This window comes from Gymnoscopelus braueri, assembly GCF_963280865.1.
Source record: "Gymnoscopelus braueri genome assembly, chromosome: 10".
In the NCBI taxonomy this organism is placed as follows: Eukaryota; Metazoa; Chordata; class Actinopteri; order Myctophiformes; family Myctophidae; genus Gymnoscopelus; species Gymnoscopelus braueri.
The window spans coordinates 52,774,230-52,846,318 of NC_137611.1; the positions used below are offsets into that span (position 1 = coordinate 52,774,230).

General features: G+C 39.8%; 3 protein-coding genes across 4 annotated transcripts; 1 reads left to right on the forward strand and 2 right to left on the reverse strand.

The window, feature by feature from the left end:
- Positions 1 to 17,801: 17,801 nt before the first annotated feature.
- LOC308093290 (transforming protein RhoA-like) lies at positions 17,802 to 22,769 on the reverse strand (the record flags this gene model as incomplete). Of its 2 annotated transcripts, XM_080439586.1 has the most annotated exons (2): positions 17,802 to 18,236; positions 22,614 to 22,769. In XM_080439586.1, 2 exons carry the CDS (start codon positions 22,767 to 22,769, stop codon positions 17,802 to 17,804), a joined length of 591 nt encoding a protein of 196 aa, XP_080295712.1. The 2 variants fall into 2 exon arrangements, with proteins under 2 accessions (XP_080295712.1, XP_080295711.1); XM_080439585.1 differs by lacking the exon at positions 17,802 to 18,236 and having other exon boundaries at positions 22,169 to 22,769.
- A 6,911-nt stretch (positions 22,770 to 29,680) lies between these two features.
- On the forward strand, positions 29,681 to 44,399 carry LOC308093234 (UPF0415 protein C7orf25 homolog). The gene is made up of 8 exons (XM_080439496.1): positions 29,681 to 29,794; positions 31,749 to 31,923; positions 32,477 to 32,603; positions 33,498 to 33,665; positions 38,025 to 38,349; positions 39,132 to 39,275; positions 40,932 to 41,140; positions 41,645 to 44,399. Exons 2-8 carry the CDS (start codon positions 31,761 to 31,763, stop codon positions 41,808 to 41,810), a joined length of 1,302 nt encoding a protein of 433 aa, XP_080295622.1. The 5' UTR covers positions 29,681 to 29,794; positions 31,749 to 31,760; the 3' UTR covers positions 41,811 to 44,399.
- Positions 44,400 to 46,234: 1,835 nt separating this feature from the next.
- On the reverse strand, positions 46,235 to 49,684 carry mplkip (M-phase specific PLK1 interacting protein). The gene is made up of 2 exons (XM_080440512.1): positions 49,101 to 49,684; positions 46,235 to 47,981 (listed from the first exon to the last, which is right to left on the reverse strand). Exons 1-2 carry the CDS (start codon positions 49,491 to 49,493, stop codon positions 47,799 to 47,801), a joined length of 576 nt encoding a protein of 191 aa, XP_080296638.1. The 5' UTR covers positions 49,494 to 49,684; the 3' UTR covers positions 46,235 to 47,798.
- Positions 49,685 to 72,089: the final 22,405 nt, after the last annotated feature.

Sequence of the window (72,089 nt, forward strand, 5' to 3'; positions counted from 1 at the left end):
CTTTCTCATAAGCATCTCTCATGACTGGATGAAGGCTTAGAGTGCGTAGAAAGGTATCGCCCGACTGCTCTTTGCAGGAATCAAACATCCTCCTCACTAAACTGGTATTTGTACCGACAACCATGGTTTCCCCATTGGTTTTTAAAGGGTCGGGACACACTAGGGCTAGAGCCTCAACTGTCTGGGACACTCCTGCAACAGCTTTTGGGAACTCTAATTTGAGAATCAGAAACCCGTCATATGGGTACTGGTTGAAACTCATACCCCCAAACTTCAAGGGCACTGAGGGGCTGAAGGGGCAGATGCTTCAGGTATGTGTCATAGAAACTGCGATATAGCATGGTCACTTGGGATCCACTATCGATTAAGGCTCTAGAATAAATCCCTTCTATCTGGACAGGAACAAGAGATGGGGGTCCCACTAAGCCATCAGGCAGACCGGACCCTGTAGAGGGGGAACATTTGGCGGAACGCGTGTCAATAGGAGTCCTGTGCCGTTCCTTCACGGGGCTCCGGGGAAGTTTCCCTGCTGCCGATTCTGGATGAGCTTTTGATTTACTTTCCTCAGGTCCTCAGAGCCCTTACATTCTCTCCGGGTGTGCCCATCTTCCCCACATTTGTAACAGAAAATGCTTGGCTGAGGAGGTCTGGGAGTCCATGCTCGTGAGGGTGCATCACCAGCAGAAGTGGTTGATACTCTGACCTCTGACCGGGTGGGTGTTGGTGACCTTTCAGGATTTGAAGGGGTTGTGCTCACAGTCAACAGTTTGGACACTTGCGAAGACAGCTCCCGTACTTCTCTTTTCAGACTGTCAAACTCAGGCTGCATAGGCATCTGAGGAACAGCAGCAGCAGCAACCTTAGCAGTTGGTTTTGCACTCTGTCGAGCACTTATCCAGTCCTCTTCTTCTCTCACTTCTTTCATTAGCTCAGAAAAAGATGGAGGATCACGTTTTGAGTGGGTCATATGCACACGCAGGGCCCCCATGTCATTGATGAGTGCACCCTTTATGAGCTGTTCCATGCGTGCTCTATTCATGCCTAGCGCATCAATTCCCCCTTTAAGGAGAGCTCTATGAAGCAGCTTATCTAAGCGATACAAGAAAACAGACAATTTTTCTCCCTCTTCTTGGTAGGTGTGACGGAACTGTGCCATAAGGTCCTGGCCACTTTCAGTAGTGCCATAAGTAATATCGAGGGCAGATAAGTAATCTGTGGCAGTGGCAGAGGGATTGCTGATTTTCAAGAACCTGACAATATCAGCAGCAGGCCCTCTCAAACTCTCTGTAATACGCTGCTTCTTCGCTGCCTCAGTACACTGCCACTCAGTAATCATCTGAGTAGCCTGCTCCATCCAAGGATCATATTCCTCTTCCCCAGCTGGTACAGGCTTTACTCCTGAGAACAGTCTCAGTTTTCTGTAACTAGGCCCATCAGTAGACACCTGGTTACATTTTTCTACTAGCTTGCCTATAGCGTTAAACAAATCTATGTTCAAATCAGGTCTGGGGGACTGAGTTGGTGAGGAAATGGCTCTGACATCATCCATAGTTTTTCCTTCATGCTGTAACAATGACATAAGCTTTGTGTGGAAATCCACAACTTCCAAATGTGGCTCTGGCACTGCCAATTTGGGATCTGGGGTTACTAAACTGGCAACCAAATGTGCAGTCCAGGGACCTGCTTCTCCATCTATCCCTACTTGTGGTGGTACAATGTCAGGGGCTATATCAGTGCGGGCTTCCACTAATATTAACAAATGTCTACCTGTTGTATCACCTCGCCGACCACGAATCTTGATACGGCCCAAATCTTTTACAGTGTCTAGGACTTTAAGGACAGTGTCATCACTAACATCCAGTGGAACATTGCTTAACACAAAGGCATGGTTGGGGCTAAGCTGCTCCTCCTGGCACCATGTAATAACCTTAGAAAGCTCCATCTTGTCTAGCTAGTGAATACGTTACTGGTAAATGAAAAATGTGTCAAGTCAATAAACCAAATACATAGACAGGAAGTGAAAAAAATGGATCTCAGCAGTGCCTCCAAAATGTAACCCTATTGTTGACTGCAAGAATGGCATAAACAATATCTAAATGAGCTTACTGTATGCCTGCTGAACAACCTATGGCTACACTCCATTAACAGTTAAAACAGGATCCTGAGTTCTTAGTGGCTGATGGTGGATTCACTAACACTTCCTGAATGGCACTGCCTAAAATGGTAAAATAGACCCAGTAACGTTTTACCTTTGCATTGGTAGTGATGTAATGAATAATAATTACTCAGCGCGGTGCCTCCACTGCGGAAAATACTACACCAACTGTTATGGTATATCCTGTACTTCCTCAGAAAAACCTTATTAGAAAACCTCTGACCAAACAAACACAGTTCAAACACCTTTTTATATATAAGCATCAAAATGTTTATTATTGTTTGACTGTGTGTGTGTGTGTGTGTGTGTGTGTGTGTGTGTGTGTGTGTGTGTGTGTGTGTGTGTGTGTGTGTGTGTGTGTGTAGTTCTCCCAAAACCAAATTAATGTAAATCACTGTGCCAGTTTAGAATAAGCACAGCAATAATAATAATAACCTTCAATTTCGTACACCTTGGCAACAACAAATATTAGGTTAACCAAAAATAAATACCTCTAACTGTATTTGACACAAAATAATATAAAACAAACCCTTAACCTCACTGGTGGGGCAATATCAGAAAAGATAACTTCACAACGTTTTCTTTTCAATACCAAACCCTCTGCTTAAATGTACAGCAACTTTCAACAAACAAAAAAATAAACAAACACCCAAAAGAAAAACCCTATAGAGGACTGGAATATTCCAGTAAAAACCCAAATACCTCAGTTCAACCTAGATAACCAAGCGCTTGGATTTCTAATTCGTTGGGGCCCAGTTGGTGCACATAGATGAATGAGTAATCAATATCATAGTCCTTCCTTTGTTTAGCAAGCAATATTGTACTCCACTGTCTGTTGTCAGTACTCACGAAACACTTGTAACGACACACGCTGTATTCAAGCCACTCTCCGGTGAACGTGAGCGGTGGAATCCTCTGATGCAGCCCGCAGGACAAACCTCTCCAGCCGGGCGCTGGGGGGGGGAACGCTGTCCTTCCACGCGGTGATGATGGAGGTTCTGTCGAGACAACAGCTACTGCGCAACGCTGCTGGCCATCACTGAATGTCTTTCACAGTTCACACAGGTCGCTTCGCATTCACAGCTCCGTTGACGTCTTTGTGGTTTAATTTCAATTGTCTCGGATCGCGCATAAATGCGGAGTTTTATCTGAATTGTCTCTGCCACTCGGCGGGCGATCAAACAAACTGCTGCTGCAGTATGACAGAAATACTGACTGAAAACAACTAATACAAATACAATTCACAGGCGCATAAACGTGAAGGCTCTGATAAAACAGTTGACCAGTATTTGGGCCAATACAAAAGTATTTAAGTCGCCAAATATTCACTGGACATGTATAAACACAGAGACCACAATGGCCGCGACCTGTCTCTCTGAAAACTTCTCCTCAACTGACTTCAAAGGGGAAAAACCCCAGGTACTAAACCCCCCACCTGAAACCACGTTTGCTGATTGAGGTACCCCTCCCCCACAATCTAACGTGTCCCAGAATGGTTTAGACACAAGGAGACACTATCAGTACCAAACACTTACATTAGTTAATACATATGTGAAGTTATATTATTAAACCATGAGTATTCTGAAAATAAAACAATAGAATGCACTATTTCACAGTGATACCGAAAATGTGTTTTTAACAGGGCTCTACATTTAAATACTAGGACTGGCAACTAATGTGTTTTGTCTGTTTCCTTAAACTTTAAAGGGACCATTCCAGCCACTGTTTTCCACTACTTTGATTTGTTGTTTATTTGAGTTCATTAATTTGAGGCATAGTAGGTACGTTAGGCATAGATTTTGCATTCATAGTGACGCGTTTTAATTCTCTCCTTATAGTTACAGTGTATCCGTGTTCAAGGCCGGGTCTGCCTTGTTACACACGGCTTCCTTTCCTCTCTTGGGACTGCACTGTGGGACCTTTGGTTTTTATTGGTGTGTATGTAAATCCCTGACACTGCATGTTTTTGTGTTATATGTTATATTGCATGAGTTTGGTGCCAGGCCTGTCCCCCTCTCTTTCTCCAATAGTACCTTGGTAGTACCGTGTGTACGGGCCAACCCGCCCTTCCCTATTAGGAGAGTAACTAACTTGTTACTTTAATTGATCATTTCTTGCCTTACTGACTATTGCCCTGATATTTTAATAATCCATGTATTACATAGCTATTGTTTAATCAAGTGCCTCTGGTAAATTGTTCCTGTTTAAGGGAAGTTGGTCATATTACACCGTGTTGAACATTCTATGATCTGGCCACCACAGATCATATCCCGATTATAATGACCCTAAATGTTGAAAATATCCCAGCTATAGCTGTGGATAACAGTAAAACATACACAGGGAGGCTGGATTGGACTAAGCTAAGTGAGAAGGATATTAATCACTATACCTCACTCACAGACAAATCATTAGACTCTGTTAGACTTCCTAGAGAAGCCATGCAGTGCAGTGACATCAACTGTAAAAATGTGCATCATGGTAGAGATTTATGTTCTACTTATGATGTTATCATTAGCATTTTAAATGCCTCAAGTAAGGGTCTTTACAAGGGTAAGAAAAAGGAGTTCAGTATAAAACCTGGTTGGAATGAATATGTGACTGAGCTACACACTGCTGCTAGAGATGCTTTTAAAGTATGGTCAGAATCAGGTAGGCCAAGACAGGGGTCTGTGTTTGAACAGAAACAGGCCACTAACGCCAAATACAAGTATGCTGTCCGATTCATTAAAAAAAATGAGGACACAATGAGGGCTGACTCACTTGCCAGAAAGCTGCGCAACAACAGCTGTTTTGATTTCTGGCAAGAGGTCAAAACCTTAAACAGTAGTAAAACTCCCTTACCGTCCTCCATTGAAGGTGTGTGTGGGTCTGGCAACATTGCAGAACTGTGGCGGCAACACTATTATGAGCTGTTCAACTGTGTTAAGAGTGACTCTTTTCTGGTGGAGAAGGTTGACCCCACTGAAAATGTGACAGTTAGAGCTGAGGAAGTCTATAACACTATAATGAAGCTAGAAAATAACAAAGCTTGTGGCCCGGATCACATCTCAGCTGAACACTTAAAATATGCCAGTCTGAAGCTTGCTCCTATGCTTGCTCTATGTATTACTGGTTTCCTTAACCATGGTATCTTACCAGACTCCATGTTAGCTGTACTACTTGTGCCAGTTATTAAGGACAAAGCTGGGAAAATAAATAGCATTGATAATTACAGACCCATTGCTTTAGCTAGTATTCTCTCCAAAGTATTGGAGAAAATCCTGTTGGACAGACTGGATAGGTATATTACCACAGCTGACAACCAGTTTGGTTTTAAAAGGAAACACGGCACTGATATGTGTATTTTTGCTTTAAAGGACATTATTGCAAAATATAGAAGCCAGAATTCCACCATGTTTCTGTGTTTTATTGATGCTTCTAGGGCATTTGACCGGTTGAATCATTTCAAATTATTTGACAAAATGTGCCAAAGAGGGGTACCCAAGTACATTATAAGGATACTAGCCTTTTGGTATGCACATCAGACTATGCAGGTGAAGTGGGGAAATACTGTGTCCGAACATTTCTATGTTGGTAATGGTGTTAAGCAAGGGGGGATTTTATCTCCTCTATTATTTAATTTATACATGGATGGTCTGTCTAGGAAACTGAACCAGTGTAAAACTGGATGTGTCATAGGTGACTCTGTAGTCAACCACCTTATGTATGCAGATGATTTAATTATCTTTTCCCCGTACAGTGCAGGCTTACAACAGCTTCTCAGGGTTTGCTCCCAGTATGGCATTGATTTTAATATTAAGTATAATGCCAAGAAGAGTAGCATCATGATTGTGCGAAGTAAAGATGATAAAAAGGCAGTATTTCCTAATTTTATTCTCAGTAGCAACATACTACTTGTGTGCAGTGAGATTAAGTACCTAGGACACTGTATATCCGATGATCTCTCTGATGACAAAGACATCCATAGACAAAGATGCAAATTGTATGCCCAGGCAAACATACTAATGCGGAAATTTCACAAATGCTCTGTACATGTCAAAGTATCACTCTTTAAAGCCTTCTGTACACCATTGTATACGGCTCACTTATGGAGTAACTACAAAGCTAGCAGCATGCGAAAACTAAAAGTAGCATATAATGATGCTCTACGGTTGCTGGTGAGGGTACCAAGATGGCACAGTGCCAGCCAGCTGTTTGTAAACCTGGGGGTACCTACCTGTCAAGCCCTGTTAAGAAATTTAATGTACAAATTCATATGTCGTCTTGAAAAGTCTGACAATCATGTTATTAAGATTTTAATTAACCCTGTCAAGAGTTCTACTCGGTTCTCTTCCACGATATGGAGACATTGGCGTAACAGCCTCTACTGACTTTGAAAAGCTGTAGTTGGACTGTTTTTATGTGTTTTTTTCTTTCTTTTTATTATTTTATTGCTTTTACTGTGTGATTGTCATCCTGTTTTGCTGTATGGACCCTGAGTCTGAAATAAAGATTGAATTGAATTCTAAGGTTTAGGCCGGGGTTCCTCCTGCCCCCTCCACAAGCGGGAGGTGGCGTGTCAGGGTGTCAGGCATATTATCAGCTCCAGTTACTACACTAACTATAAGCACTAAGTAGCTCTGGATAAAGACCAGATTGTAAATGTTAAAGTCATTTTCAGACTTTCTATTTAAGGGATATTCAAGCTTTATACTCAATAGTGAAAAAGAACTACAGTACATGAAACATTGCATTTCAATAAACATCACTTAGTAATAAGGAAGTCAGAATAAATAGTGAACATGTTAGATTAGATATTATACTTATAGAGCTCTCCACAGGTTCAAAATGACAGACCCAACCCCTAATGGACCCCTGAAATTGGTTATTTTATGGACCTGACAAACCGAAACAGTCAGTGGCGTAAATTACCTTTTTTTTGCCATTGGGTTTTGTATCAAAAAGGGCCCTTGATATGGATGTATCATATGCAGCAATTTCACTGGTTTAAACAACATTTACAGTATGTAACCGACTGAGATAGCCTACAAGTCTAAAATTAAGGAAACACTCAGAAAACAACCACAACTGTGCACATTTTGATCTAAATAAGGCCATTAAGACATTCATAGGCTTAATATAATAACACGTGTATTTTAAATGCACTTGCATAATACATGGTCTTTAAATATAAACCTTCTAGATTAATAACCAACACAAAGAAACCCGACATTGTGGACTTGCTGAAACCCCATGAGCCAGTGCGCAGGCTTACTGTAGAGATCCTCGGATAGAGCCCTCCTGGATCCACCCTTAAACTCACTGTGTCACCCGGGGGGACCAGGCTTTTGCGGCCCGGGCACCGTTACTCTAGAACGCCCTGCCGATGGATCTTAGGCTAGCAGAGTCAGTGTCCTCTTTTAAATCGCTTTTGAAAACACATCTCATCTTAAAAGTGCTGTTTTAATGCTTTTCCCCCCCTTATTTCCATTTGTCTCTTGCTGATGTTTGCTGTTTTTAACATGTCTGTAAAGCACTTTGTAACTATGTTTGGAAAAGCGCTACACAAATAAAATGCAATCATTCATTCGTATATGTGGGCATAAGATGGACACAGACAGACGGGTATACAACGTCTACTCTGACAAAGCCCCCAACACTATGACTCAGACATATTGGTCGGATAGGTGGTGCAATGTAGGTGTTAGGGCCGCGTAGTGGCAAAATAAATAAATAAACGTACACATACAGTACATAAATACACAAGCTCCACAATACAGTTACAATTTGTAGATCTATTTTTGCCATTTTGTAATTTAATTCTGTGCCCAAAACGTCCTCGTGCAGGTCCTTTTTATTTCCCACCAAGATAATGGGAACATTAGGGAGGAAGTGTTTGACTTCTGGAGCCCACCTTTCTGGGATGTCCTCAAGACTATCCGAATGATCAATAGAGTACAGAAGTCTTGACGTCACTCGTTCATCCCCATGTTCGTAAAGTAATTTCGCTATGGAGAATAACATTGGGTCATCATAGAATCATCTCATATAAGAATTGTGGTCCAAAAATAAACAAACTGTCCTGGCGATATTGTCAGGGAGGAAGTTCAGTCCCTTATATTTGATACAGTCTGTTTCTGGCGAAGATCCTTACTATATAATTGGAGTAACCTCTGTCTGTCTTGGTGGGTCGTCGACCGGGTATGGGCTAGTTTAACTAATTCGGCGGAAGTAACATTAGCGTTTTCTCACCGTCAGTTCATGCTTCATATCCATAAGAGTAAAACCGCCAGGGTCATGTGTTTATTTTTGGAACACAGTTCTTATTTGACGCAATATTAAATACGTCTATGGGGATTCAGAATGGGGGTGGAAAACTGCTCTATGGAGAAGCACACAAGAACAACATCAGTATCTGGGTAAGAATGAGGGAGAGAGGACGCAGTCTGGCATAGTCCTCTTGACCGGATGTGTCCACAAGCAATAGTTCGACCTCTTTTTCATCCACTTGAATGTCAGCGACACAGTTATAACACCCTACAGGTACATGGACCTCTGGGAGCTGGCCGTTAATGAACACAATGAGTAGACAAGTCTTCCCACAGCCTCCGTCTCCCACTACGATCAGCTTTTTCCTAATTGCTGCCATAGCGTATGATCACCAGTGAGATATTAATTATAATGCTTTAATAGGAGGGTCACAGGTATCTCTCAATACTAACCCCGCACTCATAGGAGAGGAGAGCTGGTTCTAAGTTGCGCTGACGCTCGTGTTATCACTATGATGACGCTATCCCTTTTTGTTATGAGTATCAAAATGAAACTTTGATATGCTGATGGTAAATATATTCCTGGAGGACAGCTGACCAGCTGTCAGTGTGGTCAGATGTACTGTCCACATCCAGGGTTATTATAGTTCACATTCATTTTGACTTTTTGTCTTCATTTTCAGTTTAGTTTTGGGTTGTGGGTGAGGTGGCTTTGCTAGTTTAGTTCAGTTTTTTAGTTTTAAAAGCTCTATGATTTTAGTAATAAAATAAATAATATTCTGTTTCACACAAAAGCTAGACAGATAGCGTACACACTCCCAATTATAAAGCAGTTTCTTTAGAAGAGTATTGTCTTCAGTGTACTGTAGGTTGACACTGGGTTTCAGAAAAACATTCAAATCAATCTATTACAAACAAATAAGCTGCTACCTAGTAACAATTAAGCTACAAATAAATCATACTGTTGTGGACTACTGAAAACATATACACATGATGATGTAATCACAGACAACTGTAGCTCACATGGCACATGGAAATGAGTACCAGGGGTCAGCAACCCTTTTGACATGAAGTGCTAAGTTTTCATTTTCTTGTTAGTCAGTGTGTTAATCAACATTAAGTTTAATTATGACACCACATCAACATTAAATATTTCCAACTGATTTTGATGTGTCCAATAATATACATTATTTTTGTCTTCTTCTTTAGAAATATTCAGGATGTAATGATCACTCAAGAGAGCAATAACCCCACCTATCTCCTAGACTCCCTCCTCTGTCAGAGTTAGGAGTTTGAATGTAGAATTATGTGCAGGATGTAATTTGTATATAGATTAATATAGACTTAATTTAACTGACGTAACTTGTTTTGAATATTTACACTGGCACACTTATGCCAGTGTGCCACTGCCAGTGATCAGCCTCCCCTGTGCCAATGTTGGCACCGTGCCTAATAGGTTGCCTACCCCTGGAGTAGACCAACAAACACTACTAGAAATTACAAAAGCAACTCAATTGACTACACATCACAGATCAAACATTTTCTTACACACTTTGGCACAATAATATTTGAGTTTACTCACAGACATATCTACTCCAAGACACAAAACGTTGGAGAGCTGTGGAGAACACACTGCAGTATGCTTGCTTCTCAAAACGCAATGAAGGAATAAACAATAAACTAGTTACTTTGAGTTTCACAAAAAAAATTAACTGGAATATACCATCTAAGAGAGAATTAAATAACACAAAGCAACCACTAGGTGGGGTAGAAATAACGATTAAAAAGGTCAGGGGCCAGCACAAATAAACAAACTAAAAGCCTAGTTTTTATTTTTATTTCAGTTAAAGCTGCGCTATGTAACTGTCCTCTTCTACCCCGGATTTGAACGTGGTTTCCTGTGCAAGTGCTGAAATGTTTTACCATCAAGCTAATAGAGCCTGCCTGCTTGCTCAGGGGATAAATTGAATCTTGACCATCAGGTAAAAATTCATGTCAGATCCTGTGTCTAGGTGAGACATGACCTTTGACACGATCTACATGTCTCAATAGAAGAGCAGGGAGACAAAACACAACCACCCTTATGTTGTATTTAACATACTCTGCCATACAGATTGGACAAAACTTACATAGTGCCACTTTAACTAAAATGTTCTTTTCAAATTCTAGCTTTAGTTATATCTTATTAGTTAACTATAATAACCCAGTCCACAGCTTTGACACATATATACTGTATGGTCAAAGATAACCCAAATATATGGTTTCCAGTCTAGATCACGTAAATTTATAACGTGTGTTTCAAGCTGGTTCGCTGTCCTCCAGGAATATATCATATTATATTAAATATATATTATATCTGGCTCATAACAGTTTTGATATGCAAGACACGTGAAATGCTGGTTACATCTCACCTGATACAGTCTGTGTCCTTGTTCTATTTTAGAACTCATTTGGGGGCCATTCACTACAATGAGTGGCTGCAAGCAGCAACCATTGATGGTGAGCTCAGATGGCACATCTTGTATCCATGGTACAATAATAATAATAATGGATTTTATTTATAATGCACTTCACATTTGTACATTGACTGAATTCTCATCATAAAAAAGAAGAAAGAATCATCACACCACTATAAAAGATCTAAGAAACTGAAACAAAACATATAAAACATGGCATAAAGCCTAGATGTAAAACCAGTGTAGAAAAAAATAAGCTTTGTTAAAAAGGTAGGTTTGAGCCAACTGAGGTGCTCTCAGGTGGGCAGGGAGGGCGTTCCACAGTTCGGGGGCGGCCGAGCAGAGAGCCCGGGTGCCCATGGTACCTAGGTTGGTCTAAGCAGGGGAAATGCACAGTACGACCATTGAAAACGAACACCATTTGGTAAGTTTTGGTATATTTGTAGTGGCTACTAGTAACCCCTCATTCCTTTAGATATACTGTAGAAACATTATCTTTTTCCTACTGCAGAATACATTGACAACCTGGTGTTTGATCATGTGCTGAACCAGCCTGTCACCTACCAGGACCTCCTCAGGCAGATAGCAATATATTCCTGACACCTACCAGGACCTCTATGCTAATGTGTTCATTTCGTCGACTAAAACTATGACGAAAAATGTTTGTCGACTACCTTTTTTCACTGACGAAAACTAAATAAAAACTAAATAAACACTAAGCTATGATGACTAAAATTAAGACTAAATATATTGACAATTTCGTCAACAAATAAAAACAAGACTAAAATGTTATAGGGAGGGACGAGTGGAGAAGAGATCCAGTAGAACTAAAAGGATCTACAAGCTCACAACGCGTCGCGCTGAGACGAGTCGTGAGCATGTAGATTGCCTATTTGCAGCATGCAACGAAGTGTAAAATCAGCCATTACGACGCCATCAAGGCCTGTCAAAATACTTTTGCGTCGACAAAATCAAACTGTAGATTTAGTTGACTAAAATATTATATTTAGTCGACTAAAACTAGACTAAAACTGAAACATTTCAGATGACTAAAATATTGCTGTCAAAATTAACACTGTTATGCACAGAGTATTACCAACCAGACAAACCTAAGGCTGTGCTCGACACTCGTTGCACTTTTTTTCTTTCAAATGGCTAAAGTTCTAAGTGATATCTTAAAACATATGTTTTAATTAAAAGGTTAAAGCTCTATATTCCGATAATATAATCATTGCCATAGCTAGTGTTTGATCAGTGGTCTCTCTGTCTTTCCAGCTCTTTAGAAAATACATTTTCAGGTGGGATACCAATTCCATCCAGTCAGAAGAGAGAACCCGTTAATCGGCTTCAATGTTAGAGTGTTACAGTTCTCTCCGATTGGATGAAATTGTTATCCCGACTTGAAAATGAAATTTCTGTTCACTAAAGACCTAGAGAGAAGGGGAGGCCCCTGTTTCTGAACAAACACACATCCTTAGCTATTTTGCCTTCCTGTTATCGTTTATATATTTGATGCTTTTTTGTATGTATTTGACTATCTTTTAGTTTTTTTTGCAGTTGTATGTGTATGTATTTGAAGCTTTTTGTTGTGTGTTTTACTTTTTAACCTTGATGTACAGAACTTTTGTCGGCCTTTGGTTGTTTTTAAATGTGCTTTATAAATAAAATTGACTTGACTAAAGCAACAATTACTATTAGAATATAGAGCTATTTTAATACTTATTTTACTGTCCAGCAGCATTAGGGTCCGGAGCTCTACAGTGTTGCTGTCACGCTGCAGTATCCACTTCGGTGGTGCGTCCTCTTCCCCTCCTAGCTGTGCCTTGGGTTGTCTCCAGTGTAGTGGTGGAAAGTAACTAAGTACATGTACTCAAGTACTGTACTTAAGTACAATGTTGAGGTATTTTTCACTTTACTTGAGTATTTCCAATTGACAGTACTTTTTCTACTCCACTACATCTCAGAGGCAAATATTGTACTTTTACTCCACTACAATTATTTTGAGTTACTAGTTACTTTGTAGATTTTGATTAATATTACAAAACATACATGAACCACTTCAGCCCTATATACAGTACATTTCGGCCATTTGAAAATAGCCGATCTACAAGCTCACAATGCGTCACAATGCGACGCATTGTGAGCTTGTAGATCAGCTATTTTCAAAATATTTGTATACATTTTAATACTTGAAATGGGGCATTCTGCATAATGAGTACTTTTACTTTTATACTTCTACTCAAGCACATTTTGAATTCCGGACCTTTACTTGTAACAGAGTATTTCTACATTGAAGTATTGATACTTTTACTTAAGTAAAACATTTGAGTACTTTTTCCACCACTGGTTGGCTCCAACAGTATCAGTGAACTCACCATCAGTTCCAGGTGCCTGACACACATGGCGCACGGCCAGTCTCATCCCTCTGTCTCTTATCTTGTCTGTGACCCGCGGGAGGCCTCCATAAACTGTGTTTTTGCAAGAGGAATGGGCCGAAATCACACCTGAGCATGGGTGGGCCATGAGTTTCTTCATACAGGAAGCATCATACAAACCAAGGCTTCTCCACTAGTATTATTTCAGTTGGTGTGTTCAATACTTTTTTTCCTGTGTTATTCTACTTAATTTGATCACATAAGATTGTTTATTTATGGGCCTTAATATTGTGATTTCTTTACATGTGTGGATTTCTACTATTTCTACTAATGTGGTATTGCTACTTTCACTCACGTAAAACAAATATTGAGTACTTCTTCCACCGCAGGTTATCAGAAATTATATCTTATATCAGATCGAGAGGAAACGTTCGCTTTGAACGTTTTTGAAATTCTGTGAATAGACAACTGGAAAACCAGAAATTCCGTGCATAGCCGCCTCGCATCTCCCCCATTGTAACTAAACCATTTCGGAGGCGCGCAGTCTCAAGGGAATTGTCGCCACGTAAGGGGCCACCGAGCGAGCTAAAGCGAGCGAGTTGCCGTCCCGAACGTTGCGACATTCCCTTGTGCCTACTCAGCGCCGTTTGAGTTATGTACCGATAGGCACAGAATCGTAAATTTTGTTGTGGGGACTGCTCTGCTTCCGGGTTTTTCGGGGTTGCGACTGGTTACTCCCACCGTGGGACTCGCCGTACATATGCACGGAATTTCGGGGTTTCTAGGCGACTATGCACGGAATGACATGCACTGGATCTGTGCAATGTATACTAATTCTCTGGCGATCAGGCTGGGTATTGCTACTTTCACTCAAGTAAAAGAAATGTTGAGTACTTCTTCCACCGCAGGTTATCAGTACCTGGGTGTGTGTGTCCTAGTCACTTCTGTAGAAACAGTACTGTATTATTAACTAATTCTGATCACTTCTGTTGCTACAGTACTGTATTATTACCTAATTCTGATCACTTCTGTAGAAACAGTACTATATTATTAACTAATTCTGATCACTTCTGTTGATACAGTACTGTATTATCTAAATCTGATCACTTCTGTTGATACAGCACTGTATTATTACCTAAATCTGATCACTTCTGTAGACACAGCACTGTATTACCTAAATCTGATCACTTCTGTTGATACAGTACTGTATTACCGGACAAATACTATCACAAAATTGACAAAATTCCAGCTTTGTTGATGGGAGTAAAAAAGGGGAATGAGCCTTTAATCACAAGTAAAACCCTGACATCCATAGTTTGGGCAAATCATGTTGTCCAAACTAATTTTTCACAATTTAAAATAAAGTTAAAATATCAGATCTACATGCTCACAGCGCGTCATGATGCGACATGTTTTGAGCTTACATGTTGAGTTAATAACAACAAGACCATACATGGGCAACTGGCTGCCCGGGGGCCACATGCGGCCCCCGCCTTCACTTAATGCGGCCCAATATATTATTGATTTCAGCTGTTACAATTCCAAACATGCAAACATGACCTGCTTTAATTGCTTCAGTCTATATTAGTAGCTTAATGACTAGAATTACAATTATACTGTCTTTTATATAAGTATAACTAAATGCATTTGAAATGTAATTAAAATTTTACTTTTCAGGATTCTAATAAAGAAATTGCACAATAAAATCAGGATTTCAATAAAAAAATAGCACATAAAAATCAGGATTCCAATAAAAAAATTGCAAAAAATAGCAGATCTACAAGCTCAAAACGCGTCGCAGTGCGACACGTTTTGAGCTTTTAGATCGGCTATTTTTGCTACTTTTGTGAGACATTATTAAGTACGGCATTCATTTACGATTTTTTTTTAAAATACGGAGATAAGAGGTGTCTGCCCAACAGTATGCAATGTGGCCCTCTGGAGTGAGTGTGGAAATATAGTGGCCCTCTCCATGCATCACCAAAGTTGCTCACCCCTGAACTAGACGTAGGGTACAGGTAGTTGAGGGGAGTGTATACTGTACTGCTTCAGAGGACCGTAATCATCTGTTTCAGTACATTTACTTAAGTACTGTACTTAAGTACAAGTTTGAGGTATTTTACTTTAGTGGAGTATTTCCAATTTTCAATACTTTTACTTCTCAGAGGAAAATATTGTACTTTTACCCCACTACAATAATTGTGAAACTTTAGATACCAGTTACCTTTTAGATTTAGATTTTTATTACTAAACATACATTAACCACTTAAGCTCTATATATATTTCGGCTATTTGAAAATAGCCGATCTACAAGCTCACAACGTGTCACATCGCGACGCGTTGTGAGCTTGTAGATCGGCTATTTTCAAAAGATTTTATACATCTTGAAAACTTGAAGTGGGTCATTCTGCATTAAGAGTATTTTTACTTTTGGTACTTTAAGTACATTTTGATGCCAATACTTTTGTACTTTTACTCAAGTAAATTTTGAATTCCAGACTTTTACTTGTGACAGAGTATTTCTACATTGCAGTATTGATACTTTTACTTAAGTAAAACATTTGAGTACTTTTTCCACCACTGACAACTACTTGGATGAATAATACTATATTTTTTATAATAGACTGATCTGGAAACTCTCTCCGGCAGGAGGTTGAAGATTGTATGTGTCATCCCCTGTCTGTCTTTTCTGTCATGTCGGTCTGTCTGTCCGCAGCTGTAGTCTCACAAACTGATAGGCCGTTCAGCACCATCCTTCTTGTGCACACTGCCAGCAGACCAATTCCTGGATATTTTTTTAATCTGTCAGTGACAACTATGTCATCTTCTTTGTGTATTAATAATCACAGATCAATCTTCCCTCCAGGCTATTCAACATTGTACTTGGCAAAACGCCTCAACAGCTAACATGGAAACTTGGTGTTCTCGTGTAACATAGTCACACAAAAACACAAAGTGTTTCCATTTAGTGGACATTTTGGACTCCATGTACTCAAGTATTACTTCATATAATTAAAGGAATATGGGTCACAGTGTATACATAGCAGCTTACCACTAACTGGCTGTTGGGACATACATGGACTTTACAATTTACCATTTAGGCATTTAGCAGATGCTCTTATCCAGAGTGACTTACAATATGGATTTTAGCACTTGTAGTTTGCAAGTGCGGTATGACACACAGCAGTATCCCTCGCTGATCTCTCTGATTACATAATCATGCGTTGACAAAGGTTTCAATGGAGACGATTTACTCATTAAAGGATTAAAAAGCATTTGCTATTAGAACACAATTGAATACTGACAAAAACCTGACCACTTCTGCTTAACAACTTGAGCCCTATATCCTTGTTTGCCCGAGCCCTGTATCACTGATTATTATAGACTGATTTAGTGTGTTTTTATTCTGCATAGTGCAGGCTAGTTGTATACGTGTAAACTATTGTATGCTGTCGTTCATTATTGGTGGTGCTTCTGTAATGTTACTTCTTCCCTTTGTATTGCTGTATTCTACAGTACTTTTCTTACTCTGTATCGGTAACTCTGTAACTCTAACTGCTGTGCTGCTTCTTGAAAACCCTGAGGGATCAATAAAGGTCTATTTATATATACTTAGTTGTACGATGAAGTGACATCATTTATGTTTATTGATTTCTCAATTTGACAAAAATATTTGTTGCCCCAAGAAAAAAAAAGGCAGTACAGTTATATCGAAACATCTTTAAAGAAAAACAAAAGACAATGGTTGCAATAATTTCCAATATTTTATTCCCAGAGAATATGAAATAAACAAAACCAAGACAAAAGGAGACAAAACTATATATTACATCCTAAATAAAACGGCCACGTCACTCTGACTCAAACATAACCATAAACAAACCTCAAACCTAGATCTATATATGTGGGCAAAAAAGGGACACAGGTAGGTAGATAGACCGATACAGAGATCTCCATACATGGGCACAAAGGGGAGACAGACAGACGGGTACAACGTCTACTCTGACAAAGCCTCTGACACTATGACTCAGACATGGGTCGGATTGGCGGTGCAAAGGTGTCTCTCTCTCTCTAGGTCATCCTCAGACTCAGACTCAGACTCAGACTCCATCGTTGCTTCCAGTCATCCCGGTTCTCCATACATCTGACCAGTTCGTTGGTACTTAGCGCTCCTGCATCATTCTCTTACATCCACGTATGTTAGTGTGGGACGTCCTCGTGACCGATGCCCGTGCGTTGGTTCCCAGTAGCACCAATTTGCTGGCTGGCAGCTCTAGCCCCCGACACTTTGACTCAGACATATGGGTCGGATTGCCGGTGCAACGGTGTGAGGGCCGTGCAGCAACCTGAACCTCTAGTACAATTAAATAAACCTAAACCTAAGTAAATACACAAGATCCACATCAGTTACAATTTGTAGATCTATTTTTAAGATGTTGTAATTTCATTCTGTGCCCATAACAGGGACGCCAGGGTTAATGTGTTTAAGACATTACCTTTAGTAAAACGTTTTTTTTTGTGAGTGGGTTGGGGGAGTGGGGGTTGCAGGAAGCAGTCCTCACGCCTCCATTTACAGTAGAAGACATTTGCAATCGCATTTCTTTTTTCCCCATCGTCGAGGTTTTAGTGCCAGCCTGGTAGCCATCTCTAAAACTTCCCTCACACCATCCTTTGTTTTTGTAGAGCACTCCATGTATCCAAAGGCACCGATCCTGTCTGCCATGTCACGCCCCTGCTCCAGTGTCACTGGTTCTTGCTTCATTTTGGCCAGCTCCCTGCAGGTGTGCTCGTCATTGCGCAGGTCCTTTTTATTTCCCACCAAGATAATGGGAACGTTAGGACAGAAGTGTTTAACTTCTGGGGCCCACTTTTCTGAGATGTTCTCAAGACTATCCGGATTATCAATGGAGAAGCACATAAGAACAACATCAGTATCTGGGTAAGAAAGAGAACGCAGTCTGTCATAGTCCTCTTGACCGGATGTGTCCATAAGCTGTAGCTTGACCTGTTCTTGATCCACTTCAATTTCCACGTAATAGTTATCAAACACTGGAGGTACATAAAGCTCTGGTAAGTAGCCCGAGAACACAATGAGTAGACGCCGCTTCCCACTATATCCATCTCCCACTGCGACCAGCTTCTTTCTAATTGCTGCCATAGCGTATGATCACCAGTGAAATGTTTTCTAATGCTTTTGTAGCAGGATGGGCATTGTCTCCCACTCTGCCCACTGCCCACGCTCCTCCCACTCATCAGTGGGCTGATTGTATCAATGCAGTCGCCTTTCCGACCTCTTTATGCGTCCCCTCTGTGTTTGTAAACGTTGGGCTTCGTTCTGTTTCAGTTTCGCTACTACCTGGGGCCTATTTCACGAAAGCAGAATTAAATTATCCTGGTTTAAAAGGCAAATCCAGGTTTGACACGCCTGCGCTGTTCAGCTTGGTTTATTCAGTTCCACGAACGCTAAGCCGGGCTGAGAAGGAGCGGCTTTGTCGAGCCAGGATCGTTAAACCAGGCTGAATGTGCGTTCACGTATTCCTATAAAAGACCATGAAAGTCGATAGCAGAATCCTTGAACTTGACCAATCATGGAGCCCAAAACCAGAGCGGCGTTCTTCTCTGTGGCTGAACAGCAGCACTGCAGCAGCTCATGGAATCATACAAGGAAGTAAAATGTATAATAAGCAAGAAAGGAAACACGGCCGCAATAAATATAGATCCAGGGAGAAAGCGTGGCAAAGTATTGCCGACAAATTTAATGCACAAGTTGTCCAAAAATATGCAATTAATTTATATACAAGTCCATAAATATATAATTCAGTTAGGCTTAAACATGAGGAGTTTAAGTGAATGTTGGAATTATAAGTATAAACACTTAATTTCCAATTTCTAAAATCGAAGATCTACAAGTGAAAAGCTTGCCTTTTGACGGCCGGGGGTCAACGGGGGTCCAGGGGTACACGGGGGCCGGGGGTCAACGGGGGTCCGGGAGTATCCGCCCGCCCCCCCCCCCCCCCCCCCGTGTACTCCCGGACCGCCATTGACCCCCGACAGGTGCACGGGGGGCGGGGGTCAACGGGGGGCCGGGGGTACACGGGGGCCGGGGGGCCACGGGGGTCCACAGGGGGCCGGGGGGCCGGGGGTCCGGGGGTACACGGGGGGCCGGGGGTACGGGGGTCCATAAGACAATTTTTTTCCGGGCTTGTAGATCTTAGATTTTCGCATTAGAATTGAATAAGTGTGGAAAAACTCATAGGTTTACGATTGGAGTCATTGGACTAACAGCTATTTCACAAAACTTGAAGAACAAGGCACTGGATTAATAAAGCTTGGCTGGATTCACAGCTAAAATGCCATGGTGACTAAAGTAGGATTGCTTCAATTTTCTTTCGTGAAACCGAGTCATGGATAAACATAGGTTTACTGGCTAAGTTAATCTGCCAACTGCCAAGATAACTCTTTCGTGAAACCGATTCATGGCTGATCCTGAATAATTTAAACCAGGATAGCTGATTAAACCCGGTTTATCCCTAATCCAGGTTTCGTGAAACAGGCCCCTGGTAGGCGGGGGGCGTCACAACGTTCACTGTCAGTTTTGGTGTAGCTCCGAAGAGTAGGCTTTACAAATGTAACCAAATGGGCAACGAGTCCTCGGAATTTAATTAACTAATGTGGGAATCGAGGTGAATGTTGCACCCACTTTACCTGACCTAGGTTAAGACTTTGACAGGGGCCAATTTAGAATTGCAGCCTCCTGAAGGTGATTCTTTAGGGCAGTTTTGAAAGTGAGTAGGGTTTTACACTCCTTTACTCCTTTGGGTAGGGCATTCCACATTTTTGTTGAATAGCATGAGAAAGAGTTAATTCCCTTGTTTGTGCCAAATCTGGGTTGAACATGATCAGTGGAGCTACCTCTGGTGTTATGATTGTGGACTTCATTTACGTTTTGGAAGTATTTTGACAAATACAGGGGGATCCCAATGTTGTGTTGAATCTTGTAGACCAGGCCCATAGTAAGTTGCTGTACTCTGTCCTCAACCCTGAGCCATCCAACCCTAGCAAAGTGAGCAGGGGTTAGATGGGTTGTATGATTGAGGCCAAGAATTAGCCTTACCAGTTTGTTTTGGGATGTCTGGAGCCTTGTTTTTAAGGCCTTAGTGGTGTTGTGATACCATGAGAAGCATGCATAGTCGAAATGACAATGGATGAGGGCCCTTGCGAGAATCTTCAGGGTATTCTTACTGACTAGAAAGTTGATCCTGTACAGAAAACGTGTTCTTTGATTGACCTTTTTGATGACTCTTTCTGCCATCTTATCACCGGAAAGGTTTGCCTCCAAGATGGAACCCAGGTAGGTAATTTCCTCCTTTCTTGTGATAACATCGTCACCCGATACTGGAGATACTGGTACAACGGTATACATTCTATGCGTTGCCTCTTTGTGTATTTTAAAGTATTTTTAGTTTTGTAACATCACTGTCTTCTTGTAGCTGTGGTGCTGGAATTGTCCCCCGCCCTTGTCCCTGCATTGTGCTGCAAGAGTTGTGTGTGCATTCACTGCAAAGCAAAGTAGGTTTATGCTGTTTGTTCTTTTTTGAGTGGTGCCAACCACTCACAAGGACTGACTTTGTGCTTGTGTGTCTGTCCATCCGTCCGTATGTTTGCGGACGGCCTCAACATGTTTGTGTCTGGCCTCAACAGCTGCAGCTGATTGCAACACAAAGATACAACGTCCAGTGGTGAGCTGTGGATTTTTGAACTATGGGGGCTCTATTTTATGACGTCACGTGCGCGGGCACGTGCACGGGCACGTGCGTGCGCAGGCATGTGCACATAGCCACTCAGCTCAGTGCTACAGTAGTTGAAATATTGTATTCAACATGTGATTATTAATGTATTTATATTTCTTATTATTTTGTTGCATTGTTAATTTGTTGTTTTTATTTTTGTTTCAATTAATTAATTATTATTTTATGGACCCGACAAACCAAAAATGTTCTGTTGTTCTGTGCTGTACTAACAGTCAGTGGCGTAAATTGCCTTTTTTTTTGCCATGGGGTTTTGTATCAAAAGGGCCCTTGATATGGATGTATCATATGCAGCAATTTCACTGGTTTAAACAACATTTACAGTATGTAACCGACTGAGATAGCCTACAAGTCTAAAATTAAGGAAACACTCAGAAAACAGCCACAACTGTGCACATTTTGATCTAAATAAGATAACACTTAAAGGCTTAATATAATAACTAATGTATTTTAAATGCACTTGCATAATACATGGTCTTTAAATCTAAAACTTCTAGATTAATAACCAACACAAAGAAACCCGACATTGTGGACTTGCTGAAACCCCGTGAGCCAGTACGCCGGCTTAGATCCTCGGATAGAGCCCTCCTGGATCCACCCTTAAAGTCATTGTGTCATCCGGGGGGACCAGGCTTTTGCGGCCCGGGCACCGTTGCTCTAGAACGCCCAACCCATGGATCTTAGGCTAGCATCAGTGTCCTCTTTTAAATCGCTTTTGAAAACACATCTCATCTTATAAAGTGCTGTTTTAATGATTTTTTTCCCCCTTATTTCCATTTGTCTCTTGCTGATGTTTTCTGTTTTTAACATGTCTGTAAAGCACTTTGTAACTATGTTTGGAAAAGCGCTACACAAATAAAATGCAATCATTCATTCGTATATGTGGGCATAAAATGGACACAGATAAACGGGTACAACATCTACTCTGACAAAGCCCCCAACACAACATATCGGTCGGATTGGCGGTGTGAGGGCCGTGTAGTGGCCCAAACCTATTAGCACAATTAAATAAACGTACACATACATAAATACACAAGATCCACAATACAGTTACAATTTGTAGATCTATTTTTGCTATTTTGTAATTTAATTCTGTGCCAAAAACAGGGACACCAGGGTTAATGCAGTCCTCATGCCTCCATTTACAGTAGAAGACATTTATTGCCTTTCTTTTTTCCCCATTGTCGAGGTTTTAGTGCCGCCCTGGTGGCCATCTCAAAACATTCCCTCACACCATCCTGTGTTGTTGTAGAACACTCCATGTATCCAAAGGCACCGATCCTGTCTGCCATGTCACTCCCCTCCTCCAGTGTCACTGGTTCTTGCTTCATTTTGGCCAGCTCCCTGCAGGTGTGCTCGTCATCGCGCAGGTCCTTTTTATTTCCCACCAAGATAATGGGAACATTAGGGAGGAAGTGTTTGACTTCTGGGGCCCACTTTTCTGGGATGTCCTCAAGACTATCCGGATGATCAATGGAGAAGCACATAAGAACAACATCAGTATCTGGGTAAGAATGAGGACGCAGTCTGGCATAGGCCTCTTGACCGGATGTGTCCACAAGGAATAGCTCAACCTCTTTTTCATCCACTTCAATGTCAGCTACACAGTTATCACACCCTACAGGTACATGGACCTCTGGGAGCTGGCCGTTAATGAACACAATGAGTAGACACGTCTTCCCACAGCCTCCATCTCCCACTACGATCAGCTTTTTCCTAATTGCTGCCATAGCGTATGATCACCAGTGAAATATAAATTATAATGCTTTCAGGAGGGTCACTGGTATCTCAATACTAACCCCACACTCATAGGAGGGCTGGTTCTAAGCTGAGCTGACGCTCGTGTTATCACTATGATGACGCTATCCCTTTTTTGTTATGAGTATCAAAATGAAACTTTGATACTGATGGTAAATATATTCCTGGAGGACAGCTGACCAGCTGTCAGTGTGGTCAGATGTACTGTCCACATCCAAGGTTATTATAGTTCACATTCATTTTGACTTTGATTTTCAGTTTAGTTTTGGGTTGTGGGTGAGGTGGCTTTGCTAGTTTAGTTCAGTTTTTTTGTTTTAAAAGCTCTGATGTTAGTAATAAAATAAATAATATTCTGTTTCACACTTAGGTGTCCGTGCAAAAGCTAGACAGATAGCGTACACACTCCCAATAATAAAGCAGTTTCTTTAGAAGAGTATTGTCTTCAGTGTAGGTTGACATTGGGTTGACATTTTTTTGTAAGACTGTAAAACAAACAGAGAAATAGGGTTTCAGAAAAACATTCAAATCAATCTATTACAAACAAATAAGCTGCTACCTAGTAACAGTTAAGCTGATTTATTTGTTAAGCTATTTGTTAAGCTAACAAATAAATCGTACTGTTGTTGACTACTAAAAACATATACACATGATGATGTAATCACAGACAACAGTAGCTCACATGGCACATAGAAATGAGTAGAACAGGGGTCAGCAACCTTTTTGACATGAAGTGCCAAGTTTTACTTTTTTTGAGGCAGTGTGTTAATCAACATTAAGTTTAATTATGACACCACATCAAAATGTTATATTTCCAACTGATTTTGATTGTCCATAGGCTATACATTATTGTTGTCTTGTTCTTTAGAAATATTCAGGATGTAATGATCATTAGACTCAAGAGAGCAATAACCCCACCTCTCTCCCCTGTCACAGTTAGGAGTTTGAATGTAGAATTATGTGCAGGATGTAATTTGTATATAGATATGAGGGGATCTAATTTAACTGTCTAAACTTGTTTTGAATATTTACACTGGCACACTTATGCCAGTGTGCCAGTGATCAGCCTCCCCTGTGCCAATGTTGGCACCGTGCCTAATAGGTTGCCTACCCCTGGAGTAGACCAACAAACACTACTAGAAATTACAAAAGCAACTCATTTGACTACACATCACGGTTCAAACATTTTCTTACACACTTTGGCACAATAATATTTGAGTTTACTCACAGACATATCTACTCCAAGACACACAACATTGGAGAGCTGTGGAGAACACACTGCAGTAGGCCTATGCTTGCTTCTCAAAAGGCAACGAAGGAATAAACAATAAACTAGTTACTTTCACTTCCACTAAAAACTGAAACTGGAATATACCGTCTAAGAGAGAATTAAATAACACAAAGCAACCACTAGGTGGGGTAGAAATAACATTTAAAGAGGTCAGGGGCCAGCACAAATAAACAACCTAAAAGCCTAGTTTTCATTTTTATTTCAGTTAACTGTCCTCTTCTACCCCGGATTTGAACGTGGTTTCCTGTGCAAGTGCTGAAATGTTTTACCATCAAGCTAATAGAACCTGCCTGCTTGCTCAGGAGATAAATTGAATCTTGACCATCAGGTCAAAATTCGTGTCAGATCCTGTGTCTAGGTGAGACATGACCTTTGACACGATCCAAATGTCTCAATAGAAGAGCAGGGAGACAAAATACAACCGCCCCAATTGTATAAGTTATATTGTATTTAACATACTCTGCCATACAGATTGGACAAAAGTTACATAGAGCCGCTTTAACTAAAATGTTCTTTTCAAATTCTAACTTTAGTTATTTTGTTTTAGTTAACCCAGTCCACAGCTTTGACAAATATATATGGTCAAAGATAACCCAATTATATGGTTTCCGGTCTGGATTGTGTAGATTAATAACATGTGTTTCAAGCTGGTTAGCGGTCCTCCAGGAATATATCATATTATATTAAATGTATATTATATCTGTCTCATAACAATTTTGATATGCAAGACAGTGCTTGTTCTATTTTAGAACTCAGTTGGCGGCCATTCACTACAATGAGCGGTTGCAAGCAGCAACCATTGATGGTGAGCTCAGAAGGCACATCCTGTATCCATGGTACAATAATAATAATAATAATAATGGATGTTATTTATAATGCACTTTATATTCGTGAAGTGCTACAATAAGCATTCGCATAATAATAATAAAAAAGAAAGAATCATCACACCACTATAAAAGATCTAAGAAACCGAAACAAAACCTTTAAAACATGAGGGCATAAAGCCTAGAGTTAAAACCATTTGTAGCTAAAACAAATGTGTTATTAGAAAGGTAGGTCTTTAGTCCTCTCTAAGAGTCAACCGACTGAGGTGTTCTCAGGTGGACAGGGCGTTCCACAGTTCGGGGGCGGCCAAGCAGAAAGCCCGGTTGCCCATGGTACCTATAGGTTATATTCCTGACACCTACCAGGACCTCTAAGCACCCGTGTTCATTTCGTCGACTAAAACTATGACGAAAAATGTTCGTCGACTACCTTTTTGAACTGACAAAAACGAAATAAAAATTAAGCTATGATGACTAAAATTAAGACTAAATATATTGACAATTTTGTCAACAAATATGAGACTTAAATGTTACAGGGAGGGACGAGTGGAGAAGAGATCCAGTGGAACTAAAAGACAAGTCATATTATGTTTGGTTGCGCTCGGGTGTTGCGCTCTGAAAATAGCAGATCTACAAGCTCACAACGCGTCGTGCTGAGACGAGTTGTGAGCTTGTAGATTGCCTATTTTCAGCATGCAATCAAGTGTATAATCAGCCATTAGGACGCCATCAAGGCCTGTCAAAATACATTTGTGTCGACAAAATCAACTGTTGAACTGTAGAAGCTTACAACACCGGCGCGAATCGACGCAGCGTGAGCTTGTAGATCTGCTATTTTCACTAGGTCCCGGGCAAATGTCTAATTTCTCTTCAGGTTCTTGAGCTAAAAAGTTTGGGAACCACTGCACTGCTGTACATTACATTTATATTATAAAAAACTTTTAACTGCCTTCACCAAGTGAAAAATGGACAAACGTATATATTAATATTTATTGGTAAAACATTCTCAAACTGTCAACCTCCTGGTCTGTAATGTGTAAAAAATCAAATAAAAAATAAACTTGACAAGCAAACTAATAGACCGCTCAGTGCCATCCGCCTTTTGCACACTGCGCAGCCATTAAAAATCTTTAAAGAAAAACTAAATACAATGGAAATACAATTTCCAATATTATATTTCCAGAAAATATCAAATAAACAAAAAGACAAAAGGAGACCAAAATATAGTACATGGGGGGTGTTGTTGCATGGTGGGAGATCGCGTCATCGTCTTTGGGAGTTACGAAGATTACCACCGCCAACCCAATGACCTGTATATCCTAAACTCAAGTCCTAGCCTGAAGACGTTATGCAAGCTAGCTGTTATTCAGTACCGTGTGGAGCAGACATCAGGTGGGAACTGGCAGAAGAGCATCATGGACTGTGCTCATCTGTGGTTTACAGTATGAATCCGTGCCAGCAAGTTATTATTTTAGATTCTACTCAATGTCTTCTAAATCCTAACAGTCTTCTGAAAAACGTATGTTAACATGAAAGGAGGCAATCTTTTTTGTTGTTGTTGTGATCATGTGATTTCTGGGTGTACTCTTCTTCGGTGGTGCTTGGATCATTCACAGGCTTCATAAACCCCAGATGACTTGAGCACAGACAGTCCATAATGCTCTTCTGTATTGCAGAAAACACAGACACAATAAACCGGTGATCAATAGTGAGCAGTCAGCCGATCAATACGGTCCCAGTGTCTTAACTCATTGACTGCCAGATTTATTTCTGGCTGTGTTTTCCCACTGCCAGCGATTTTTTGTTTCTTTTTACCTTTTCAACTGGTCACAGAAAATGTATATCCATTATGATCGCTTGCCGACCGTTTGTAAACACACACGGTATCAGTGTGCCTCGCCCAGAGAAAAAACATTCCAACCGCAACAGCCCCTTGCCTTGTAATAGCATGTTGAAAATAGCATGTCTCGCGAAATGCAGGGCAAAAAAAAACTCAAGATGCAGCTGTTTTTCTGACTGTCATCCCCCATCTCTCTCCCCATTTCCTGTCAGTCTACTTTCCTATCAAAGGCAGAAAAAGACCCCAAAAAATATCTTTAATTTAATTGTTTTCATGGCAATTATTTGATTTATTTAACTTTTTATTTGTGAAATACTTTGGGAAAATGTTGGAATTCTTTTAAATTGTTTAATGTAGGAAACAAAGAAAAGAAGGATATTTACTCCCGACCCATAAAAATTGGTCCACGATCCGAACATGGGTCCCGACCCATTGTTTGGGAAAGCTCAGTGGTGTTCATGCTGTATTAAATAAGCCCATAACCTCGCGTCACCAGTCTTTCCACCTCGGAGGAAAGCCTGGTATGCGTTACTAAAGACCCATATGATCCGGTCTAGGCCACGCCTACTGAAAAAAAATGAAAAAATAATCCTCTTTCCGGATTGTGGCGATCCGGTTTTGCGGTGCCGCTTTGTTTTGGTTCCCCAATCCCTATTTAAATGGAATAAAATTTCCCCGTGGGATAATACGGATAATACAGACGCTAAATAGTCTCCGGAAAGTACACTCACATTTATATTAAAAAAATAAGCTAAACTACGCCGCATCAAGGATTTTATTAGGACGGACCTATTTTGGGGTGACGTCTTTCCGGATTGTCGAGATCCGGTCACCTGATGACGCGGTTGACGCACCTGGTGACGTAGGGCTACTTCCGCTCCCGACCGGATCATAGACCCGAAAAGCTTTGCTTCCCAGGCTAATAAGCCCACAGTGAAACGCTCCCACTGGACCTTTAAGACAATAGAGACACACGGGGACTACAAATTTCACGCCCACTTTTGAGACAGCGCCGCTACTCGAGGTCCGTTAGAACGATGAACTGCAGCTGCCAATGCATTCCCTATGAGAGGATATGAAAGTTAGCCTACTTTTAAAATTATCCTGCATTAACTGAAGACGATATTGATTTAAATAAAAATATGTTTCCAAATGTATGGAGTGTCTTTGTCAACATATCTTCTTGTTTTCTTAATAGTTGATGTGTTTCACATTTAATTTTCCACTTTAACGAGTTACCCATAATGCTAACACAGCAGAGGGTAGACAGCAGACAGGCATTTCAGTGACATCACTGTCTTTACGAGCGCCGAGCGCCGACCGATAGCGTACCCACTGTAGAGGCAGGAGAGGCAGTCGCCTGCCCAACTAAGATCTCGCCTCCCCTAAAAAAAAAAATAACCCGAAAATGTGTCATTGCGTGCTTAATGTCCTCAAAGTCACGCATCCAACAAGCTTTGAACTGAGCAGATTGGACCTTCTGTTCCAGAGATAATGACCAAAACCTATTGAAAACGGCCACTTTCGCCAGTTTTCTGGGTATTGAAAACCTCAAGGGATGCGTCCGTGATGCGACCACTTAAAGTCTGGATCTCCGATGCTAGCGGTTTTGACATACTGATGGAGTATATTATAGTATATTGTGGGTCGTATATCGAGATGAAAGATATGGGACATTAAAAAGGACAAATTAAACAAATGGGACAGATTATTAGAACACAAAAAAAATCGCTACAGCCTCAGTAGTTAACCAGTGAAATGACGGTATTTTACAATGCCTCTCATAGAGATTGCATTGAGAGCTGCAGTTCATCGTTCTAACGGACCCCGAGTGTCAAAAGTGGGCGTGGATTTGTAGGCCTTCCGCTTCCGGCCGTGTGTCTCTATCGGACCGTATTGATCGGCTGACTGCTCACTATTGATCACTGGTTTATTGTGTCTGTGTTTTCTGCGTTTTTTTATTGTTTAATGTAGAAAAAAAAAATGATATTTACTCCCAGTCCCGACCTATAAAAATTCCCCAGTTCAAATATGATCATGTTGGGGGGGTCACGGCCTGAAAAGGTGGAGAACCACTGCTCAACCACAGATTGGACAAATTACATTTTATTCATAAAAAAAATGCCTGTATAATTATTTACAACAGCTACAGTTATTATATTGGAACATCAGACTCTTAAAATAAAATGTGCTTTTATACTTAATAATTGTGAATAGGCCTACTTGAGTAAATGTACAAGTGAATCCATTGTGACTCCCCATAGCTGTAGTTATTTGTAGAGGTGGAAAGTATCTAAAGATTTGAATACATTTTATACACATGCATTATACCTTGCAAAATGGGACATTCTGCATAATAAGTACTTTTACTTCTGGTACTTTAAGTACATTTTGATACCAATACTTTTATACTTTTCTCAAGTACATTTTGAATTCCAGACTTTTACATGTACCAGAGTGTTTCTACATTGCAATATTGATACTTTCACTTAAAGGGGAAATCCACCCATTTTCAATATTTAACTATGTCATTAATATAGCATAAAGGAGTTGTGTGGAAATAAGAAAAAATTAAAAAAAAAATTAACATTGCAAAAAAATGTAACATTGCAAAAAAATTAACATTGCAAATTACACTGTGATGACTCATCATGGTGTAATTTGCAATGTTAATTTTTTTGCAATGTTACATTTTTTTGCAATGTTAATTTTTTTTTTAATTTTTTCTTATTTCCACACAACTCCTTTATGCTATATTAATGACATAGTTAAATATTGAAAATGGGTGGATTTCCCCTTTAAGTACGAAACCACTGGTTATTTGACATTTTCTTCTCAAGGAGCAAAACTGGTTCCATGGAAACAAGTGTCCGTTGGGTTCACGCACGACTGTAGGATGGACCAGTGACGTCACACACGTGCGACGGAGCCTTTCCGCAATTTCGACGCTTTTCTGTGACGTCGCCGACGGATCCTTGCTGCTCGTGGAGCAACAAACAAACAAACACGTCGCAGGTTTCACATACTGTAGACCCACTGCTGTCTGTGAGTGAATTATGCTTTTTTTTAAAAACAGATTCTTACGTCTCGTTTACTTTGAAATGACAAACTGTTGATGGACAAGAATGGAGAGAAGCTAACTGTGACTGCTAAAGCTAACCCTCAGCTATAGCCACACTGCTAACACTTGTCTAGTTAGGCTATTATAAATGAATATGTTGTTATAATGAAACGCAATGATGTTTGAAAGTTGGCTCTATGCACAGCAGTCATATCCTTACTTCCTTCACAGGTTTTACCAATCATTCTAATGAAGGCTCTGTTCCATTTAGTGTAGCACAGTGGTTCTCAAACTATTTTTATTTCAAGGACCCCCATAACTGTGAGTGTTCAAATGGAACCAAATGTTCCATTTGTACTCACAGTTACACATCCGTAAGGGGCCATTTGGAACCATGAGGGTACCTGGACCAAACTTTGAGACCCACTGGTGTATAGCAGTGTTTCCAGTGAGCCAACATGCACCATATCAGCACCCTGACTCTGTTTGACCAGAATGGAACAGAATGCATTAATATCATTGGTAACACCTGAAGGAAGTAAGGAAGAGGCAACATTTTTTAAATTAACAGATCTACAGGCCATATTTTCACCTAGCCCTTCCAAACATTACATTATGTATTCTATAACACTTGAATGTTTGATATTCCATACGTTACATATTCATAACACCAAAATGGATGATATTACATACATTTTCAACCTTATCTTCAACTGGTCCACACTCCTTATAAAATGGCTCCATTTCTGTCTACTCACTCTGTGTCTCATTGGTGGGGGCTGTGGACAGTTCAAGAAACCTGCCTACCAATGACATCATTGGTAGGCAAACTTTTAACCAATGCATGAATAATGGCTTCAATTTCAGCATGCTAACTTTCCATGAAAAGAGAGGCTGCAGTTTCTATTAGCTTGGAATATCTCCATCGATGATGTCACTGGTAGGCAGGTTTCTGAACTGTCCACAGCTCTCCTGAGTTGACAGAAATGGTGCCATTACAGTCATTTAGCAGACGCTTTTATCCTAAGCGACTTAAAATAACTGTATTCAACATAGGTAGGCAAGAACACTACTAATCACCAGAAGTCTTAAGTGCATTCTCCTCTAAAACAAGCAACTAAGAGCATACCTAGCGCTAAGGTAAAAGTTCTATATATCAGCTACCTACCTTCTTAAACAGATGAGACAAATAGGAAAAACCAAATGAGCAAGAGCCATCTTATAATGAACATTAGTGAGGACCAATTTGAAAATAGATCAAAATAGATCTCCTTTTCCTTCTGGAATGATTTTATGTGTGCATGTTACTATACTTGTGAGGCCCAAATGTCCCCACAAGTATTGTAGAATTTCAGAAATAGACGCTGTGAGGACCAAGAAAAATTGCACTTCATGGTTGGAAAAAGATTAGTAGAGTTAGGTTTACAGTTAGAAAGATATTCAATGTTGGGTTTAAAGCTGCACTATGTAACTTTCCTCTTCTACCCCGGATGTGAACCCGGTTTCCTGCGCAAGAGCTGACTTACCATTGAACTAATCGAGCCTGCCTGCTTGCTCAGGGGATAAATTGAATCTTGACCATCAGGCCAAAATTTGTGTCAGATCCTGTGTCTAAGTGAGACATGACCTTTGACACGATCTAAATGTCTCAATCGAAGAGCAGGGAGACAAAATACAACCACCCCGATTGTATAAGTTATATTGTATTAACATACTCTACCATATAGATTGGACACTATTACAATGTATTCATAAAACAAAATTACATAGTGCTGCTTTAAGATTAGGATTAGAGTTAAACATGATTTATACTTCGTCAAAATTAAAATAAAATCACTGTCCTAGACTGTTCATGTCCTGACATGTATATTAATACAAACGTGTGTGTGTGTGTATGTATGTGTGTGTGTGTGTGTGTGTGCGTGTGCATCAAGGCAGAATGCGTCAGTCATGTCCATGCAGTCAATGCTGCAGGACCGCATGGCAGCAGCCCAGGGCCTGCTGCAGCGCGTGGAGGCGCTGTGCGCCGCGCAGCCGCGAAGCGTGGAGGGACGCGCCAAGCTCTGCAGCAAGCTGAAGGCCGAGCTGCGCTTCCTGCGCCGCGTGGAGGCCGGTACGCCTCTGTCTACAATCATTACATAATCGCCTCATCGCAATTGTTTCAGATGATGGGAACAACTTTTACTAGCATAATCGTTGCAATCATTTCCATGTTGAAGAAATGTTAATACGTTTTCTAAAGTAGTGGAAATAGCAGATCTACTAGCTCACAACGTGTCAACGCGTTGCTAGATTGTGTATCAGCTATTTCCACTATGTATTTAATTTTTTGTTTTTTTACACATGTTGAGTATAAAATTATTAAATATGACATATTTTGGTGATAGTACATTATTTGTTTATATTAGTGGCACCAGCCATCGTCAGTCATTTTACTTTGGCTTTTAGACAAGAACTGCACAGGGCAGATATGACAAAAAAAAATACACAAACAGTAATGTAATTTTTACAACTTTATAATTTTATAACATGGGGATAACAATCGACAGTGTTGTCCCTAATAGAAATGAGATTTTTATGTTCCAACGTTAAATGGAAAAGCGCAATTGAATCGTTAATCACAATCATTTGTGTGACAATTAAAAGTAAAGTGTCATGATTGACAGGCAAAGTGCTCATCAAAGAGTCCCACCTCCAGAGCACTAACCTCGCCCACCTGACCGCCATCGTCCAATCAGCTGAGAGCGTGACGGATGTTGTGAGCGTGCTTCATGTGTTCTCATACCTGGACGGGTTAGTAGAGTTTTATGTTTTTCATTAGTTTAAATTATTTCGTTTTGACTGTTTGTATTCAATTTCAGCTTAGTTTAGTTCTTGTTAACCCATTAAGACCTGGAACGCATCTGTGTCACTTTAGATTTCTTTGACTATTCAAAAATAGCAGATATACAAGCTCATTGCGCGGTACCGAGTGCCGCGCTATGAGCTTGTAGATCTGCTATTTTTGAAAAATCTTGAAAAAAAATTTTTTTCGATTTTTTCCAAAAACTGTTAGGATTTAGATTTAAAAAAAAGAATCGCCTCAGGTCTTAACTCTCTCAGTGCCAATGAAATAAAAAAATATGTTCATACTGTGCCAGCAATTTGTTTGTTTTTTTCAAAGTAAAAAAAATTGCTTAGGAAGCGAGATACAGCCTTTTTCAGTTATAAGTTAAACAAAGAGTGGATGGAGCTGCAAATCTTCAGATAATGATATCTTGGGTTCTGAACTTTTTTTTCAAAAATAAAAATAAAATAAAATAAAATAATAATAGTATATATATATATATATCTTCTTTTTTTTTTACTCTGGATTTCTCGTTTTTTCTTCTTTTTTTTTGTAATAAGGGGTAGTCAGGGGTGAGATTATTTTTGGTACACTAACTTCCCAGGAAGAGAGAGGCTGTAGTTCATTAGCTTGGAATCCCGATTGATGATGTCATTGGTAGGCAGGTGTCTGAACTGTCCACAGTCCTCCAATGAGACACAGAATGAGTCGACAAAAATGGGCTCATCTTTCATTGAGCATTAGTGAAGTCCAATTATATGAAGACAAGGCTTTAAGTCAAATGTGTTGTCAATAGTGTAGTTGGTTGGTTATTTTGTTAGCTGTATTTAATTATAACTATAACTGTGCTATGTGGACAGGGGCGGGACCAAGCAGTGTCTGGTGGTGGATGTGGTAGCCAATGGCGGACACACCTGGGTGAAGGCCATTGGTCGCAAGGCGGAGGCTCTCCATAACATCTGGCAGGGGCGGGGCCAATACGGAGACAAGAGCATCATCAGCCAGGCCGAGGACTTCCTGGAGGCCAGGTAGTGTTTCCTGTCATATCCAATAGAATTTTACAATACATTTTTATAATTTAGGCATTTAGCAGATGCTCTTATCCAGAGTGACTTAACCCATTCAGACCGGGAACTTATCTGTTGTGTCATTTTTAAATTTCATTGGCTATTCAAAAATAGCAGATATACAAGCTCATAAGCTTGTATATCTGCTTGTGAAAATGTGTGCAAACCTTTGAATATATATATTTTTAAAGTGAACATTTGTAACTCAAATCTTTGCTTCCGGTGATTCTACAAATGTCTTCTAATTGTTTTGGAATCAGTGGTTCTCAAACATTTTCATGTCAAGGACCACCCAAAATTATATGTATTTGGCCGCGGACCCCCATCTCAAAATATTTAGTTCCAGGGACCCCCCAGAAGCAAAGATTTGAGTTCAAAATGTTTGCTTTAAAATTATATATGTTACAGGGAGATTGGAGAACCAGGGAGATTGAAGAAGGAGCGCTTGTTTTCAGGCAATTCTGTAAAACCAACGCTAGAGGGCAATGCAAGCCAGACTAGAGGGAGGGTGTGTGTGTGTGTGTGTGTGTGTGTGTGTGTGTTTGTGTGTGTGTGCGTGCGCGTTTGTGCGCACGCGCACACGCATGCACACACATGCGCACGCATGCACACACATGCGCACACACGCATTGTTTTAGTTTCTCCCTGACACACACACACACAGTGATCCATGAAAAGAACTATTCTGTCCCTATCGGTTCACAACTCGGACGGCGCTGATTCGACTAGCAGAGCATCGGCCGGTCAGCGCGGGCACTCGCGCGCGCCTCCTCGGCCTCAAGCTCTGCTGAGTCGGCGCGCCTCAGTTATGGACAATAACTATTATCACGTGTGCGTGTGAACGTGTCTTCAGCGTTCCCCTAGCGTAGCTTCCTGGTTGCTACGTGGGGGGGAACAACAAAAGACAGGTCCGCGTCGCATCAAAGCCCCGCCTCGCCCCGAAGCCCCGTGCCTAAAAACGAGCGCTCTGTCTTCAATCTCCCTGGTTCTCCAATCTCCCTGTGACATATTTATTCAAAGATTTGCAAAAATGTTCACGAAAAAAACAAACAAACAGCAGATCTACAAGTGCCGCGCTATGAGCTTGTATATCTGCTATTTTTTGAATAGCTAAAGAAATCTTAAAATGACACATGCGTTCCCGGTCTGAATGGGTTAAAATAAGCAAGGTAAATGCATACATAGAGTGCAGAGAGATAGTTTAGTGCCTCAAGAAACTAGGATCCCAGGTAAACCAAGAACCTAGCATCAGTCTGAACAACATCCTATCGAAATAACAATCTCTACATTGAAACTATAGGATACCAGGTAAACAATGAACCTGGCATCTGTTTAGATAACATCAAGATTACATTCTGAACACATTGACTGCCAGAGTTTATTCATAATGTACTCACCCCTGTGCCAGCAATTTGGGTGTTTTTTAATTTTTTAATTTTGTAATTTTTCATTCAAATAAATTCTCTGATTGTGGTGTTAAGCACATACGACAGTTCCAGCAGTAGAGAGCAGCAAATCCACACATTGATCACCGCGCTCGCCCCCTCCCAAACAGGCCCACGTCATATCCTGTCATTCACCGGATGTTATGTTTTCGACAATCCCTGATCCGCTGATCGGCCTGAAAACGATGTGATACACTACGACGATGACTGTTACCCGGACCAAAGAAAATAGAAGTTGAGCTGTCCGTTCATTTTTTATACCGTGTGAAAAACCGTGTTTTTCCCTATTCTGGCCGAAAATGACCGGAGAAAAACAATGTGACCCGGAAAATATTTTTTTTTTTTACATCCGGCTCCGGGTGAGTGTGACGTAAGTGGAAAACGAAAGTGCTGATGAGAAATAAACAGAGCCGTGCGATCACAGATTAAACAATGAAAATTCAAAAGAACGCATCAATGCGTTCTTTTGAATTGCTGGCATTCAAGCGATGGATTTGAAAGAACGCATCGATGCGATCTTGGCAATCAATGTGTTAAGGGATATTTCACTTTCAAATCTAATAAATAAACATAAAATAAATATATGAAAAATAAATGAAAAGAGTAATGAAATCAGCAGGACAATCACGCATCAGCAGGACAATATCAGTCACTAGAACCAAGGACGGGGGTTTTCAATGAATCTATTATGGTTCAAATGAAGTTGGAAGTTACAAACAGTGAAACATCCCTTTAAGTTAACATTGTGGTCAAGAGAAACAAGCCAAAGTAACAAAAACGTGAGAACGAATGATCAAGATATGCCTGCATGGCAGGAAAGGGTACAGGGAGAGTGCTAGGGTGTTAGGTAGAGTCTGAGATATAAAGAGATTAAACCTTTTCATAGATTTCATCAGTGTTGTGTGAACTAATGTTTTGTGTTTATTTCACTTCAACCCTCAATACTTCGTTGGCTCTGTACTTGATCTGCTCTTTTTTTCATCTACACCAAACCTCTTAAGCCGCTTTTCCATCACAGCTTAAGCACGACACTGTCCAGTACAGTCCAGAACCGCACCGCACCGCTTCAAAATGTCTTGCGTTTCCATTGCACAAAAGTCCCCACTCGCAAAATCCCCACCCTCCCCTCCCCTCCCCTCCCCTCCCGAAGGAAATCAACGCCCCTTTCTTTAACACACCAACTTAGCCTCAGGCTACAGGGTTAGCCTAAATGCTAGCGTGCTTCCTCAGAGCTAGTTTGGCTCTTAAGTTATTATTTGGCCATGTTCACCCTGACTTTAATCTTCGCTATTGTTGGGAAGACCTGTGTGGTGTCTAAACACGTTGCCATCACTTATATAAAAAACATTATTAGCGTGTATCGTCGCACATTCATTGTTGCCAGGTTTAGCAGAAAAAAATAAGCAATCAGGTCTATGAAAACAATCCCAAAAGAAGCGACTATCTACGGCTATTTGAAAATAGCAGATCTACAAACTCACAACGCGTAGCGATGCGACGCATTGTGAGTGTGTGCATCTGCTATTTAAAAAATATATATACATATATAATGTTGACAAATACATATTAATTTGGGGGTCCTTGACATGAAAATGTTTAAGAACCACTGGTTTCAACAACATATGGAAACAAGCCCCAAATAATCAACTACATTTTAGAAACAAGCAGTGGTGGAAAAAGTACTCAAATGTTTTACTTAAGTAAAAGTATCAATACTGCAATGTAGAAGCATCTACAAGTGAAAGTCTGGAATTACTTGAGTAAAAGTACAAAAACTATTGGTATCAAAATGTACTTAAGGTACCAAAAGTAAGTACTAAAATGTTTGAAAATAGCAGATCTACAATGATGCGATGCGTTGTGAGCTTGTAGATCGGCTATTTTCAAATAGCCTAGGTATAAAATAGGGCTTAAGTGGTTAATGTATGTTTTATAATGTAATCATTTATATCTGAAAAGTAACTAGTAACTAGTAACTAATACGTTTTCAGATAATTGTAGTGGAGTAAAAGTACTACCAATATTTACAAGCAACTTTACAGAAACATAAGCCCAATGTCGCTTATAATAAGTGGACATGGCAACACTGCTACCGTAGTGTTTACATTTTACAGAGACCTGAGTGGACAGACACAGCTGTGAGCCGACCAATCAGTAGCAGTCACAGCTTTAGCCCCGCTTAGCCCAGCTCAGACCTACCCAAGACTGGGTACTTTTTAGGCACCAGTTTAGTACCACTTACACACCACTCTACCCACTTCATTGTAGTGGAAACCGTTGCTGTGGTGGGCGGTGTGGGGTGGGGCTAGGTAAGTCCATGTATATGGAAAGCCGCCTTTAGTGTTCCCCTCAGAATAGGGATTTTAGGGTTGAAGTGGTTAATGTAGAAAAGAAAAAAAAAATCCCATCACACAAAGATTTGGCGGCCCCCCCTGTAAGTCTGAGGACCCCCTGTTGAAGACCCCTACTCTTTCCATCTAGCCAGATGGTATGCACCCCCCGTGCTCTTATCTTATGGTCCGTCATTCTATCATTTTGCTCTTACCTGGAACGCATCTGTGTCACTTTAGATTTATTTGGCTATTCAAAAATAGCAGATATACAAGCTCATAGCGCGGCACTCGGTGCCGCGCTATGAGCTTGTATATCTGCTATTTTTGAAAAATCTTGAAAAAAAAATGTTTAGATTTTTTTCCAAAAACTGGATTTTTTGTAAGAATCGCCTCAGGTCTTAATGGGTTAAATTTTGTTTATTGTTTCTTTACACTTGTGGTTGTTTTATCCTGTTGTACAGCACTTTGGGCAACCTGATTGTTTTTAGACGTGCTTTACAAATAAAATTCACTCAACTTGACAAATAACCTTGTGTTGTCAGTCGTCAGCAGCCCGTCCAGTACAGCCAGCCCAGCATCATCTTTGCCTTCTACAACGGAGTGTCCCGCCCGATGGCCGACACCTTGAGGGCCATGGGCGTCAACGTGAGGGGAGACATCGTGGCCGTCAACGCGGAGGAGGGCGGGGCGGAGCAGGAGGAGGAGGAGGAGGAGGAGGCAGGCACAGAGCGAGAGGTGATCGACGGCAAGGAGGAAGGTGACAGCGAGGGTGACGATGACGAAGAAGAAGAGGACGACGACGACGAAGCGGCAGGTCTGACCAGAGTGGATCGACACACAGTGGTGGAGCGTCTGGCCTTCCCAGAGGTGGGTGGGAATTCAGTTACATTTAGTTTATTTATTTAGTTTACATTTAGTTTATTTATTCAGTTAAATTTTGTTGATTTTTTAGTTTGGTACTTTTTTGGTATAGATTAGGCCACGGACACCCATATCTCTGAGAGTGTACAGATGGAATCAAATGGACCCGTAAGTGTCACTCTCAGAGTTACAGACCTGTAGTAGTCAATTTGGTTTTTAACTGTCATAGCTGTGGACCCCCTGGGGGTCCCCGAACCCCACTCTGAGAACCACTGCTCTAGAACGTGGGCACAGCAGCGCTCAGCGACCCCCCTCCCCACCTCTACACCAAACAAACCTCTTTGCCGGAAAATAACCGGTCTACAAGCTCACAGCACATCGTATTGGGACAATTTAGGCATTTAGCAATAAGCAAGGTAAATACACACATCAAATGCATACAGTAGAGACAGCGTAGTGCCTCAGTAAACTAGGATCACAGGTAAACCAAGAACGTACCATCAGTCTAAAAAAGTACTGTCAAAATAATAATCTGTACATTGACACTAGGATACCAGGTAAACGATGAATCTAGCATCTATCTAAAAAAAAATTTTTAACATTGTGGTCAAGATGAAACAAGCCTAGTACGTAAAGCAACGCATTGTGAGCTTGTAGATTGGCTGGCTCATGCCCCCCCCCCCCCCCCCCAGAATGGCGATGCTAGAGTTCAAAGTGGTTAAAGTAAGAATACTTTTAAAGTTACAATCCTTTTCCTTTACATTTTGTGTTTGCTCCTCCCCACCCAGCTGAAGGTGGAGGAGTGTTGCCGGGTCAACCTGGACATCACCACCCTCATCACGTACGTGTCGTCGCTGTCACACGGGCGATGTCACTTCTCCTTCAAAGAGGAGGTGCTGACCGAGCAGGCGGCGCAGGAGAGACAAGAGAAGGTACGTTGTGACGTCGCTGTGATGTCACTGTGATGTCACTGTCATCACTCCCTTCAGTCCAAAAAAACGAGTCAGCTGTTCTTTCTCTCTGATGGATTTATTTATGCTTTCAACAGCCCAATGTCGAACTGTTACATGAACATAAATAAAGCATAACATAAACAAACATTCATATTAAAGGTAGGGTAAGTGATATTTTTTGGTAATTTTATTTTTTTCTAAAGGTTAAAGTACTATATTCTGATAGTAATCATTGCTACATGGGAGACTCCTTTTACTGAACAAACACTCTATAGCAATGATTACTATCAGAATATAGAGCTATTTAACACTTATTTTAACCAAAGTAAATCACTTACCCTACCTTTAAACAGTTGATGGGCCTGAATTTTCTCTGTACTTGGACTGTTTTTTTCTGTCTACACACAAATCTCTTACAGCTTATCTTGCGACGCGTTGTGAGCTTGTAGATCTGCTGTTTTTGGCTAATGTTCTCCCCTAGAATATGGATGCTGGGGTTCAAGTGGTTAAACAGAAACATAACAGAAATGTAACATACACATAGTGATTGTAAGTTTGGTTTGCTTTAATCCATCACATAAGTTTGAGTTTAAATGTTGGGTTGGAAGACTATTCCAGTGGTGGGAGGCTCTAACAGAGAAGACAGTATAGCTAGTCTCCTCTGCTAGTTGTCCTTGATGCCACCACTGTCCTTCCGCCCCTATGAACTGACTCAGTGGAGCAGGTTCAAGCCCGTTTAAAACCTTACAAATTTGACAAAATGTAATACTACAATGTAGAAATACTCTGTTACAAGTAAAAGTCCGGAATTAAAAATTTACTTGAGTAAAAGTACAAAAGTTTTGGTGTCAAAATGTACTTGAAGTACCTAAAGTGAAAGTACTCATTATGCAGAAAGTCCCATTTCACAAGTTTTCAACGTATAAAATGTATAAAAATCTTTTGAAAATAGCCGATCTACAAGCTCACAATGAGCTTGTAGATCGGCTATTTTCAAACGGCCGAAATGTATATAGGGCTGAAGTGGTTAATGTATGTTTTGTAATAATGATCAAAATCAAATAATTGTAGTGGAGTAAAAGTACAATATTCGCCTCTGAGATGTAGTGGAGTAAAAGTAAAAGTACAGAAAAGTGGAAATACTCCTATAAAGTAAACATACCTCGAAATTGTACTTAAGCACAGTACTTGAGTAACGAAAAAACATCACATGGATGCACCTGGGACGTATCATCAGTGTTGTAGCCTGGGGTCATCGGGTGTTTCGGGTCTCGCAACATACACCCTCGCCCAGGTGACCCAGCTGAGGTTGTTCAAGCCCCGACTTACGTCCCAGTAGCTACCCACGGTCAGTCCTCTTGAGGTAGAGACAGGGCTCCGGAACTACTCAGCCGGGACTGGGGGAGGAGAGGCTCTGGCACGTGGAGGGACTAGGCTCTGTGGATGGCCTCCTGGCCGGGCTCCTCCTTCGTCTCACCAGGTCCAGGACCTGAGCGTTGCACCAGACTCCCCCGTTCCAAACATTTCATTCTGGCGTGATGGTGTCTTGGGCAGTGGTGGCCGTGGTGAGTAAATGTACTTAGTTACTTTACGCCACTCATTAAAACTCATTCCTCCCATTGTCTTCCTCCTTAGGTTCTACCCAAACTGGACTCGTTCATGAAGGACAAGGAGCTGTTCGCCTGCCAGTCGGCCGTACACGATTTCCACGTGATCCTGGAGACGCTGGGCGGACCGGGAGAGAAGCAGCGAGCCGACGAGCTGCTGGCCCGGGTTCGAGTGGTCCCTGACCAGCCTTCAGAACGCACACACACACTCACAACCAGTTCAAAGGTCAACCACAGGTCAGTGGCTTACTCGACTACTGTACTGAAGTACACATTTTAGTTAGGTTTACTTGACCTGAGAATTTCCATTTTTTGATACTTTATGCTTTGACAGCTTTAGTTACTCATTTTGATTATTATTATAAAATATGCATTACCCACTTAATATTTGATCTACAAGATCACAACACGGCACAATGAGTTGTGAGCATATAGATCGGCTATTTCTTTTTTAAAGTTAGTACTTTTACTTAAGTACTGTAAGTGTATTTTGATGTCAATACTTTTGCAAGTTTTTAATGCAGGCCTTTCACTTGTAACAAAGTATTTTCATATTAAGGCACTTGATACTTTTACTAAAGTGTGTGTGTGTGTGTGTGTGTGTGTGTGTGTGTGTGTGTGTGTGTGTGTGTGTGTGTGTGTGTGTGTGTGTGTGTGTGTGTGTGTGTGTGTGTGTGTGTGTGTGTGTGTGTGTGTGTGTGTGTGTGTGTGTGTGTGTGTGTCTCTCTCTCTCTCTCGCAGGTCTCTCATGATCTTCGGAACGGGCGACGGCCTCAGAGCCATCACCATGACGGCCAACAGCGGCTTCGTCAGGGCGGCGGCCAATCAGGGCGTCCGGTACAGCGTGTTCATCCACCAACCCCGTGCTCTGACAGAGGGGAAGGAGTGGAGGGCCACGCCCATATGACAACATGCCATCCAATCAGTTGGGTTTGGTGATCATTAAAGGTAGTTTAAGAGATATTTATTATTTGGGTACAACAAAAGTTTTTTTGTTAATAGCTCTATATTCTTATAGTTATATTGCTATAGAGTGTTTGTTCAGTAACAGGAGTCTCCCTGTCTCTCCAGCTCTTTAATAAACAGAAAATAAATGTTCAGGTGGGTTGCCTATGTCAGTGGTTCTCAAACCTCAAGGACTCCCAAAATGATATGTATTTGGCCGCGGACCCCCATCTCAAAATATGTTGTTCCAGGGACCCCCCCCCCCCCAGAAGCAAAGATTTGAGTTACAAATGTTCGCTTTAAAAACTATATACATTCAAAGATTTGCAAAAATGTTCGGTGCCGCGCTATGAGCTTGTAGATCTGCTATTTTTGAATAGCCAAAGTATAACATATGGGTAAAGGGGTTAAAATGATTGCTTTATTAACTAATTTTGCTGGGGACCCCCTGGTACCCCCCCCCCCCCCCCCCCGGACCCCACTTAGAGAACCAATGGCCTATTGCATCGAATCAGGAGAGACTACCCATTTAACGTTTATTCTGTATCCTGTATGAGTTCTCTCTCCTGATTGGCTAAAATTTGTATCCTGACCTGACAATGTATTTTCTGTTTACTAAAGAGCTGGAGAGACAGGGAGACTCCTAATGAACGAACACTATAGCAATGATTACTATCAGAATATAGAGCTATTTAACACTCAGTCTAACAAAAAGGACATCACTTAATCACCTTTAATACTTGATGCTGTTTAACATATTAACGGTTTGTTTATTCAGTCATGAGCCTTGTTTATTTTTTTGAAAGAGTTGCTGCAATTCATTGTGTATTGTTTTTCCTACAAGATGTACAGAATGTTTCTGTCGGTATCTGTAGATGGAATATTTACTTTATGTACAGATAAAAGTATAGATTATCTTGTATGATTACTCTAAGTTTAAAAATGATAATAAAGCATTCAAATGACTGAAACGACATGACTGGCTGAGTTAATTTATAGTCATTATACCCCATTAAGACCGGGAAGGAACACATCTGTGTCATTCTAGATTTCTTTGGCTATTCAAAAATAGCAGATCTACAAGCTCATAGAGCTTGCTATTTTTGAAAAATCTTCAAAATGAATGCAAATCTTTGAATATATATTTTTAAGCGAACATTTGTAACTCAAATCTTTGCTTCTGGGGGGTCCCTGTAACAAAATATTGTTATGCTGAGATATGCTTTATTTTATATATTTGTTTTATTCTATATTTTTCAAAAAACTGTTTTAGAAAACATTTTTAGAATCAGCCGCAGGGCTTAATGGGTTAACATTGCAGTGATTCTCAACCTTTTTAATTTCAAGGAGCGCCATGATATAGTTGCTGTTGGGTGGAAAGCTTGTATGTCCAAAACGTTACTTTTTAGGAAATGGGAAAAAAATTACCTGGTGTTCCAATGGATCCAATGTATATCCCAATGTTAGTTACAAGCTCTGTTATACATTCATAAAACCCTCACACACACACTTAACTTTCACATGAACAAAAATAGCAGATCTACAAGCCCACAATGCATCACATCACGCTGCTGATCTGCTGTGTTTGCTACTTTTGTGTACTATAGAATCTAGAATAACTATATGATGAACTAGGGCATTAATTTACAAAAAACTAAAGATTGAAATATGGAGATAAGAGGTTTCTGCCCTATAGCAACGATAAAAGTTGCTTTATATAAAAAAAAGGAACCAACTTTAAAATAAAAGTAAGTGCTAAAATATGCATTAGACCACGCCACGGACCCCCAGTATTCATTTAACTCTGAGTTTACAAATGGACCTGTATTTGGTTTCATTTTACTCAGAATTCAATCAACCATTACAAGGATTTTACAGTTCCCAGGTGTAGCAAATTGTATGAAATGGCCTAAAACTGAAACTAAGAACGTTGAGAAGTTATAGTGCTATAGAGCTGATCCTGTGTGTGTGTGTATTCTTTTAAATGTCCATTCTGGTGGGTCACTGTGACTCATTTAACAGAATACTGCAAAGTATCAGGAGGTCATTGCATTCCTTTCATTTCAGTACAGTATTGCTGAAACTGTTGACTCAAACCTTCAAACTAGAAAGACATCTTACATGCTGAATGTCATTGTGTGGTGATTTGTTGTCAAAGTTACATTGTTATGTTTTAATGTATTTTTCAAAGTTGGGTTTGAAACTGAAATGTAACTAAAATTAGTCCCTGAAAAATAATGAATACATTTTAAGCTTGACATGACTTATTAATACAATGTGTAGAAAACATTGGGTACGTTTGGAAAATGACTGGTTTATGCAAGCTGTGAATAGCAGGCAGAACAGTCAACAGCGCCATCTGGCTGCCACCTGCCTCATTTAAAGGTCACTTATTTTGCTTACTGAACATTCAGACAGAATACTGTTGGCTTGTATTTGGGGGTTTAGAGTATTTGAATCTGTAAACTCACAAACTCACCACCAGAGTTTGATATGAATTCAACTTGATTTCAGGCATTAAAAGCAAATCATTTATATTTCACAACAGAAAGTTGTTTGGCCAAGTCTGTGATTTGTGTAACACCACACTACTAGTGCCGTTTCCTAAACTGTAGTGAAACTATATAGTGAAAATAGCAGATCTACAAGCTCACAACACGTTGCAAGCTATTAGATCCGACTATTTCACCATAAAGGGATATTTCACTTTCAAACATGTGTTGGGTCATTTTAATGTCTACTCTGGCTTTTGTGAGCACCCCAGACAGTGTTTAAGTTGCTTGATTCAATATTTATTCTATCAGACACGTCCCCTTCCTATGTGTAAACCCAGTAACTAATGTTAACATGGTTAATTCATCATGTGTTTTTCGTAAGTTTGGGTTCCAGAGAGATACCACATTTATTTTTTTGGCCCTCCACTTGAAATGTTTGGGTTGGCTAAATAGGACTTGACTTCACCAGACACATGGTACAGAGCAGCATGTGTCATGGGTGATTTTTACTTAGTTGTGTGCCGGACTGCCGGCGTAGCTATACAACGGGTGGGCAACTTGTCAGTCTATGTCTCACAAAAGTAGCAAAAAATAGCCGATCTACAAGCTCAAAACGCGTCGCACCGTGAATTAGAATCCTGAAAAGTAACATTTTTATTTCATTTCAAATGCATTTAGTTATACTTATGAAAAAGGCAATATAATTGTAATTCTAGTCATTAAGCTACTAATATATCTAGGTAATTAAAGCGGGTCATGTTTGCATGTTTGGAATTGTAACAGCTGAAATCAATAATATATGGCCACCAGTTGCCCATGTATGCTCTACAATCTCACAACACATTGCAGTGATAATAACCATTGCGAGCTTGTAGATCTGCCATTTTCGGTGCACGACATGATGTGCAACAGACGATACGTTTACAAGCCAAGAGAAACATACTGGCCTCTATAAGAGTGGTTCTCAAGGGTCCAGGGAGCCTCAGGGGTCCTTGAGGCGGTTCCAAATGGACCCTTACAGGTCCGTAACTCTGAGAGTGTACAAATGGATGGAACCATTTGTTTCCATTTGTACACTCAGAGTTATGGGGGTCCCTGAAATAAACAAAAAGGTTTGAGAACTACTGCTCTATGGAATCCAAATGACTGAGAACTTGAATCCACTGAATTAGTCTGACACATCAACACAAAGACCAAACCTAACTACTCAACTATTAGCATTACAATACTCACTCACTATCTGTTGCCTGCTTTACATGACTTTAACCTGACCGAAAGTACTGTTTAAGTACCATACTTAAGTACTCATCAGGGTGTCGGCTGGTTTCACACATTTTAAGGACATTAACATCCCAACTAGAAGTAGGATAAGTGATTATTTTGTTGAAACAAAAAAGGTGGAAAAGGTTTAAAGCTATTTAATAAATGGAAAATATATTTTCAGGTGGGTTGCCAACTAATCAGGAAATTGGCAACCCATTCATCAAATTCAATTTGATATGGTTCCAGTTTGGTCCTCACTTCCAAATTTCACTTGTTTATTCTGTATGAGTTCCTCATTGGATAAAATCGGTATCCTGAACTGAAAATGCTTTTCTGCTTACTGAAGGGCTGGAGAGACCTGTTACTGATCAGACACTATAGCAATGATTACTATCACAATAATATAGAGCTATTTAACACACTCACTCAAAGGTTTAGGCCTCTTGTTGTACCCAAATAATAAATATCTAAGGGTTAGAAAATCACTTACTGTACCTATAAAGAATAATGGAAAAATAATAATTCACCATTACTTTATGTAAATAAAAATATATACTCTATACATATGAAACAGTCCTGTTTTAGTTCTGCAAAAATATTGGACGAAATCCACAAACCTTAGATATAAGTCAATGTTACCATTTATTTAAAAAACAAAAAAAAGGTATACAAGCTGCATTTACCAAAAGTAAAAGATAATGCATATATTTGCTGATGTGTGGAAGAGTTGACATTATTATAAAGACCTTTCATTTCCACTGTAAAGACAAACATCTTTACTGGGTTTTCTGAGTTTTTAAATACATTCACACATTCTCCTGTAAAAAAACAACAACCTGAAGTGTTTAGGGTTGTTGTGTCACTTATTATATGTATATATAAAACTACACATAATTTGCGCAAAAATATCAACCGTTTTCACTTATCGTCGCTGTTGGGCAGAAACCTCATATCTTATTTGTGTGTAATCTTTACTAATGCCCAACTTCGTCACACAAAAGCAAAAATAGCCGATCTACAAGCTCACAATGCGTATCTTCTAGATCTGCTATTAGTGTTTTCAGCGTGCCTGTGACTAAATAATAACTACATTGGAGCACAGGTTCTTTTTTTTACATACAAGGTTTCCGCTTGACAGCGACGTAATGTATCGCTTAATGACATCATATAGGATGTATTTCTACATAATGACATCACAATGCTTCATTATGTATTCACTACATAATCACATATTTAAATGAGGTATCTCATTCCCTGGCTGTTTTGGTTTGCTGGTGAATCGTCCGTACTTTAGAAAAATTAAAACAAATCGTATTCCCTGTAAAATACCAAATAAACAAACAAATATATCTCTTTCATTTAGAGTTGTGTCCAGACGTCGTGTCGTGAATCTACAGAGTCCAGTCACACTTGCATCAAGGTTGTCAATTGTTCTGCAGTGGGGGATTTTTTTATAAAAGGATAAATAAAATAATTTCTCTCTGCTCTAAGCACCGTGTTGTGGCCTCCATCTTCATAAAACGGACCTTAGTTGCACTGCACTTGGTCCACTCTCCCCCCCTCTTATTTTCCACTCGTAGATCGGCTATTTTCGAGTGGATAAAATGTCAATACAGGCTCCTTCCGACGTCGGAGGAACAGGTCCGTTTCAGACAGGCTTTACCGAACTAGATCGGAAAGTCAAGACATCCGAGGGGTGCAGGAGCGTCCATTTCCGAAAAACAAAAGTTAAAGTCAGAAGGGCTAAGCTTTAACCCATTAAGACCGGGAACGCATCCGTGTCATATTTAGATTGCTTTGAGCTATTCAAAAATAGCAGATCTACAAGCTCATGCTTGTAGATCTGCTAGTCTTGAAAAATCATGAACATTTGTGCAAATCTTTGAATAGGTGTTTTAAAGCAAACAACTCCGATCTGTGCTTCTGGGAGGGGTCCCTACAAAACAACATATTTTTAAATGGGAGGTCCGCGGTTGAGAACCACTGATATAGCAACATACGATCGATTTTTTTCAAAAATAGCAGATCCACAAGCTCGTAGAGCGGCACTCGGTGCCGCGCTACGAGCTTGTAGAGCTGCTATTTTTGAATAGCCCAAAGAAATCTAATAAATGACACACGGATGCGTTCCCGGTCTTAATTGAGGTTGAGATGTGCCGGAATACAAGCCAAACCAGACGGGGTTTCCCTGATCAGAAGTAGCGGTTCCCGGACGGGGCTGAGTGGGCCTGGTGGTGCTGTTGCTGTGGGCTGTGTGTGTTCTGCTGAGAGCCCCCCACCGGGACGGGTCTGAGTCCAGACCAGGGGTCCTGAAGCATGGACGGACTGAAGTACTTCTCCACCCCTCCTCCGTTCCGCTGGCCCTGTGGTGAACCCTGGAGACATCACAGAAAAAAACGTCATTAGTCACACATTCTATTGAAAGTCATATAGATTTAGGTTAAAACAAAAAGGTTTTAGCACTATATTCAGATAGTAATCATTGCTATAGAGTGTTTGTTCAGTAGCATGGGTCTCTCCAGCTCTTTAATAAACAGAGTTCTCTCTCAGGATGGTATCCTGACCTTAAAAATGTAGTTTGTGTTTATTAAAGAGCTGGAGATACAGAGAGAACACACACTCTCTACAGTGATGATTACCATCACAATATAGAGCTATTTTAACACTTCGCACATCACTTTCACCACCTTTAACATCTTGAAAGAAACACTGGTTTAAACATTAGACAGCTCGGCCAAATAAGCAGCAACTTTAGAAACAAGCAGTTTGAGCGTAGTGCTGCACGATTAATCGAAAAAAGAACGTGATCTCGATTCAGACACCTATGCGATCTCGATTTTAAATGATGACAATTTTTTTTCAATTTTTTTTTGCTATATATTTTTATATTTACAAGAGAATTGTGTGAGAATCGTGAACTCAATTCTTATGGAGGAAAATCGTGATTCACATTTGACCCCAAGAATCGTGCAGCACTAGTTTGAGGGGTGCAGGAGCGTTCACCGCGTATCAATATTTACAAGAGACTGTTATCTGATGTTTTTTTGCACAGTATTGTATATTGTTGTTTGTCAGTGCTTCCTTGGGTTCAATCCTTTTGGCATTGTATTGTATTAAACTGTACTTCCCTGTAAATTCCAATGCTTTCACTTCTACTCCACTACATCTCAGAGGCAAATATTGTACTTTTACTCCACTACAATTATTTTAAAACTGCATTGTGAACTATTTTCAGATGCTTACTTTTGGTACTTTAAGTACATTTTGATGATAATACTTTTGTACCTTTACCCAAGCACATTTTGAATTCCGGACTTTTACCTGTAACAATAGCACTTCTACACTGCAGTATTGATACTTTCAATAGTAAGTCGTACTTTTTCCACCACTTTTTTTTACAAACTGTTAATGAAATCAGACTTTAAAAACAAGCCAAAGGTCGCTTACGATAAGCGGACATGGCAACACTGAACATAAGGTGTTTTTTTTTTTACCTGGTAGCTGTTCCTGTGGTTGTGAGGGGATCGTCCATAAGGGGAGCGGTGGAACCCTCCAGGTCCTCCTCCCCGGGGACTGAGGCTGTGGCGCGGCTTGTGGAGGCTCCTACCCCCGTAACCTCCTCCTCCTGGTCCTCCATAACCCCCACCACCTCCTCCTCCTCTGTTAAAATGAACCGGAGATCCACCAGGAGAACCCCCATACTGTCCTCCTCCTCCCCGGCCTCCACGAGGAGGCCCCCAGGAGGAGTGAGGAGACTGGGGGCCTCCTCCAGGGCCCCATGGAGGAGGAGGAGAAGCCCAGGGAGGAGACTGGAGGAGGCCCCCGGAGGGGGAACCTCGGTGGCCGCCCCCGGGGCTCTGCTGCTGCCGCACGTTGTTCCGATGCATTTTTAAAAGCTTTAAATGTCTAATAAACGTGAATAAACGTTAACTAAGTGAACCGACTGGACGCTGTTGAGGTAAAGCCGTGTTTAAATGTGTTGTAAGGTAGTTTCTGGTTCAGTTAGAGCTCTGTGAGTGAAGTAATGAACTGAACCCACTAACTCAGTGAACTGAACTAACGACCCGCTCTGCTGTTGTTTATATCCACACAGGAAGGAACCGGAAACGCTAAACATGTTCCGGTTGTTAAAAGCGAGCGACCGGGCTGCGACACACCGCCATCTAGTGGTGATTACACATATTCCTTTACACACAGAGACCGTAGTACAGTATAGTTAATTAGTGGTGGTCGAAGCTTACTCACATTTAGTATCACTGTGTAGAATGTAGAAATACTCTGTTACAAGTAAAAGTCCGGAATTAAACATTTACTTGAATAAAAGTACAAAAGTATTGGCGTCAAAATACACTTAAGTACTAAAAGTAAAAGTACTCATTATGCACAATATCCCTTTTCACATGTTTCCAAAATGTTTACATTTTTATTCTCAAATAGCCATGGCTGAAGTGGTTAATGTATGTTTTACAAAGTAACTAGTAACTAAAGTTTTCAAATAATTGTAGATGAGTAAAGGTACAATATTTGCCTCTGAGATGTAGTGGAGTAGAAAGTATTGGAAATTGGAAGTACTCCAGTAAAGTAAAAAATACAGCAAAATTGTACTTAAGTAGTACTTGATACATGTTACTTTCCACCACTGGCTATAGTATAATTATAAATAAATACAACTGTTTTAAGAGTTTTGTTCCATATCATGATGAATGCCAGTGTTTTAGTTGTTGTTTTACCATGAGTTGATCACTTTATGTGAATCTGTGTACAAATGTGTGCAAATATTTAGGCCCTAAAACCAAGAATGCCGGCCCGCTATATCTTCTCCTCCAAAACAGAGCTATATCCATGGTCATATTTGTTTTAACCTGAAACATTGGGGCCATGATTTATTATTGTCACCGAAGCAAACATTGTTAGAACTTGATAATTAAATAAAGGGGTGTAAACAGTTGTTGTTCATGTACATGCAGTTTATACAAACTTAATAGTGTCAGAAATCATATCTATCTGAGAATGTGTCATATCTGATTGTTTCTTATGTCTTTCTATTATTCTCTGCTAATACAGTTGAGTTTAAGCAGTGGTGGAAAAAGTATTCACATTTTAAGTAAAAGCATCAATACTGCAACGTAGAAACACTCTGTTACAAGTAAAAGTCTGGTATTCAAAATCTCCTTGAGTAAAAGTACAAAAGTATTGGCATCAAAATGTACTTAAAGTACCAAAAGTTAAAGTACTCATTATGCAGAATGTCCCCTTTCACAAGTTTTCAGATGTATACAAATCTTTTGAAAATAGCTGATCTACAAGCTCACAATGTGTCGCATCGCAACACATTGTGAGCTTTATGTAGATCTGCTATTTTAAAATGGCCGGAATGTATATAGGGCTGAACTGGTTAATGTATGTTTTGAAATAATAATCAAAATCTACAAAGTAACTGGTAACTAAAGTTTTCAAATAATTGTAGTGGAGTAAAAGTACAACATTTGCCTCTGAGATGTAGTGGAGTAGAAGTAAAAGTACTGAAACTGGAAATACTAACTAGTAAAGTAAAAAATACCTCCAAATTGTACTTACTGTAAGTACAGTGCTTGAGTATATGTACTTTGTTGAAGTTTAAGCTTCTTTTGAAAACTACAAAGAGTTGGGGGGCCGGGGGATTGTGCTACTAAAACCTGTGCCCACTTTACACCTGCAAAAAGTCATGTGAATAGAGAGGAGTTCCATTGTTTCACTGCTTGGTTTTGATTGCCCCCCCCCCCACCCCCCCCTCCAATGTAAATCCATCATGAAATGATGAAACAGGTTTCTGTTCCTTTAGGTTTCAGTTCAGGCCTTGATTAGTCCAGCAATTCAAATGGACACGTATACTCATCTCTTTCTTACAAAACAATGTGCTTTGTTCTGCCCAACAAACACATGGGGTATGTAGGCCAGAATGTCAATTCAATGAACGTCACATTGTTGCCAAAAAGCACAATCCTTAAATGGATAGTTCAACCCCAAAATGACCTTTTCTCTAACGATTAGTCACCCCATAGAGACTTAAATTCTGGATATTTAGTTTTTGGGGTGAACTCTCCCTAATATGCCTAATAGCTAAACTGTGTGAAAGTAACAAGATGAAAAACAAGCTTAAAGTAGCCTCCTACTTATATTACATCAAATGGTATTTCCAAAGTAACAACAGCCCTGTGGATATCTGTGCTTCACCAACAATAAAAAATTGTTTGAATTATAAAAATAAACCTTTTCCTTATCAACACAACAGGGGTATGTACAGCGGTGACGCCGGTCCAGACTGTTGTTTTACAGTCCCAACTGTAAAACAAATAATTTGGAAAATGGTCTAAAATAATGCATTGCACATCATTATCAGACCAAAATCCTTCAACTCGTTGTTTATGCTCAAAATGACTGGCTATAACACAAGTTGTGTAGCAATTGTAGAGATATTAGGCCTTAAATGCCAAATGCTCAATCATGTAGCTATACTTTACATTACTTCAGAGCATTTTCCAAATTCACATTTAGGAAATATTGTTAGTGCCCACAATGTTTAGGTTGCCACTCTTTCCTGTTACCATTCTAAAGCATAAAGTATGTATTAATCACTCCCATAGTTACTCTTTTAATTGGTTTATATTGACATAAATGCATATAAATGACCATACATTACTGTCATGTTAAGCGCCTGACCCAAATAAACAAAGGATTTCCATGTGATAGGCTCTAATGCACAGCAGTCATATTGATAAGAAATTGAGCCTCTTCCTTCCATTTAGTGTAGCACAGTAGTTCTCAAACATTTTAATTTCAAGGACCCCCAATAACTTTTGTACACTCTCAGAGAGTTACACACCCATAACGGGCCACTTAGAACCCCCTCAAGGAGCCATGAGGGTCCCTGGACCACACTTTGAGACCCACTGGTGTAGCAGAGTGTTTGCAGTGAGCCTACCATGCACAATATCAGCACCTTGACTCTGTTTGACCAGAATGGAACAGAGCCTTCATTAGCATTCATTGGTAACACCTGTGAGGGAAGTAAGGAAAGACTATTTTTTAAAGCCACATGTTCTCTCACTTCCTTCTTATGTGAGAGACTCCAGTGATTTTATCCAGGTTCTACAAACTATAGAAACTGTAGAAAACGACTCACTATTAGTCACACTCGATGTAGAGAGCCTATATACAAACATTCCTCACCAAGGTGGCTTAGAGGCTATTGCATTTTTTCTCAACCAGAGGACTGAGTGCATACCGAGTACCACATGCATCAAAGAGCTCACTGAAGTAGTACTCACAAAAAACTTTTTCTTGTTCGAGAATGAGTTTTATTTGCAAAAATGTGGCACAGCCATGGGTAGTAAGATGGCCCCAAATTATGCCAACCTCTATGTTGGGCTACTTGAAGCCAATTTAATTTTGAACCCGAATTGCAATCCGTTCCTGTCACATATACAGTTATGGAAGCGCTACATTGATGATGTTTTTCTGATTTGGACTGGGTCCCCTGCTGAGCTGACAGCTTTTCATGCTTTCCTTAACCACAGCAGTCAGTTTTTGAAATTTACCATAGCCTCTGATCAGAACAGTATGAACTTCCTTGACATCCTGGTCATCAAAGAAAACAAGTCTTTAAACATGAATTTGTACAGAAAGCCCACTGATCGTAATGCCCTACTACATGGTGACAGTTACCATCCCACACCCCTAAAAAAAGGTATCCCCATGGGCCAATTCAAAAGAATCCGCAGGATCTGTAGTCAAGATGACTCTATCCAGGTACATGCTAAAGACCTAGAGTGTCGCTTTAAACAGCGTGGCTATCCAGTACAATGGATTCAACCTGCTGCAGATCAATTCAACAGATGTACTCAACTGGAATGTTTAAAACCCAAAGAGAGAACAGACAGAACTGAAAAACACATCAAGTGTTTTGTTCAATATTCTCCTCTGGGTCACCACTTTGAAAAATTGATCAGGAGGCATTGGTACATTTTAAACTCTGACCCTATTCTTGGCAAGTCTTTTGCAGTCCCTCCCCGCATTGTGTATAAAAGACCACCAAATTTGAGGAACCTACTGGTTAGGTCACACTTACGTCAGGCAACTCCCACACACTTTCTTAGCAACATTCCAGATGGCAATTACAAATGCGGCAGATGCGCTCAATGCAGTTTTACTTATAAATGTCACACTTTTAATCACCCTGTTACAGGTAAATGTTTTAAGATCAGAGGCGTCATCAGTTGCACTACACCCAATATCATCTACATGATCAAATGTGTATGTGGGCTTGCTTATATTGGCAAAACATTAAGACCCCTGAAAACGAGGATCTCAGAACACAGGAGTGACATTAGAACTAAGGATTTTAGAAATCCTGTGGCAGTACATTTTCATAAAGCCCAACACTGCATCTCTTCATTGAAATATATAGGCATTGAGCGTGTCACATTGCCACCCAGAGGGGGAGACATTGATTGTTTACTCATCGAAAGGGAAGCTTTTTGGATTTCCACTTTGGACACAGTGAAAAGAGGTCTAAATGAATCTTTTGATATCAGGCCATTTCTGTAAACCCCCCTATTAGGCCTATTTATATATCTTAGGTTCCCCTCTTCTGATTTTACCTGGGTATTTACCTCTTATTACTTTTTAATATTCTTAATGTTGAATTATCTGCCATTGCCTAGAAGGCCTTATAATATTTGTATGTGTTTGTGGTGCAGTGACTTACTTTCTCCTTTCTCTTTTTGTGATCTTCAGGGTGCCGGTGACAGGATTTCCTTCCTCCTGGTGCAGCAGTATAGGACATGTTTTTTATTGATAATTACAGGGTTCTTGAGCCTTGGCCTGCATTAGTTGTTCTCTTGTTCCCTTATACAATCGTTTAGCCTTTACTTGTCTTCTGTCTATTAGTGTTTTTTAGGGCTGTAGTACTCGAGACCGGTCTCGGTCTCGAGACCGGTCTCGAGACCGCTTTTTGATTTACTCGGTCTTGTCTCGGTCTCACCCATAGTTTGACTCGGTCTTGACTCGGTCTCGCCCATAATTTGACTCGGTCTTGACTCGGACTCGGACTAAGGGACTCGGGACTCTACCCCCACCGAGTCCACTCGAGTCCAAGACCAAGTCACTACAATGCAATGAAATAATTTTATTATACCCATATTATGAGGAGCCCATTCACATTAACATTATAAGAGAGCTGTCTGGCGCTTATGGACAGCTTTCTTGGAGCACATCATCTTGCAGCAGTTGACAGCGCAGCAGCAGCAGAACACCAGCAGTCCTGTCCCTCTAGTTTATATTCTTTTAAAATTATATCCACGAACAGGTGTTTATTTATTTATTGTGTGTTCACTGTGTAGCCTGTGGTTGTTTTAATCATCAGTCTCTAATCATCTAAAGATGAATAGAGACTGCTTTCAGTAAGGTTTCCTTGCGCACATTATACTGTGTCACTCACTGCAGTAAATATATCAGTCCAAGCAGCAAAACTAAAAACATTAATTAACATTAGATCCTGACCGATGCTGTCGTCGGCTTGTCTGGAGATATACCTACATGTAATGTACAAATCACTTAAATTATCTATTCTCTTGTAAGTTGTACCACATTGTGCGTAATTGCGCACAGGGAGACTGACCTCTTTTCATATTAAGATCAATTCTATTTCTATAATTCTATCAATCCTATTATTTATTTCATACAATAAAACAATAAGTAGGCCTACATCCAGAAACATTTTCACCATGAATATAAAAGCATCAACCTGTATGCATGAGGCAAATACTCTGTAAAAGTAATTGAGCTGTGTTCAAACTGTTACTTGAGTAAAAGTATTGGCTTCAAAATATACTTAAAGTACCAAAAGTGAAAGTACTAAAATATTTGAAAATAGCCGATCTACAAGCTCACAATTGTGAGCTTGTAGATCTGCTATTTTTTTATAGTCTACTCTATGGTATAAAATATGGCCAAAGTGGTTAATATATTTTTATTATGTAATAATTTATATCTGCTGCAAACTACGTTTTCAAATAATTGTAGTCGAGTAAAAGTACAATATTTGCCTCTGATATGAGTAGAAGTAAAAGTATTGAAAATTGGAAATAATCCAGTAGTAAAAAAAATACCTCAACATTGTACTTAAGTTGTACAGTACTTGAGTAAATGTACTTAATTACTTTATTTTACACCATTGGATGAGATTTAAAAGTGCCATGTACATTTATTTACACATAGTGACAATACACATTTTCACACATTATGCATACTTATTGAATAGAGCTCATTGTAGTAGGCCAGGCATACCTAATTTTGAGCTTTTCCAAAGTCAGAAACATATAATTGCAGTGTTTCAGATCAAGATTGTTTTCTGTACCTATAAAAAAAAAAAAAAAAAAAAAAAATCTGGTCTCGGTCTTGACTCGGTCTCGCCCCCCGTCGGTCTCGGTCTTGACTTGGTCTCGCCCCCCGTCGGTCTCGGTCTTGACTCGGACTCGACCCCCTCCCTGGCCTCCCGGACTCGGTCTTGACTCGGACTCGCCCCCCCTCGGACTTGGTACTGACTTGGACTCGCTTTAGGTGGTCTCGACTACAGCCCTAGTGTTTTTACACACCTTCAGAACACCTGTAATAGAGTACGCTCTTAGAGCTGACGTTGTTTTGTTTATCTCCCTGAGATTATTATGATACTTTTGTTGAGGGATTTAGTGGCGATCCCCCCTATTATTTAGACCTTGTTCAAACCATTACTTTCTCATGTCCTATGCTGCAGCATGTCACTGTGTCCCCCCCTTTGTTCTTTGTTTTTTGAGTACCTATTCTATATATTTATAACTAAATGTATTAATCTTGGGAAACTTTAAATGTATTTTTGTTTATTGCTATTCTTGGATCTTGGGATGGGTACACATTGTTTATCTCCAGATATTCTTGACTTCATGTATTAGCCAACCTCCTGATTGAGTTGGCTGCATGTGACCTCACTTGCCCTATTGGGGAAGCCTATCATTGCATAGTAGTACCTATATAAACCTCTGTGTATGCCCTTTTCCACTATATATGTCCTGATGAAGGCCTGAACAGGCCGAAACGTTGACGAGCAATACATTCTGGAGCTTTTTTCATCTACCAGTGTGCAGACTTTATTCTTTTTCATTATACTTTGTTTGTCTAAGCACCTGGACTAACGGATGTGCGTGCACTATTCTTCATAAGTAAGGAAAGAGCCCAATCTCTTTCCAATATGTATTCTGTGCACATAGCCTATTGCCATACAGAGTAATGTATACATTACTTTTAGTAAATGTAATGTAAAGTATGTAGTAATGTATTGTTCCACTGGTCTGTTGGTTGCTGTCGTGTTTTATTGAACCCTACTCATGGAACCTTTGAGCAAGGCACCAGCCTCAGAGCTACAAAGCTCACTTCAACTCATAGCCGACACACTTGTACATTGGCTATTTTATAAAAACGTGAGATTTTTCAACGCTGAATGCGTTTATTGAACAGGGTTTTTAAGTCACTTTATTAAAACAAATATATCTTCATATTCCATATTATTACCGTTTTACAATGACAAGATTGTGCACGGTGACATCACAGTCACAACATGTGATGTCATAAGCTTCCTCGGCACCGACAGGCGGTTTGATTTGAACGCGTTCGTGTGTTCACAAGGTGAAAGGGTGAAAATATGACATTAACATGCTGTTTGCATCACCAGTGGAATACATATTCAAAATCAACACTTTGTCACTGCCGCGCAGAAACCTTGTATCTCATATTTCAACTTTGTATGTTTTGTTTTGCAAACGAATGCCTACGTCATACTAGTGTCACACACAAATAGCAGATCTACATGCTCACAACATGCTTTGAACTTGTAGGTCGGCTATTCTCTCCATTTCAACATTTTGAAAGTCAAAGTGTGTGGGTTTTATGAATATTGAACCAATGAAAAGTATTAACAATAACTTGACACTAAATAATAACTACGTTGGAACACAGGTTCTTTTTTACATTTGCTGAAAAGTAACAGTTTAGGACATACAAAGTTTCTACCTGACAGTGACAATTTAGTCATTCTGAATAACTTCCTTTATACAATTATTTTCATGTCAATTAACATGGAACTTTAAATTATCATATACTTCACATGTGTTCACGTTTTCAGCAAATCCCTGAAATAACAGAACACGTGTGACTTTACTGAACAATGTAAAGTATTATTCAATAACAGCGTTCAGACTTTTTAATGTTTTTATTTATTTATTTCATTTTATATTTGTCTTTCTGACCAGTTAAGAGATTTACACTGAAACCAAAACAACCCCTTAGGTTGAACAAAAGAACATGCACTGGGCGAAAAGAGCCAGAATCCCCAAATATCAGTTTTTTGATTCTCGCTAGAATACGGAAATTTCTGATGCATATCCTGAGTTTTGTTGATATGCAACATATCTGGGCAAATATTAACCTAATATACATCATGAAGATAATATATTGTACTAGGATATGAGCAACACTTTAATTTTGTCATGTATGTGTTCCGTAAATGACCTTAGATCATATCTGGATATATCTGTTCACAATATTCTTCTAGAATACTGATTAAGTCTATGGCATATCTGGATGTGTCAGATATTGAGTTCATATATCACTTAAAGTCATATCTTTACTCTGGAACCACTAAAGAATACAGACCATTTCCGATGCATATTGAAAGTTTTGTTGACATAAGCCATATTCATACAAATATGGATGAAATATTCATCTGCTTGTCATACACAATGTATGAATATGACGTAACGCAGTATATAGGAATATAATGACACCCTATTTCGAGTAGAATAATGGCAATATCTGTAGCATATATCATCATCTTTTGTCATATAAAACATATTTACTACAGATATTGCCATTGGACCTGTTTTGGGTGAGATATTTAACTGATATAGATAGGTCATGAAAATGGACAGAATCTGGTGATTTATACTGGGCAAAAAGGGCCTGAATCCGAAAATATCTCATTGGATACGTCACTGGATTTTATGTAGAATACAGAACATTTCTGATACATATCCTGAGTTTATTGATATGCCATATTTGGTCAAATATGAACCCAATATACATCATGAGGACATATATTATATAAGGATACCAGCTACATCTTATTTGTGTCATCTGTGTGTTCCAAATATCACCTTATATCCTATCTGGACATATCTGAGCACAATTTTTTTTCTAGAATACGGATCAAATCTATGGCATATCTGAATGTGTCACAAATACAGTCTATGTTAAGCTCATATCACTTAAAGTCATATCTTGACTCTGGAGCCACTAGAGAATTAAGTATACCGGAATATATTGATACCCTATTTTGAGTAGAATAATGGCAATATCTGTAGCATATATCATCACCCTTTGTCATATATAACATAATACCAAAGATTTTGCCATTGGGCCTGTTTTGGGTGAGATATTTACCTGATATTGATAGGTCATGAAAATTGACAGAATCTGGTGATTTATACTGGGGAAATTGAGCCAGAATCCGAAAATATCTCATTGGCTACGTCACTGGATTTTATGTAGAATACAGAACATTTCTGATACATATCCTGAGTTTATTGATATGCCATATTTGGCCAAATATGAACCCAAGATACCTCATGAGGACATATATTATATAAGGATACCAGCTACATCTTATTTGTGTCATCTGTGTGTTCCAAATATCACCTTATATCCTATCTGGACATATCTGAGCACAATTTTTTTTCTAGAATACGGATCAAATCTATGGCATATCTGAATGTGTCACAAATACAGTCTATGTTAAGCTCATATCACTTAAAGTCATATCTTGACTCTGGAGCCACTAGAGAATTAAGTATACCGGAATATATTGATACCCTATTTTGAGTAGAATAATGGCAATATCTGTAGCATATATCATCACCCTTTGTCATAACATAATACCAAAGATGTTGCCATTGGGCCTGTTTTGGGTGAGAGTTTTACCTGATATTGATAGGTCATGAAAATGGACAGAATCTGGTAATTTTTACCAGGTGAAATCCCAAAATATTTATCCAGAAATATCATTAGATTTTCTGTAGAATACGGACCATTTCCGATACTTATCCTGAGTATCTGGTCAAATGTGAACCCAACATACATCATGAGGACATATATTATGTCAAAATACCAGCTACATCTTAATCTGGTGATTTCTATTTTCTTGATTATCTTGAGAATATGGATAATTTCTGGAACATATTTGAAGTTTTGTCGGTAGGCTCCACATTTGATAAAATATTGACTCAATATATGACTTTGGGAGGTATATAAAACCTTTTCATATGACACATATGTTATTCTTGTCATATTATGTTTTGATACAAAAATATTAAGATATTCGTATTAATTTGTGTAGAATACTGACAGTATCCATAGCATATCACTAAGTGAAAAGGTCCAGAATCCTTAACTTATAACAATGTATATTTCCTTGGATTCTCTACAGAATACGGACCAATGCTGATGCAAATGAGTTTTGTTGATATGTGCCATATGATATCTAGTCAAATATAGACCCAGTATCCTACAGAGGACATAGTATATTATACTAGGATTCCAGCTACATCTTATTTGTGTCATATATGCGTTCCAAATATGACCTTTGGTCTGGAAATGTCAGGTTATGGTAAAGACTACTCAATGTCAGGTAAATGACAAGTTGTTACACACAGCCATGATCAAATGAGAAACCTCCTCTCCTAGTTGATCTAAGCATACTGTGTACGCAGTGCATAACCCAAAGTCTGCAAATACTTTCAGTGCTCACATCCCCGGGTATGGACTAGTACTGTACTGATTACATCTATGGCATATCTTTGTGTGTCACAATTATCTTGGGTTCATATTATGTAAAATATTTAACTGATGTATAAGTTATGCAATGGGTCGAGCTCAAGAGCTTTAAGTGGATACAGTCTGTCTCACAGGTAGGGTCAAAATGGGATGGGGCTCACAGAGCCCAAGGATCCTTACCAGGGAAGCTAAGCATGCAGATCTGTTGTTTTTACCTTTCATAAACAACACAGAGGCAGCAAGCTTGTACATGTCCTTATTTCTGTATGCATTGCAAATGATTCTGCTTTGCTGGTAACTGGATAAAAACAGAACATCTCTGGGTAAAGACTAAAGACCCCCAGAAAGTATGCAGTTGAATTGGCTATGGGACAGCAAGCTGTCATTATATTTAGGGAAGTCTGAATGTTGATCAAGGCATACATTGGACTCTATCAGCGTTTCTCTTGAATTTAATGGTAGGTATTAGGTAAGTGTAAGCATTCAGTTAATCATCTTGGACGTGAACGAGACCAGTGTATAATCAGTGAGTCTATGGCCCTCTCTTGGTAAGGACCATGCTAAGTGATCAAGGCCTCTAGCAAGAACATCAAAGTTCCTTGATAAGTTCCATGAGGACACTAGCTTTGTATCCTAAATAGGAGGGCTAGTGTATCTATTCTGAAATGATAGAAACTGAGAGGACAAGTAGGGATAGGCCTATATTCCTCTAGTGGGGGAGTAATGGAACACAATCCCCAATGCAGGCCTAAACTCGGGACTGCAATGGCGAGACAGACAGACAGACAGACAGACAGACAGACAGACAGACAGACAGACAGACAGACAGACAGACAGACAGACAGACAGACAGACAGACAGACAGACAGACAGACAGACAGACAGACAGACAGACAGACAGACAGACAGACGACAGACAGACAGACAGACAGTGTGTGTAAACAAAACACATACAGTGGTTGAGTACACAGTATGATGCTTTTCAAACATACAAAATAGGTGCATGCCGCTTGTACAAGGTGTTATTTTGTTGCACAAAGTATACAGCAGCATACTGCTTTGAAATAATGACCTCGGGTCTTGAACCCAGACTCCATGATTAAAGGCTTGTATACATATGGCAAACTGTTGACTATGCAAAGGTCTTGACCTCAGCTGTCAGGTATGGTCATTGTTAAACATCTATGGGGGACTATGGAAATGGGGGCAATTATCACCCATTTAATGATAAACGCACGCACGCACACGCACACACATGCGGAATATATTAATGTAATGAAAAAACTACAATTCACATTATAGATGTGACAGAACTTGTTACAGTGTATATATCAGCCCAACATACACTTGTTTTGGGGAAAAGTGGCACAGAAAAAAAAAAAAAAATCCTTTTAAATAAATATGCAAATATGGGTAAAATACTTAAAAAATTGGAACAATATATGGCAACCAGATATTAAACATAATTTACTGTATTCATCAATGCCTAACACAAATAATCATGCTTGAAATAAGTTAAAAAAAACGACATCATACAACAGACATCATATATTCATTGACAGGTTATATAAGCAAATGATCAGCTGTAATGAAATCTGATTTAAACACATTTTAATGCCCAAACTAACTGAATATATTGCATATCAACAGTGAATGAATGTAGACGCCATGTTGTAGTTTCTGAAAAAAACGACACATACAGCGTGTCAATGGAAAGCACTTCCAAAATTAACTACAAGTCCCACAATGCATTGCAGACGTCTGTTGCTTTGTGGGTGCATGCCCGCCAAATTTCAGTTTGAAAAAACGAAATGCGATTGGCTGTGTGCTAAAGTGCCATGACGTTGCAGGCAGCTATTGGCTCTTGACTCATTGGAGCAGCAGTGAACCTTGAATGAACTCTGAGTGCGCGCAGTCAGTAACTCTCATGCAGGATGCAGGCTCTGTGATAGCTGAAGTGATTTAGGTTAAAACGAACTGAAATAAAGGCACTAAAAGACTGTTGGACAAGAAAGTAAGTTTCTACAAGCTGCTGATATATTTGTGGAGACTTTTGGAGACTTTTGGCATGCACAGTCACAGAGGTTGGAGCAGTGAGATAATATTACAGGTAATGCACAGCTTTTATATTTTCTCATGAAAATGCAGTGGTCCTTCATGTCAAGGACCCCCAAATCCAAAATAGAGGCTATTTGGCTGCAGACCCCCTTCTGAAAATATTTGCAACCTGAGCTTGTAGATCTGCTATTTTCAAATAGCTGATGTAATAGGGTGGTTAAACTGTTTTTTTCATGCTATATTAACTAATATAGCTAGGGAACCCCCTCAGAAAGCTCTGGTGGTCCCTCCCTGGACCCCACTTTGATAATCTACTGTGTGTATTTTTACTTAATTAAAGGCATAGGGGAAGTGATTTTCTTTGGTTAAAATAAGTGTTAAATAGCTCTATATTGTGATAGTACTCATTGCTATAGAGTGTTTGTTCAGTAACAGTGTTAAATAGCTCTATATTGTGATAGTAGCTATAGTGTTTGTTCAGTAACAGTGTTAAGTAGCTCTATATTGTGTGACAGTAATCATTGCTATAGAGATTTTGTTCAGTAACTGTTAACCAAACCGAAATGCCGATCTACAAGCTTGTAGATCTGCTATTTTTTGGCTAATGTTCCCCTCAGAAAAGGAATTCTAGGTTTCAACAGGTTAAAAAAAAAAAGTTCCTATCACACAAACATGTGTTGGCCCCCCTGTAGTAACTCTGAGGACCCCCTGTTGAAGACCCCTGCTATACAGTACCAATGATTACTATCACAATATAGTACTTTAACCTTACAAATTGTTTGTTTTAACCCAAAAATATCACTTACCCTACCTTTAACCAAAATGAGCTGTCATCCAATCTCTTATGCTATTTCTTGTTTGTGTCTACCTTTTGGTGCAGAGACAGGTAATTAATAGAGATAGTAATAATCTGGGCAAATGCAAACAGTGAGAAAATAAGGCAAATACCATTACAATTGACCTTTACTAATGTAATCTAAATTATTGTAGCCTACTGTACACTGTGCCAATTGTGGCTGTGTTAAACCATCAGCAGTGAATATAATGACTCAGTACTATGAGTATATTTACACTATCAAGTGTGAATATGAATGAATAGTCTTGTCAGTGCAACTTAACAGGCATCTGTTACATTTCTGTGATGTCATGTCATAATAATTTATTTGACTGTATACAAAGATTAACGCGTTGATACACAATTTAACTCAGAGATACAAATGAACCATAAAGCCTGGTTTATACTTTGTTGCACAAGGTGCCTGTATTAAAAATGGCTGGTCTACAAGCTCACAATGTGTTGCATCACTTGTAGATCAGCTATTTTTGTGTGACACCAGCGCACACCTATGATGGGGCGTAATTGAGTCCATTTATTGGTACCATTCATACACTCTTTATTGCGTAGTCTTTACATGGGCCTGGGGGCCAGACCCAGCCCCTGGACCATCTCAATCCAAAAAAGACCCCCCAAAACATGTCAATTTTAAAAGGCAGCAGATTTTGAGAAAAATCATTTTACTCATTCCAAATTGGTGGGCTACTAGTATTTACAATTTTAATCCATACTTGCATTCCACTGGTGAAGGTAGCTGTACAGTATGTACTCAAATGGTCAATATCAAAATGTTTATAATCGTGAGACAGTCTGCCTTGAGTCCATATATTTAACATAATGGTGACCATTTTGAATTTAGATGACCACAGACATGTCAGTAGGCAGAGATCTCTGATCGTCTGGCTTTCCCAGACTATATTTGTTTCTAAATTATTATTGATATGTTTGACCAAGCATCCAATTATAATTAACATTATCTGCCTTCCACAGCACATAATTGCCTTGGACACCACTGTCCACTGACCTTGGTCTGGTCTTGGTTTTTAAATGCATCTGTTGTGTGTGTGTGTGTGTGTGTGTGTGTGTGTGTGTGTGTGTGTGTGTGTGTGTGTGTGTGTGTGTGTGTGTGTGTGTGTGTGTGTGTGTGTGTGTGTGTGTGTGTGTGTGCGTGCGTGCGTGCGTGCGTGCGTGCGTGTGTGTGTGTGTGTCTGTCTTCAGCTTCCGAACGCTTCATAAGGAGGAGGTTACAACTGCTGTGATCCAGACAATAGAGGATTTCAGACACCAAAGTTGAGCCTCCACCAACTCCAAAGTAAGTTTTATATCAGGCTGTTAATCTGAGTAGTAATATGACCTTAAATTGGTTGTGATTTTAACAATTTGATGACCTGGCTTACCTGTGATCCTACTTTACTGAGGCACTACACTGTCTCTCTGCATGTATGTGATGTCTTAATATAATACACTTAGAGTTCATAACATGGTATTTGTGTTGTAATTTTCATTCACTAGGAGGCAGTGAAAAGATGGAGCTGGACGGGACCGGAGGACATAAAAAAGACGAAGACCCTTACCAGCAGGACAGATCGGGTGAGTTATTGCCCTGCTCTATTACTGTTGCATTTGATTGATCACGTGTATTATCAATTGGCTTTTTATGTAAGGGATAATTAACAGTGAGGTGGTCATTACTGAGAAATACGCTAACAGGGTGATGCAGGACTTGAATAAACACACTTGAGTGAATCAAAGATTCTCTGTCTGGTGGACATATTTTATTTCCTTCCCAAAAAGTGGATTTTACACAAAATGTGGGGGTCTGAGAGGCTTCCCACCATAGACAATAGGCTTTCAGCATCATGAAACTGCCTTTGTTTAAGCGAATATCAAAATCATACTTATGTTTACTCAAGTGTAGTGATCATACTTGCAATGGTTCCCAAACTGGGGGTCCCCAAATGATTTGGAGGGTCCCCAGATGATTACCTTAGTGCAACATTGTTTTCTCACTCGACAGTAAAGAAACCAACATACAGTAAAATTGTATACAGGGTACCTGCACATTTATAAAGTTACAATTTAAGGACTTTTAAGACCTTTTAATACCTCGATAGCCGATCTAAAATGATTAGCTTAATGTGCAACATTGTTTTCTCACTCAACAGTAAACACACCAACATACAGTGTATACAGGGTATCTGCACATTTATAAAGTTACAATTTAAGGAATTTAAGACCTTTTAATACCAAATTGGCCAAATATTATGTAAAAAATAGGCAAATATTGTGAAATCAGCCGATCTACAAGCTCACGCCTAGCAGTGCTAGGCGTTGTGAGCTTGTAGTTCGGATATTTTCACAATATTTATCTGTGGAACCGAGTCAAACTAAATGTAATGCCTACAATTCCAAGTGCTTGTCAGGGTGGGGGTCCCCAGTTCAAATATGATTATTTTGGGGGGTCAGGGCTGAAAAGTACAGTTAGACTGACACCACTGTATTAATGTCCCTACAGACCACCGTCCGTTAAATCTATAGAAGCCTCGGAGAGAGATGGCAGGTCCAGCCGGAGGACAGGTATGTTCCCACCCCCCCCCCCCCCCCCACCTCTGAAATGCCTCTGTTTGTGAAATAACATAACACTTTTGTATCATGTTATGCTGAAAATATCAGTGCCCATACCCTAGGTGGGGTTGGCGAAAGGGCCTCTCTGTGTGGAGTTTGCATGTTCTCCCCGTGTCTCCTAGGGTAGATACCCTCACAAAAACATGCAGTAATCCTGGTCACTATACTGCCTCCCCCTGGCCAGGGGCGCCTGATGGAGGGGAAAGGAACTGGTTGGAATAACGTGTTCCTTCCACGCGCTACGTCCAACCAGGGAAACTCTCCCCTGTCAGGTGATAAGAAGGTCAGTTGGCTCTCATGCATTGAAGGAGGCATGAGCTCGGCCCTGGCCTCCCTAGGTTGGCAGAGGGAAGGTAGTGCCCAGGATTACATAGACAATTGGCACTGGGTGTAAAGAATGGGGTTACAAAATCGTGGGATAAACATTTTAGGAAAAAAATAATATTATGCTTAATGAGGGGTATCTTAAAAGTGTGATTTTCCACAGCTTCCGTACTGCTCACAATGAGGTGGTGACCCAGGCTGTGATGCAGGCTATTCACGACTCAGAGCCCCAGTGGACCACCAGCCTAGTCAGAAGTAAGTCTGATATCACGTTAATTTGGGGACTTATGTCCTTAAATTGCTTGTAATTTTAACAATTGGATGACCTGCTGCTTACCTGTGATCGTGAGGTATTTTCTATGTATGCGTTACCTTGCTTACTGCAAGTCGCTCTGGATAAAAAGCGTCTGCTAAATACCTACATTGTAGATTAGTGTTGATTTGACACTGTTAAAGATAACAGATGGCACACTAACCATCTAATATTGCAAAATGTTATATTGTTGTTTTTGTTAAAAAGGTAAGTTTTCTATTCAAATGGTAATTTCTATAGTGTTTGCTAAATAACAGGGGTCTCTTCTTGCTCTCAAATAAACAGAAAATAAATGTTCATCAGGAGAGTACCCCCATTTTGTTTGCCAGTTTACATTTTGTCTGCTCATTTCTTTGAGCAGACAAAATGTAAACTATCTGTGATCACTATCCTTTTGAGATGCCTTACTATAATACATTTAGAGTTCATAACTTGGTATTTGTGTTGTAATTTTCATTCACTAGGAGCCTGCAACAGGGCTTATGAGAACATCAAAGCCGCTCAGAAGATGGAACTGGATAAAGACCCTTACCAGCAGGAAAGATCGGGTGAGTTATTGCCCTGCTCTATTACTGTTGCATTTTATTGATCACGTGAATTATCAATTACCTTTTTTATGTAAGGGATATAACAGTGAGGTGGTAATTACTGAGAAATACACTGGAGGAGACAAAGCAGAGGGGTCATACAGTCCAAATGTTTATAGCTTGGGTTGTGTAGCTGCCATAATATAGCTCTGGTCCAGAGCTATATTAGTAGTAAAAAATAAACAATATACTAGTTTCACTACTCGCCAAAACAAAAACATGGGTTTCTGATCTTAAAGGTAGGGTAAGTGATATTTTTTGGTTAAAACTAAAAGTATTTTGTTAAAAGGTTAAAATACTATATTCTGATAGTAATCATTGCTATAGAGTGTTTTTTCAGTAACAGATGTCTCCCTGTCTCTCCAGCTCTTTAATAAACAGAAAATACATTTTTCGGTAGGTGTCAAAATCTCAGCCAATCAGGAGAAAGTACAAATTTTTTAGCTTAATTTGTATAGTGTTCCAGTTCCAATTTTGTCTGCTCATTTCTTAGTGTCATCACTTCCATTTCACATTTCACTTGTTTAATCTGTATCCTAATCTGTATCCTGATTGAGTTCTCTGTCCTGGTTGGATAAAATTGAACTGAAACGAAAATGTATTTTCTGTTTAATAAAGAGGTGGAGAGACAAGGAGACTCCTGTTACTGAACAAACACTCTATAGCAATGAGTACTATCACAATATAGAGCTATTTAACACTTATTTTAACCAAAGCAAATCACTTACCCTACCTTTAAGCCTATTCTACAGATCTGTCATAGCATTTTTTTATTGTCCAGTCCAGATCGGTGGCACACTTGAGTGAATCAAAGCTTTTCTGTCAGGACGTTTTATTTCCTGGCCAAAAAGTGCATTTTACACAAAAGGTGGGGTTATAAAAGGCTTCCCACCATAGACAATAGGCTTTCAGCATCATAAAACTGCCTTGTTTCAGTGAATATCAAAATCATACTTAGGTTTTCTCAAGTGTAGTGATCCTACTCTCAATGGTTCCCAAACTGGGGGTCGGGGACCTTTTAATTACTTTAGTGCAACATTGTTTTCTCATTCGACAGTAAACAAACCAACATACTGTTTAACGCAGGGGTCTTCAACGTTTTCAGGCCAAGCTGAGAGAGAGTTGAAGCAGGGACCCCCTCTATATTGTATAAAATTGTGTTTCAGATAAACTTTTGCTGATCTTTTTTCTGGCTAAAGTTCTCCTCAGAAAAGGGATGCTAGGGTTCAAGTGGTTAATGTAAAAAAAAAAAATCATATCAAACAAAGATTTGGCGGACCCCCTGTAGTAACTCTGAGGACGTCCTCAAGTTGTGAGTTTGTAGATCAGCTATTTTCACAACATTTATCTGTGGAACCGTGTCAACTAAATGTAATGCCTCAACTCCTAAAATTCCAAGTGCTTGTCAGGGTGGGGGGTCCCCAGTTCAAATATTATGAAGGGGAGTCACAGCCTGAAAAGCTTGGGAGCCCTTGTCATAATGTACACCTGTTCATTTTACAGTCAATGGAAAATGCACTGTTCCTGGTCCAGAGGTTAGCGAGAACTTTCTAATGCTCGGGACTAGAGCTAGCCATAATATAACCCTCATACTGTATTTACTTATTTAGTTTTGTTGATCGCTTTAAAAGTCTAACCTCCTCTTCTCATCTGTTACACAGCTTTTCAAGAAACGGGTCAAGATTGGGCAGAAGGGAGGAGAGAGAGAGGACTTGGACTACCTCAGTGGTGCGGACGCGAACTTTGTCGAGAGTGATGAAGACAAGACTGCCTTTAAAATAACTTCACCAAAGTGGCGCGCCGGACGGCTGTCCAAAATAATGGCTTCATGTCAAACTGCCCTGGATGAAAACCGAAGGAAGTGTGTGGAGCCGAAGTCCAACCGTGTTCGCACAAACTACGAACTCTTCACCAGACAAACCCCCCTGCTGCAGAGGGCAAGCATCACTATCTGCAGGAGAGTGAGAAGGAAGAAGGCGACACTGGAGTGTAAAGCCTTTTAGTTATACACTAATCCACGGAGCGCTGCCCTGTAGGTAGCGCGCCATTGCTGCGGTGTCAGACTCAGTCAGCAGCTGTTGCGGTTCTGTCCGTCTGTTGACGTTACTCTTTACCTGCTTGGTTTAATTACTAAATAACTATACATCTTTGTAAAGTTAGTGTTAGTAAAAGTTAGTAAAAGTTAGTAAAAAGCAGGTAAAAGACTCAAGAGTAACGTCAGTGACTGCAGCTGACTGACACCGAGTCTGACACCGCAGCAATGGCTGCGCCACCTACAGGGCAGCGCTCTGTGGATTTGTGTATAGGCTACTGGACTCCTAAGCTTTTGGAAGGGAGTATAAATGGTTCCAGTTCAGTTTACTTTGTTTGATTGGCTTAGCGGCAGATTTGGACTGGAAACACGTGAAGGTGTCATTATGTTTCTGGTTCAAATCTGATGCTGAGCCAATCAAACAAAGCTATGGGGAACTGAACTGGAACACGAAACATTTATGCACCCTTTCAAAAGCTTCGGAGTACAGTTGTGCACAGTTAACGGTGGTGTGTGTGGATGTTTTTATTTTAATACTGTTTTTAGGAGTACAGTTGTGAACAGTTTAGGGTAGTGTGTGTGTGTGTGTGTGTGTGTGTGTGTGTGTGTGTGTGTGTGGATGTTTATTTTAATATTTTTTTAGCATCACTCACACCCCTTTCCGTTTAAAAAGTCAGTTCAGTTCTCCAGAGACTTCTGCCCAATCTTGACCCGTCGTTCCTACCTTGTTCCTAGTTGTGTGGAGAGGGAGTTTGGAAGTGCGTGTGTGGAGAGAGGGAGAGTTTGAGGTGTGTGTGTGGAGAAGAGTTTTGAGGTGTGTGTGTGTTTTGGAGGTCTTGGCCCCAGCTCTGTTAAAAAATAAATATTGCTCATTTGAAAGTGATTTTTTGTTGTCATTTTTAGCTTAATATTTATCTTCAAAGTAGATCGGCCATGGTTACAGGCCGTATCAATACAATAACCTGACATAATATGCAAGTGGTGTTTGGACTTCAAATATGGTTACAGGTCGTATCAATACAATATCCTGACATAATATGCAAGTGATGTTTGGACTTCAAATATGGTTACAGGTCGTATCGATACAATATCCTGACATAAAATGCAAGTGGTGTTAGGACTTCAAATATGGTTCCAGGTCGTATCGATACAATATCCTGACATAAAATGCAAGTGGTGTTTGGACTTCAAATATGGTTACAGGTCATATCGATATAATATCCTGACATAAAATGCAAGTGGTGTTTGGACTTCAAATATGGTTACAGGTCGTACTTCAAATATGGTTACAGGTCGTATCGATACAATATCCTGACATAAAATGCAAGTGGTGTTTGGACTTCAAATATGGTTACAGGTCGTACTTCAAATATGGTTACAGGTCGTATCGATACAATATCCTGACATAAAATGAAAGTGGTGTTTGGACTTCAAATATGGTTACCGATCGTATCAATGCAATATCCTGACATAAGCTGCAACTGGTGTTTGGACTTCAAATATGGATAGTGGTCATATCTTGACATTGGATATGAGTAACTAATCATCTCCACATATGACAGCTGTCCATTTCTGATGAGATATTTTAGACACTGATTAGAATTATTTCCCGAATATGGCATGTGGTAATATACAGTATCTGGGATGATACACTCCATATTCTATCAAGAATAAAAGTGGTCCCACATCCGTAGTTGATATGCTCCGACCATGAAATATATTTCAAATACTGTTCGGAGAGTATCCCATTTGGATATCATCATATTTGCATCATATCTGGTAATATTCGGGCAACGATATCTAGGGATTCTTGGGTTTTTTGCGCAGTGATGATAACTTCAAATAAACAAACTCTATTGTATTGTCAGTCAGTAAGGAGTGTGCTTTATTATTATTTACAATATTAAATTTGTCATTCCATGTGTTTATTAATAGTATACTGTATGAGTTACACCAGAACACACACCGAGTTCCCTTGCAAGCCTTCAAAATGTCACTTCATCGCTTTTCAGAGGCTTCATGTGAAAACATTAGAATCATAATAATGACATATTCTATACTGCCTGACAACTGTAATAACGTCCCAGTAATTCTATTTACTTTGAGTTGTTTGATAAAAGCCTACAGAAACTTTCAATGTTTCACTTTGGTGCAACTTTTTTTTTAGCACACTCTGGACACACATACATTTTTCATACATTAACCCATTCAATCCGGGAACGCATCTGTGTCATTTTAGATTTTGAGCTATAACCATTATTTTGTACTTTGGCTTTTCAAAAATAGCAGATCTACAAGCTCATAGCGCGGCACAGAGCTTGTATAGATGATAAGATCTGCAATTCTTTTTTTAAATCATGAAAATGTGTGCAAATCTTTGAATATATATATATATTTAAAGCGAACATTTTTAACTCAAATCTTTGCTTTTGGGGGATTCTACAAATGTCTTCTAAATCCTGATTTTTTTTTGAAAAAACTTGTGTTGCTATAATATCAGTGGTTCTCAAACCTTTTTCATGTCAAGGATCCCCCAAAATGATATGTATTTGGCCGCGGACCCCCATCTCAAAACATGTTGTCCCAGGGACCCTCCCAGAAGCAAAGATTTGAGTTGAAAATGTAAAATATATATATATATTCAAAGTTTCGCACAAATGTTCACGATTAAAAATAAATAGCAGATCTACAAGCTCATAGCGCGGCACTCGGTGTTCCATCATGATGAATGCCAGTGTTTTAGTTGTTGTTTTACCATGAGTTGATCACTTTATGTGAATCTGTGTACAAATGTGTGCAAATATTTAGGCC

What these genes read in the sequence shown, in the direction of transcription:
- LOC308093234 (XM_080439496.1), top strand. Translation starts at nt 31,761, where the DNA reads ATGTCCATGCAGTCAATGCTGCAGGACCGCATGGCAGCAGCCCAGGGC. An exon ending in CCTGCGCCGCGTGGAGGCCG is followed by an intron (nt 31,924 to 32,476) that starts GTACGCCTCTGT and finishes CATGATTGACAG; the next exon opens with GCAAAGTGCTCATCAAAGAG. An exon ending in GAGGACTTCCTGGAGGCCAG is followed by an intron (nt 33,666 to 38,024) that starts GTAGTGTTTCCT and finishes TTGTGTTGTCAG; the next exon opens with TCGTCAGCAGCCCGTCCAGT.
- mplkip (XM_080440512.1), bottom strand. Translation starts at nt 49,493, where the DNA reads ATGCATCGGAACAACGTGCGGCAGCAGCAGAGCCCCGGGGGCGGCCAC. An exon ending in ACCACAGGAACAGCTACCAG is followed by an intron (nt 47,982 to 49,100) that starts GTAAAAAAAAAA and finishes TGATGTCTCCAG; the next exon opens with GGTTCACCACAGGGCCAGCG.